Here is a 67,712-nt window from a genome sequence, read left to right on the forward strand (position 1 = left end):
TCTGGTTTTGTAGTATAGATGCAAAACTTCCGTGGTGGTTTGTATGATTTTCCTGAGGTGACGATTTCGGGAAATTCATTGTAAACTATCGTCGGGTTGGGTATCTGGGTTGCAGGATTGAACCTTGAATCAAGATTAAGAGTGACGAGTTAATTAGGAAAATATATCATATGAGTTGAGTGATATGTATAGAGAATGAGGTTTGAGTTAAGTTACATGTTTTTCAAGATGGACCACGGTGGAAATAGTGCCCACACCAGTGGGAGTGAGGGTGCTAGACCCTCAGGTGCTGCGGGTAGTGATTCAGATGCAGTCTTACGCAACGTAGCACAGCAGGTTATGGCAGAAATTGCTAGGAGTTCAAAGGAGCAAGGTGGTCCGTCTATAGGCCACGGTTGTACGATCGAGAAGTTCATAAAGATGAATCCTATAGCTTTCTTAGGGGGAACAAATCCTACAGTTGCTGAGAATTGGGTGCAGGAGATGGAGAAGATATTTGCAGTACTGCAGTGTTCAGAGGAGCAGAAGGTGCTGTTTGCCACCTACAGACTAACTGGAGAGGCCGAGAGATGGTGGTCAGTAGTGAGATTATTAGAGCAGCTGTAAAAACCCCAAAAAGAGATATACAAGATTAATAGAATGATTTCAAAAAATAATAATAAAAATTAAAATTAAAATTAAAAAAATTAAATTAATTAAAAAATATATATTAATTAATTAATTATTTAAAAGAATTTAAAAAGAAAAAGAAAAAATTAATTAATTAAAATTTATTTTTATTTTATTTATAAAATATATTATTATTATTATTATTATTATTATTATTATTATTATTATTATTATTATTATTATATATATGTTAAACCACCTGAAGCTTCAAAGAAGCTTCAGGTGGATTCCTATTTTAAATTCAACCCCCCCCCCATCATCTATCTTCTTCTTCTTCTTCTCATTCTTTTCTTTTCTTTTCTTTTCTTCCCCTGCTCCTGCGGCCTCTAAACATTCTCTCTCTCTCCTCTCATTCTCTCTCCCTCTCTCCTCGATTTCGTGACTGATTTTCGCCCGATCAAAAATTCAAAAATACCACTGGACTCCATTCGTTGCTGCCGTCATTTCTACCGGAGCGGATCGGTGGTAGGAGCGGCGTAAGCGTATTCCTTGGGGTAAGTCATTTCCCCCTTTTTCTTTAATTTCTTACAAAATATAAGCCCAATTGACGAACGGACACCACCACGAGAATTTAGGGGTGATTCTCTACAAGTCTAGTGGGATAGAATTCTCGTGGGGATGTCGGACCAAAACCCCAAATTTGGGGTGCGGCGATTATTAAGGGGCTTATTTTTAATTAATTAGCATTAATTTAGAAATGCTAAAATATTAAGCATTTGGAACTGAAGTAGGATTTCTGAAATTGAGGGCCCGGGTGAGCGCCGCGGGTGTAATTTTGGGACCCGTAGGCAAAATTTGAAAAATTAAGTGGGGATATTAAATAATAGTTTAAATATTAATTTGAGATATATGGAGCCTAAGGAAGACTAGATGAGTATTATTTTGGAGAAATAGATTAATTAATCTAGGAAAAATGTAAATTGCAGGAGTTAAATTTCGGGCGCCAAGGGCGTGAAATTTTGGGTCCTAAGGAATTTCTCAATAGCCAGATAAGGGAATAAACTAAAGCAGCAATTTTCCATACAAATTATTATTGATTATAAGTAAATTTATTTCTAGAAAAGCATATGTTATATTTTGTATTACGAATGAAATGCACGATTGGGAAAATACTGCTATGATGATTAAAATGTATATGTATGTATGAGATGTAAGGAATTTACAATTTTAAAATATGAAGAATGACTTTTAACAGCATATGTGTGGCATGAATATTATTTTATGTGAAATGTATTATGATGTGAAAGATTTTACGAACCAAGCATTTATGAAAATATGAGTTATGTTGTGATAAATGATGTATTGTCAGTATATGTATTTATGTTATTGGCGCGAGGTCATGTATTTATGTTATCGGCACGAGACCGTATTTATGCTATCGGCACGAGGCCGTAATTATATTATTGGTGCGAGGCCATATTTACTATGATTTTGGCGCGAGGTCAAATGTATGATTTCGGCGCGAGGCCGTATCTATGTTTTCAGCACGAGGCCGTAATGATGTTACGTATGATCATGTATTATATATTTTCACAACCAAGATGTTAGTTTAGTTCAGACCAGGAGCTCGGTACCGTAGCTATGGGTTAATTTTGGCACGAGGCCTTATTAGTGCTACCGTCCCATGAGGGGATAGGAGATGGATAGTCGATTTGGCTTTCAGTAGAGTGTGGACATCCACCTGGCAGTCCGGACCAGGGTGTGGCGGGCTCATCATACTTACAGACATATTTGATTCGGTAGTGGTCGGCCAGCCATTGTCGGGTCCCGCCTTCGAGCTGCACAACCCGTCATGGGGGGTAATACATGACACTAGCTAGCTAGTCATCCTGGGTTTGTTTTCAGTACTACAGTTATAACAGATGATTTTATGTATGTTATGATTTATTAACAGATGTGAAAATATATGTTTACCTAGTACGATATGATTATGTTTATAGAATTATGAAATGTACTGTATACGTACAAATGTATTAAATATTCATGTTGCCACATAGCTGTATTTAGTTTATTTCCCTTACTGAGAAGTGTCTCACCCCCAAATTTAATTAATTTTTCAGGAGCTCCTGAGACACTAGCAGGTCAGGGCTGCCATTGAGCTAGTTTTGTAGTCTAGATGCAGGACTTCCGTGGTGGTTTGTATGATTTTCCTGGGGTGACGATTTTAGGAAATTTATTGTAAACTATCGTCGGGTTGGGTATCTAGGTTGCAGGATTGAACCTTGAATTAAGATTAGAAGTGATAAGTTAATTAGAAGAATATACTATATGAGTTGGGGGATACACGTAGGAAAAGAGGTTTTGAGTTAAGTTATTTCTTCTTTCAGAATGGACCACGGTGGAAATAGTGCCCACGCCTGTGGGAGTGAGGGTGCTGGACTCTCAGGCGCTGCGGGTAATGATTCAGATGTAGTCTTACGTAGTGTAGCACAGCAGGTTATGGCAGAAATTGCCAGGAGTTCGAGAGAACAGGGTGGTCCGTCTGTAGGCCACGGTTATACGATCGAGAAGTTCATAAAGATGAATCCTCCAGCTTTCTCAGGAGGAACGGATCCTGCAGTCGCTGAGAATTGGGTGCAGGAGATGGAAAAAATATTTGCAGTACTGCAGTGTTCAGAGGAGCAAAAGGTGTTGTTTGCCACCTACAGACCTACTGAAGAGGCCGAGAGGTGGTGGTCAGCGATAAGAGTATTAGAGCAGCAGAGGACTATACCTGTAAAGATGACTTGGGAGTGATTTAGAGAGATATTCTTCAACAGGTATTTTCCAGCCTCTTCCATGGAGGCTAAGATTATGGAGTTCCTGAATCTGAAGCAGGGACAGCTATCAGTACAGCAGTACGCGGCGAGGTTCATCGAGCTATCTCGCTTCGCCTCGTACATTATTCCAGATGAGGCGAAGAAGGTACGACAATTTAAAAAAGGCTTGAGGAGAGAAATTTATAAGCAAGTATCGATTCTGAAGTTGCAAGATTTTACCGAACTAGTGGATAGAGCCACCATGGCAGAGACTGGAGAGCGATTGGAGGCTGAGGAGCAGAGGCAGAAGAAAAGATCCATACCTTCTGGTTTCCAGCAAGGAGTTGGTCGTGCCTCGTGGAAGAGAGGTGGCTATTATAGGAACCAGAGACAGAAGACCAGGAATCATGGTTTCCAGGGTGTGCAGCCATCACCAGCTTGCCCATCTTGCGGGAAGAGACACCTGGGAGAGTGTCGTGCTGGGCGAGGTATCTGCTATAGGTGCAGGGAGCCAAAACATATGATAAGGGAGTGTCCGACACAGATTTGTACTGTTCCTAGACCTGCACGAGGAGGTTACCAGGCACCACGAGGAGGCCAGCAGAGGAATACGGCCCCAGCCAGAGTTTTTACTTTGACATCAGGCGATGCTGAGGCGGCAGGAGATGTGGTGACAGGTACTGTTTCAATACTATAATTTAAAGCTACTGTTTTGTTTGATTCTGGGGCGACGCATTCATTTATCGCCTAGGATTATGTTAAATTGTATGGGTTTGAGCCTCAGCACTTAGAAATTAGTTTGTCTATTGCTACGCAAACTGGTACCGTAGGGGTATGTAGGAAGGTACTCAGGGACTGTTCAATGAATATTCAATGGAGGTATTTGTTAGCTAATCTGGTGATTTTAGACATGCATGGGTTTGAGGTAATCTTGGGCATGGATTGGCTAGCTGCCCACTATGCTAGCATTGATTGCCATCTGAGAGTGGTAGTGTTTAGACCTCAAGAGGGACAGGAGTACAGATTCGTGGGATCACGTGTGCGCACCCCACCTCAGTTATTATCTGCTATTCAGGCGTGTAGATTGCTATCAAAAGGTTGTCAGGGATATTTAGCCTATGTGAAGGCTGCATCAGAAGGCGAACTGAGGGTGGAGGATATTCCAGTGGTGAGAGATTTTCCTGATGTATTTCCAGAGGATTTGCTGGGACTATCTCCTGATTGTGAGGTAGAGTTCGTTATTGATCTGGTTGCGGGGACAGCACCGATTTCGAAGGCGCCGTATAGAATGGCACCGGCAGAGCTGAAAGAATTGAAAGAGCAGTTGTAGGAGCTGTTAGATAAGGGGTTCATTCGGCCCAGTGTGTCACCCAGGGGAGCACCAGTTTTGTTTATGAGGAAGAAGGATGGCTCGATGAGATTATGCATCGACTATCGAGAAATCAATAAAGTGACTATCAAGAATAAATACCCGCTCCCGTGTATTGATGATTTGTTGGACCAGTTACAAGGGACACAGATCTTTTCGAAGATAGATTTACGCTCTAGGTACCATCAGGTGAAAGTCAGAGCAGAAGATGTGCTGAAGACAGCATTCAGAACACGGTATGGTCACTATGAATCTCTAGTTATGCCGTTTGGGTTGATGAATGCTCCTGTGGTGTTTATGGATCTTATGAACAGGGTTTTTCACCAGTACTTGGATTGGTTTGTGGTAATATTTATTGATGATATACTGGTGTATTCGAAGAGTCCAGAGGAGCATGAGGAGCATCTGAGTATAGTGTTGCAGGTATTGCGAGAGAAGAAGCTACATGCGAGGCTCAAGAAGTGTGAGTTTTGGCTGGAACAGGTTACCTTCCTTGGACACGTTATATCCAAGGGTGGTATTTCTGTTGATCCGAGTAAAATTGAGGCGGTAGTTGATTGGGTACAACCAAAGAACGTGCATGAGATCAGGAGTTTCCTGGGATTGGCTAGGTAAGGTTTGTTGAGGCTTTTTCTCGATTGTCAGGCCCGTTGACCGGATTGACCAAGAAAGGAGCGAAGTTTGAGTGGTTTGATGAATGTGAACAGAGCTTCCAGGTGTTGAAGCAGCGACTCATCACTGCGCCTGTGTTGACAATTCCTTTAGGAGAAGAGGGGTTCGTAATTTACAGTGATGCGTCCCATAAAGGGCTCGGATGCGTGTTGATGCAGCAGGGGAGAGTGATAACCTATGCCTCACGACAATTGAAAGAATATGAGAAGAACTACCCTACCCATGATCTAGAGTTGGCGGCGGTTGTTTACGCGTTGAAGATTTGGAGGCACTATCTATATGGGGGTAGGTGTGAGATATTTACTGACCATAAGAGTTTAAAGTATTTCTTCACACAGAAGGAATTGAATATGAGGTAGAGGAGATGGTTGGAGCTAATAAAGGATTACGACTGCACAATTAGCTACCACCCAGGAAAGGCTAATGTGGTTGCTGATGCTTTGAGTCAAAAATCAGTGGAATCATCTGTATCTGCAGTAGAGATTCAGCATCCGATTCAGATGGATCTGGAGAGGCTCGGTGTGGAGCTGGTAGAGGGTGATCACCAAGCGTTCATTGCTGACTTGGTTTTGCAGCCGACTCTACAGGAGAGGATTAAAGCAGCTTAGAGGAATGATGCAGAACTAGTAGAGCTTATGGGAAAGGTACAGGATGGTCAGGAATCAGAGTTCAGCATTTCAGATGATGGAGCCCTGAGGTTTCGTACCAGGTTATGTTTTCCTGCCTATCCTGAGATCAAAAAAGTCATTCTGGAGGAAGCACATTGATCCCTATATACTGTACATCCGGGTAGCATTAAAATGTACAGGGATCTCCGAGAGTCCTTCTGGTGGAGTAACATGAAGAGGGAGATAGCTCAGTTTGTGGGTTAGTGTTTGACGTGCCAGCAAGTGAAGGCTGAGCATCAGAGGCCGGCGGGATCGTTGCAGCCACTCCACATTCCTGAGTGGAAGTGGGAGCATATAGCGATGGATTTCGTCTCAGCATTACCACCTGCATTGCATGGACATGACGCTATTTGGGTAGTGGTGGATCGATTGACGAAGACTGCCCACTTTTTGCCGATCAAAGTTAGCTTCTCCATGGACAGATTGGCTGAGTTATACATCCAGGAGATAGTTAGACTCCACGGCGTCCCAGTGTCCATAGTTTCAGATAGAGACCCACGGTTTACATCTTGTTTTTGGAAGAGTGTACAAGGGGCCATGGGTTCTCAGTTGTCGTTCAGCACAGCTTTTCATCCTCAGACAGATGGACAAACAGAGAGGACAATACAGATTCTGGAGGATATGCTGCGAGCATGTGTGCTGGATTTTGGTGGTCGTTGGATGCGGTATTTGCCACTGGTTGAGTTTGCGTATAATAACAGCTACCAGGCCAGCATTGGGATGGCACCGTGTGAGGCACTATATGGCATGAGGTGCCGATCCCCATTGTACTAGGATGAGGTTGGTGAAAGACAGGTATTGGGATCAGAGCTGATACAGCAGACTCAGGATAAAGTTAGACTCATCAGAGACAGGATCAGGCAGCGCAGAGCCAGCAGAAGAGTTATGCTGATACTCGTTGGCGAGAATTGGAGTTTGACAGAGGAGATCATGTGTTCCTGAAGGTGGCACCGCTGAAGGGTGTTATGAGGTTCGGGAGGAAGGGTAAGCTGAGCCCTAGGTACATTGGACGATTCGAGATTCTTGAGAGAGTGGGTCCAGTTGCCTATCGTTTGACATTACCACCGGTCCTATCTAGGACCCATGACATATTCCACGTTTCTATGCTGAGGAAATACGTCCCAGACCCCTCCCATGTGATTAGATATGAAGCACTGGAGTTGGGCGATACGTTAGCTTATGAGAAAGTGCCAGTGCAGATTCTTGACTGGAAGGAACAGGAGCTAAGCACGAAGAAGATTCCACTAGTAAAAGTTCTGTGGCGCAACCATGCCATTGAGAAGGCTTCTTGGGAACTAGAGGATCAGATGCACCAGAGATATCCGCACTTATTCAGTGGAGTTTAGAGCTGAGCCAGTCAAGTGAATGGAATATTGTTGTAGTTTTATTTGTATAATGTAACGTAAGATGGATAGAGTTTTTAGTTTTGAAATGTGAATGGTTTTGGGAGAATTTTGAATAGTTGTAATCTCCCAGAGCCCTCGTTGTAACCATGGTATTCCTCCGCCATAAGTGAGGGTAATCAATAAAAATTGGAAGTGTTTTTGCTAAGAAAGGGAAATAGGGGAATGACAAATTTCGAGGACGAAATTTTTATGAGGGGAGAATGTAAAAACCCCCAAAAAGAGATATAAAAGATTAATAGAATGATTTCAAAAATTAAAAAATTAAAATTAAAATTAAAATTAAAAAAATTAAATTAATTAAAAAATATATATTAATTAATTAATTAATTAAAAGAATTTAAAAAGAAAAAGAAAAAAATAATTAATTAAAATTTATTTTTATTTTATTTATAAAATATATTATTAATATTAATTAAATATATTATTATTATTATTATTATTATTATTATTATTATTATTATATTAATATATATATATATATATATATGTTTTTGAAGCTTCAGGTGGATTCCTATTTTAAATTCAACCCCCCCCCCCCATCATCTAATTTCTTCTTCTTCTCATTCTTTTCTTTTCTTTTCTTTTCTTCTCCTGCTCCTACGGCCTCTGAACGTTCTCTCTCTCTCTCCTCTCGTTCTCTCTCCTTCTCTCATCGATTTCATGACGGATTTTTGCCCGATCAAAAATTTGAAAATACCACTGGACTCCATTCGCTATCGCCGTCATTTCTACCGGAGCGGATCGGTGGTAGAAGCGGCGTAAGCGTATTCCCTGGGATAAGCCATTTCCCCCTTTTTCTTTAATTTCTTGCAAAATATAAGCCCAATTAACGAACGGACACCACCACGAGAATCTAGGGGTGATTCTCTACAAGTCTAGTAGGACAGAATTCTCGTGGGGATGTCGGACCAAAACCCCAAATTTGGGGTGCGGCGATTATTAAGGGGCTTATTTTTAATTAATTAGCATTAATTTAGAAATGCTAAAATATTAAGCATTTGGAACTGAAGTAGGATTTCTGAAATTTAGGGCCCGGGTGAGTGCCGCGGGTGTAATTTTGGGACCCGCAGGCAAAATTTGGAAAATTAAGTGGGGATGTTAAATAATAGTTTAAATATTAATTTGAGATATATGGAGCCTAAGGAAGACTAGATGAGTATTATTTTGGAGAAATGGATTAATTAATCTGGGGAAAAATATAAATTGCAGGAGTTAAATTTCGGGCACCAAGGGAGTGAAATTTTGGGTCCTAAAGAATTTCTCAATAGCCAGGTAAGGGAATAAACTAAAGCAGTAATTTTCCATACAAATTATTATTGATTATGAGTAAATTTATTTCCAGAAAAGCATATGTTATATTGCGTATTACGAATGAAATGTACGATTGGAAAAATACTGCTATGATGATTAAAATGTATATGTATGTATGAGATGTAAGGAATTTACGATTTTAGAATATGAAGTATGACTTTTAACAGCATATGTGTGGCATGAATATTATTTTATGTGAAATGTGTTTTGATGTGAAAGATTTTACGAACCAAGCATTTATAAAAATATGAGTTATGTTGTGATAAATGATGTATTGTCAGTATATGTATTTATGTTATTGGAGCGAGGCCATGTATTTATGTTATCGTCACGAGGCCGTATTTATGCTATCGGCACGAGGCCGTAATTATATTATTGGCGCGAGGCCATATTTACTATGATTTTGGCGCGAGGCCATATGTATGATTTCGGGCCGAGGCCGTATCTATGTTTTCGGCATGAGGCCGTAATGATGTTACGTATGATCATATATTATATATTTTCACAACCAGGATGTTAGTTTAGCTCAGACCAGGAATTCGGTATCGTAGCTATGGGTTAATTTTGGCACGAGGCCTTATTAGTGCTACCGTCCCACGAGGGGATGGGAGATGGATAGTCGATGTGGCTTTCAGTAGAGTGTGGACGTCCACCTGGCAGTCCGGACCAGGGTGTGGCGGGCTCATCGTACTTACAGACATATTTGATTCGGCAGTGGTCGGCCAGCCATTGTCGGGTCCCACCTTCGGGCTGCACAACCCGTCATGGGGGATAATACATGACACTAGCTAGCTAGTCATCCTGGGTTTGTTTTCAGTACTACAGTTATAACAGATGATTTTATGTATGTTATGATTTATTAACAGATGTGAAAATATATGTTTACCTAATACGATATGATTATGTTTATAGAATTATGAAATGTACTGTATACGTACAAATGCATTAAATATTCATGTTGCCACATAGCTGTATTTAGTTTATTTCCCTTACTGAGAAGTGTCTCACCCCCAAATTTAATTAATTTTTTCAGGAGCTCCTAAGAGACTGGCAGGTCAGGGCCGCCACTGAGCTAGTGAGATTACCCTGTGAGAAGGGTAAGATTTTGTAATAGCGTCAGAGTTATTTTGTGTTTGACCCTAGAGATATTTGGATGTATGTGAGGATGTATAGAAAGCTCTGGTATTATATTTTATGATTAGATGTTTGAGATTTTATGTTTACTGCTGCTAGGTTTTTCGCTGTGTTTGACAGGTATCCCCGCTACCCACGGGTTCGAGTTGACCATTTTATTTATTATGTGATATTTTATGTTAAGAAATTGAGGGACGTTACAGCAGCAAAGGACTATACCTGTAGAGATGACTTGGGAGCGATTTAGAGAGATATTCTTCGACAGGTATTTTCCAACCTCTTCCAGGAAGGCTAAGATTACGGAGTTCATGAATTTGAAGCAGGGACAGTTATCAGTACAGCAGTACGAGGCGAGGTTCATCAAGCTATCTCGCTTCGCCCCGTACATTATTCCAGATGAGACGAAGAAGGTACGACAGTTTGAAAGAGGCTTAAGGAGAGAAATTTATAAGAAGGTATCAATTTTGAAGTTGCAAGACTTCACCGAGCTGGTCGACCGAGCCATTATAGTAGAAATTGGTGATCGGTTGGAGGCTGAGGAGCAGAGGCAAAAGAAAAGGACTACACCTTCTGGTTTCCTGCAGGGACTTGGCCGTGCCGCGTGGAAGAGAGGTGGCTATTATAGGAACCAGATACAGAAGACCGGGAATCATGGTTTCCAGGGCATGCAGTCATCTCCAGCTTGCCCATCTTGCAGGAAGAGACACCTAGGAGAGTGTCGTGCTGGGCGAGGTGTTTGCTACAGGTGCGGGGAGTTAGGACATATGATGAGGGAGTGTCCGACACAGACTAGTACTGCTCCTAGACCTGCACGAGGAGGTTACCAGGCACCACGAGGAGGCCAACAGAGGAATACGGCCCCAGCTAGAGTTTTAGCTTTGACGCCAGGAGATACTGAGGCAGCAGGAGATGTGGTGACAGGTACTGTTTCAATACTGTCATTTAAAGCTACTGTTTTGTTTGATTCTGGGGCGACGCATTCATTTATCGCCCGAGATTATGTTAAATTGTGTGGGTTTGAGTTTCAGCAGTTAGAAATTAGTTTGTCTGTTGCTACGCCAAATGGGACCGTAGGGGTATGTAGGAAGGTACTCAGGGACTGTCCAGTGGATATTCAAGGGAGGTATTTGTTAGCTAATCTGGTGGTTTTAGACATGCATGGGTTTGATGTAATTTTGGGCATGGATTGGCTAGCTGCCCACTATGCTAGCATTGATTGCCATCAGAGAGTGGTAGTGTTTAGACCTCCAGAGGGACAGGAGTACAGATTCGTGGGATCACGTGTGCGCACCCCACCTCCGTTATTATCTGCTATTCAGGCGTGTAGATTGCTATCAGAAGGTTATCAGGGATATTTAACCTATGTGAAGGCTGTATCAGAAGGGGAACTGAGGGTGGAGGATATCCCAGTGGTAAGGGATTTTCTGATGTATGTCCCGAGGATTTGCCAGGACTACCTCCTGATCGTGAGGTAGAGTTTGTTATTAAGCTTGTTCCAGGGACAGCGCTGATTTCGAAGGCGCCATATAGAATGGCACTGGCAGAGTTGAAAGAACTGAAAGAGCAGTTGCAAGAGCTGTTAGATAAGGGGTTCATTTGACCTAGTGTGTCACCCAGGGGAGCACCGATTTTGTTTGTGAGGAAGAAGGATGGCTCGATGAGGTTGTGCATCGACTATAGAGAAATAAAAAAAGTAACTATCAAGAATAAATACCCGCTCCCGCGTATTGATGATTTGTTTGACCAGTTACAGGAAACACAAATCTTTTGGAAGATAGATTTACGCTTCGGGTACCATCAGGTGAAAGTCAGGGCGGAAGATGTTATGAAGACGGCATTTAGAACACGGTATGGTCACTATGAATTTCTAGTTATGCCGTTTGGGTTAACGAATGCTCCTGTGGTGTTTATGGATCTTATGAATAGGGTTTTTCACCAATACTTGGATTAGTTTGTGGTAGTATTTATTGATGATATACTAGTGTATTCGAAGAGTCTAGAGGAGCATGAGGAGCATCTGAGTATAGTGTTGCAGGTATTGCGAGAGAAGAAGCTATATGCGAAGCTCAAAAAGTGTGAGTTCTGGCTGGAATAGGTTACCTTCCTTGGACACGTTATATCCAAGGGTGGTATTTCTGTTGATCCGAGTAAAATTGAGGCGGTGGTAGACTGGGTACAACCAAAGAACGTGCACGAGATCAGGAGTTTCCTGGGATTGGCTGGGCACTACCACAGGTTTGTTGAGGGTTTTTCTCGATTGTCAGGCCCGTTGACCAGATTGACCAGAAAAGGAGCGAAGTTTGAGTGGTCTGATGAATGTGAACAGAGCTTCCAGGAGTTGAAGCAGCGACTCATCACTGCACCTGTGTTGACAATTCCTTCAGGAGAAGAGGGGTTCGTAATTTATAGTGACGCGTCCCATAAAGGGTTCAGATGCGTGTTGATGCAGCGGGGGAGAGTAATAGCCTATGCCTCATGACAGTTGAAAGAATATGAGAAGAACTACCCTACCCACGATCTAGAGTTGGCGGCTGTTGTTTACGCACTGAAGATTTGGAGGCACTATTTATATGGGGGTAGGTGTGAGATATTTATTAACCATAAGAGCTTAAAGTATTTCTTCACGCATAAGGAATTGAATATGAGGCAGAGAAGATGACTGGAGCTAATAAAGGATTACGACTGCACTATCGGCTACCACCCGGGAAAGGCTAATGTGGTTGCTGATGCTTTAAGTCGGAAATCAGTGGAATCATCTGTATCTGCAATGGAGATTCAGCATCTGATTCAGATGGATCTGAAGAGGCTCGGTGTGGAGTTGGTGGAGGGCGATCACCAAGCGTTTATTGCTGGATTGGTTTTGCAGCCGACTCTACAAGAGAGGATTAAAGCAGCTCAGAGGAATGATGCAAAACTAGTAGAGCTTATGGGAAAGGTATAGGATGGTCAGGAACCAGAATTCAGCATTTCAGATGATGGAGCCCTGAGGTTCCATACCAAGTTATGTGTTCCAACCGATCCTGAGATCAAAAAAGTCATTCTGGAGGAAGCACATTGATCCTTATATACTGTACATCCGGGTAGCACTAAAATATACAGGGATCTCCGAGAGTCTTTCTGGTGGAGCAACATGAAGAGGGAGATAGCTCAGTTTGTGGGTCAGTGTTTGACGTGCCAGCAAGTGAAGGCTGAGCATCAGAGACCGGCGGGATTGTTGCAGCCACTCCACATTCCTGAGTGGAAGTGGGAGCATATAGCGATGGATTTCGTCTCAGGATTACCGCCAGCATTGCATGGATAGGATGCTATTTGGGTAGTGGTGGATCGATTGACGAAGACTGCCCACTTTTTACCGATTAGAGTTAGCTACTCCATGGACAGATTGGCTGGGTTATACATCCAGGAGATAGTTAGACTCCACGGCGTCCCAGTGTCCATAGTTTCAGATAGAGACCCACGGTTTACATCTCATTTTTGGAAGAGTCTGCAAGAGGCCATGGGTTCTAGATTGTCGTTCAGCACAGCTTTTCATCCTCAAACAGATGGACAGACAGAGAGGATGATACAGATTTTGGAGGATATGCTGCGAGCATGTGTGCTGGATTTTGGAGGTCGTTGGATGCAGTATTTGCCACTGGTTGAGTTTACGTATAACAACAGCTACCAGGCCAGCATTAGGATGGCACCGTATGAGGCACTGTATGGCAGGAAGTCCCGATCCCCATTGTACTGGGATGAGGTTGGAGAGAGATAGGTATTGGGGCCAGAGCTGATACAGCAGACTCAGGATAAAGTCAGACTCATCAGAGATAGGATCAGGACAGCGCAGAGCCAGCAGAAGAGTTATGCTGATACTCGTCGGCGAGAATTGGAGTTTGACATAGGAGATCACGTGTTCCTGAAGATGGCACCGCTGAAGGGTGTTATGAGGTTTGGGAGGAAGGGTAAGCTGAGCCCTAGATATATTGGATCATTCGAGATTCTTGAGAGAGTGGGTCCAGTTGCCTATCGTTTGGCATTACCACTGGTCCTATCTAGGATCCATGACGTATTCCATGTTTCTATACTGAGGAAATACGTCCCAGACCCCTCCCATGTGATTAGATATGAAGCACTGGAATTGGGCGATACTTTAGCTTATGAGGAAGTGCCAGTGCAGATTCTTGACTGGAAGGAACAGGAGTTACGTACGAAGAAAATTCCACTGGTAAAAGTTCTGTGGCGCAACCATGCCATTGAGGAGGCTTCCTGGGAACTAAAGGATCAGATGTGCCAAAGATATCCGCACTTATTCAGTGGAGATTAGAACTGAGCCAGTCATGTGAATGGAATAATATTGTAGTTTTTATTTGTATAGTGTAACATAAGATAGATAGAGTTTTTAGTTTTGAAATGTGAATGGTTTTGGGAGAATTTTGAATAGTTGTGATCTCCCAGAGCCCTCGTTGTAACCACGGTATTCCTCCGCCATAAGTGAGGGTAATCAATAAAAATTGAAAGTATTTTCACTAAAAAAGAGAAATAGGGGAATGGCAAATTTCGAGGACGAAATTTTTATAAGGAGGGGAGAATATAAAAACCCCAAAAAGAGATATAAAAGATTAGTGGATTGATTTCCAAAAAAAAATTAATTAATTAATCGGATTTAAAAGAAAAAGAAAAAAAATTAATTAAAATTTATTTTTATTTTATTAATAAAATATATTATTATTAATATTAATTAAATATATATTTTTTATTTTTATTATTATTATTATTATTCTTTTACATCCTGAAGCTTCCAGCTTCAGGATGACTTCTTCTTCTTCTTCTTTACGTTTTCTTCTCTTTATTTATTTCCTGCAACTCTTTGTAATCTCTCTCTCTCCTCACGTTCTCTCTCCCTCTCTCCTCGATTTCGTGACGGATTTTCGCCCGATCGAAAAACCAAAGATACCATTGGACTCCATTCGCCGCTGCCGTTATTTCTACCAGAGCGGATCGGTGGTAGGAGCGGCATAAGCGTATTCCCTGGGGTAAGCCATTTTCCCCTTTTTCTTTAATTTCTTGCAAAATATAAGCCCAATTGATGAACGGACATTGACTCACTCGAAAAATGAGCAGTTCGAAAGCTATCCCAAGTATAAGAGTTACGTTGTATAATATTAAGCCCAAGAGCTAGATCGTCTCCTCAGGGAATGCATTTTAATCTCAAATTTTACGTTCCTCCAATCAAAAATAAAAATGCACTGAACTCAGTTCAGATTCGGGATCTCAAGTTTGTTCAATTTCACTTTTAACGAATTAAATAACACGTAAATTGAAATCCTAAACCAACATGTATTGAACTAAAAAACACTAATAGAAACCTTAACCTCCTCAAGGAAACATCGAAGCACACATTAATTAAGGATAGTAACCTAGAACATGGAATTAAAACACGCAGGAACGGGAACCTAATCAAACACAGACACGCGCGGAATAAAAATCAAATCTTTAACATTAACTAAAAATTACAAATCAAAATCACAATTTAAACGTAGACTAAAAGCTGAACTTTTAATAAGAGCCAAGAACTCGAACCGAAGGAACAAAACACAAACAAAGATCTAAATTTAATGAAACACAATAACACCTTTCTCCTTTTTTTTTCTATTTTTATGTAAGAACTAGAATGGACATCACCAAATTAAGGTACTAAATCGAGCTTTACCGATCCTAACACATACTCAATTAAAAGAAAAAGAAAATAAGTAATAAATACTATAAGAAGAATAAAAAAGCCTAAATAAATATCCCAATGAAAATTCATACTTTAATAAAAAGTCTAAACAACAATCAAAGTCTAAAATAAACTTCAAACCAATTTAATTCAATGCTCAACAGTTAATACTAATAAAATAATCATAAAGAAAAGTTGAGAGAGAGAGAGAGAGAGAGAGAGAGAGAGAGAGAGAGAGAGAGAGAGAGAGAACAATTAAAAAACAGAGCTTGAGGGTCTTCGGCTGTGTTGCAGCGTGGAGGTAGCCTCGTGGGTGATTGCTGTTATGCATGGGAATTTCGGGCAACTGCTAGAGAGGAGCTCGGGATTGCTGGAGCTGATTTTCTACTGGTCTGTCTTGGGTTGTATTGCAGAGGGCCTTGGCTATGGTGGCTGGAGAGGGCCTCGGGTGGAGGAGCTGTACAGCAGGGGGTTGGAGTTGCTATTGGTGACCGAAGGGACTGCTGCTGCTGCAGAGTGGAGTAGCTGCTGTGTGTGGAGAGAGGGGCTGCTATGGAGAAATAGGGGAAAGGGTAAGAGCAGAGGGGAGAAGAAAAGCAAGAGAAACAGCAAGAAAGGAAGAAGGAACAGCAGAAGAGAAGCTGCGAGAGAGCGAATAGAGAAAAGCTAAGGGAAAGAGAAGGAACAAGAGGAAGAAGAAGAAGAAGAAGAAGAAGAAGGAGAAGAAGAGGGGAGAAGAGTGGTGTGCAGGGCACAGCTGGGAAAGAGGAGAAGAGAAGAATAAATAGAGATTGGGGAAGAAAGCCCTAGACCCGGATAGGAGACCCGACCCATTTAGAGGACCCGAATTATTATATTTTTTTGTTCTCTGTTCATACAAATTCTGCTCTTTTTGAGCCCTTATCTCGCAAAATGCAAAACACGAAAGTTGTAGATGATCCTTTCCTCTTTCTCTAGAAATTTGAATCGTCTCAATCGGAGTTCGGACGGAAAAGTTATGCACGAAATACAAATAGGTGTTGGTTTTAGTTCTCGGGAATTTCCCTGCGACAAAAAATTACCAAAACTTCATAAATAGTGCAATAAAGTTCAAGAATGATGATTTTGGCACTTTATTAAAATATTGGACAATTTTAGACATTTAATTAAAAATATAAACGGTAAAGCCCGGGTTAAGCGTCCAATTACGCAGTCTTGACGCGTAATCAGACATCACCACGAGAATTTAGGGATGATTCTCTACAAGTCTAGTGGGACGGAATTCTCATGGAGGTGTCGGGCCAAAACCCCAAATTTGGGGTGCGGCGATTATTAAGGGGCTTATTTTTAATTAAATAGAATTAATTTAGAAATGTTAAATATTAAGCATCTGGGACTGAAGTAGGATTTTTGGAATTTAGGGCCCGGGTGAGCGCCGCGGATGTAATTTTGGGACCCGCAGGAAAAATTTAAAAAATTAAGTAGGGATGTTAAATAATAGTTTAAATATTAATTTGAGGTATATGAAGCCTAGGGAAGGCTAAATGAGTATTATTTTGGAGAAATAGGTTAATTAATCTAGAGAAAATGTAAATTGCAAGGGTTAAATTTTGGTCGCCAAGGGCGTATGATTTGGGTCCTAACGAATTTCTCAATAGTCAGGTAAGGGAATAAACTAAAACAGTAATTTTTCATACAAATTATTATTGATTATGTGTAAATTTATTTTCAGAAAAGCATATGTTATATTGTGTATTACGAATAAAATGTACGATTGGGAAAATACTGCTATGATGATTAAAATGTATATGTATGTATGAGATGTAAGTAATTCACGATTTTAGAATATGAAGTATGACTTTTAACAGCATATGTGTGGCATGAATATTATTTTGTATGAAATGTATTATGATGTGAAAGATTTTACGAACAAAGCATGATTTCAGGTATTATAAAAATATGAGTTATGTTGTGATGGTTTTGACGATTATGTGATAAATGATGTATTTTCAAAATATATATACCTGAAACAATTTTGGCACGAGGCCATATATTTATGTTATCGGCACGAGGCCATATTTATGTTTTTGACGCGAGGCCATATATTTATGTTATCGGCACGAGGCCGTATTTATGCTATTGGCGCGAGGCCATGTATTTATGTTATCAGCACGAGGCCATGTATTTATGTTATCGGCACGAGGCCGTATTTATGTTATCGGCACGAGGCCGTATTTATGTTTTTGGCACGAGGCTGTAATTACTATATTTTCAGCACGAGGCCGTAATGATGTTATATATATGATCATGTATTATATGTTATCACCACCAGGATATTAGTTTAGTTCAGTTCAGGGGCTCGGTACCGTAGCTATATGTGTAGATCAGATATCTACGTCAGATTAGTGCTAACCATCCCACCGGAGGATGGGAGATGGATATTCGATGTGGCTTCTAGTAGAGTGTGGACATCCACCTGGCAGTCCAGACTAGGGTGTGGCGGGCTCATCGTACTTACAGACATATTTGATTCGGCAGTGGTTGGCCAGGCATTGTCGGGTCCCGCCTTCGGGCTGCACAACCCGTCATGGGGGGTAATACATGACACCATCTAGCTAGTCATCCTGAGTTTGTTTTCAGTACTACAGTTATAACAGATGATTTTATGTATGTTATGATTTATTAACAGATGTGAAAATATATGTTTACCCAGTACGATATGATGATGTTTATAGAATTATGAAATGTACTATATACGTATAAATGCATTAAATATTCATGTTGTCACACAGCTGTATTTAGTTTATTTTCCCTTACTGAGAAGTGTCTCACCCCCAAACTGAATTAATTTTTCAGGAGCCCATGAGAGACCGGCGGATCAGAGCCACCGTTGAGCTAGTGAGATTACCCTATGAGAAGGGTAAGATTTTGTAATAGCGTCAGAGTTATTTTGTGTTTGACCCTAGAGATATTTTGATGTATGTGAGGATGTATAGAATGCTCTGGTATTATGTTTTATGATTGGATGTTTGCTGCTGCTAGGTTTTTCGCTGTGTTTGACAGGTGTTCCCGCTACCCACAGGTTCGAGTTGACCATTTTATTTATTATGTGATATTTTATGTTAAGAAATTGAGGGAAGTTACAGCACCCCTCTGCTCTGATACCTTATGCAACCTATAGTCACAACTGAAGCATATCAAGACACTTATCTTACTTAGTAAGCCCTCAGGTGGATGGTTTATCTCGTATTCACAACATTCACACAAATTTTTTAACGGCGAAGGCTCTCGAGAATGAGGAAGTTTACCCGTCCATACAAGTAGTTTCCCTCTGCCCTAATACGTTATATAGCCCATAGTTATATCTAATACCTATTAGGGCACTCGCCTTTCTCAGCAAACCCTTGAGCGGAGAGTATACCTCGCCTCAAATATGTATAATATTACTATATTTAATAATGATAATACTTTACTAGATTACTCTGTATGTTATTATCTCTGTATTATTCATCTTTTAATGTTCTCAACTTTCACATTTCTCTGTTTTTATATCATTCTTGTCTACTATTCTCATATCTGCTATTCTCATATCTATTGTTTTCATATTATCACTAGTTAAATTAACAATTATGCATTTAGAACTCTCTATACTGATGGAGAAATCACTATCACGCTTCCGCCCCATGACGGGTTGTAACAACTCGGGATTTTTGCACAGGGTTCGTCGACGAATACAGGAGATTTGTCGACGAGTGCATAAGGGACTTCGTCGATGAAGCCACGTCTCGTCGACGATGTAGACACCCTATTTTTGCCCTAACTAGATAGAAGAAAGGGTCTATTCTTATTTTCATTATTTTTAGTATTACCTTATTATTATTATTATTTTATTATCACTATTATTTTTATTTATTTTATTATTTTTATTTCTATTATTATTATTAGTATTTTTTATCTTTATTTTATTATTACTTTCTTGTAATTATTATTACTAGTAGTATTATTAGTATTGCTTTACTACTATTATTTTTTATATACTATTATTATTATTATTATTATTATTATTAGTTGGCTATTATTTTTATTTTTATTACACTTATTATTATTATTATCATTTACTATTATTATTTCTATATTCATCATTATTAATATTACTTTATTTAGTATTATTATTATTATTATTATTATTATTATCATCATCATCATCATATCTATTATTAATACTATTATTATATTTACTTTGTTATTACTATTATTATTAATTATTTATTATTACTATTCTTATTAATATTATTATTACGTTACCATTATTATTAATATATTGTTATCATTAGTATTAGCAATATTGGTATCATTATTCTTTCCCTCTCCTTCTCACATAGTCGGGAGCCAAGCAAAAATACAAAAAAAAAAAAAAAAACCCCTATTCTTTTCTCACAAAAACACGCATCGCAAGTCAGAACACCAGAAATTTTTTTCTCTTTATCCATCTTCTTCTTCTGCTCCTTCCCTAACTGCTCTCTGCCTCCCTGATCTCTCTCTCTCTCGTCATTCATCACAGCTAAGCCTATCCTCCATCTTCTTCTTCAACCTCACTCTGCTCTACGTTCCTGTCCGCTCCGGCAGAAGCAGCAGCAATCATCTCCCGCTCCAGTTCCTATCTGCAGCAATCTAGACCACACGAGAGACTCCCCTGCTAATCCTCATGACCAGTTGTTTCGGTCCTCACACCCAGCCTCCAGCAGTGTCGCCATTGCTCCAACAGTCACGCCCAGCAAACCACCAGCCACGACCCCCGCCGCAGCACTGCCACCAGCTACCACGCTACCGCCGTCGCCGGCGGTCCACCACCAAAGCAACCCACGGTCAGCATACCCATAACTCTCCGGTCATACAGTCCAACCGAGAAGACACCATCTCCAGCAGCACGGTTGGAGTTCTCTACTACCATCAACTCCAGTTGCAGCAGTCCCCTCTGAGCACCCACGGTGAGTCCCTGCCTCCTTCTGCTATATCTGCACACACACACACATAAAGTTTAAGTTTTTCTTAGTTTTTACATGTTGTGTATACTTTAAGTTTTCTTATTATGTATTTATTTTATTTTACTTACTTGTTAGATAATCAATATAGTAATATTATCTTTAGTGTTTAATGTCCATTTTTTTAATTCTCATAATGGTAAATATTAATTGATTTATTTTTCTTGGGTGCAGGATTTTTGTTCATATTTAAATTTTTATTATTTTTTTATGCATATTAAATACTAATTGATATATTTTTCTTGGATGCAGGATTTTTGTTCATATTAGATATTTGCTTGATGTTTAAATATTATTATTGAACTTGTGTTATTTAAGTCATATCTCTTTAAGGTATGTTGTAATATTGTTGTTTATTGATATTTTTGTCATGTATATATATTTAGGTAATATTATGATATATTATTTTATATTGCTTTTATTATTTTGGTATAATGTTATTACGTATATACATGTATATCTAGATTTATTATGGTTTAGAATATCGTTTCTATATCATGCACATATTATGATTTTATGTTGTATGTAATATTAGGTTTACCACTTAATATAATATTATTATCATGTATATAATTTTGTTATTAATATGGTATCATTTAATATAGTATATCTTTTAGCATATATGGTGCTATAGTCGCTATTATTTATCATGATATTTTTAATATTTTGAGATATTTAGTGTTACCTTAAATGTGTAGCATTACGTATTTTTAGTATGTTAAGATTGTGTTATTTATGATAGTATTTTATTTTGGTATATATGGTATTATTCATTATGGTATTTATTTTCATTGTTTTTATTATTGTTGTTATTATTATTCTAGTTTATATCATACGTTTATATTTAATACTACTAATTGTGCTATTTTTAGTATTGTATGAACTTATTATTATTATTATTATTATTATTATTATTATTATTATTATTATTATTATTATTATTATTATTATTATATCTTTATGTTTATTTTTAGTATAAAATATTTTCTTGATTTTTTTATCCCTATGATTTTAATGCTAGGGTATGAGCTTTCGGACTTCACGTACCTTAAGCTCTGAGGGAATATATGTGTATATATTACATTTATTTATTTATTTTTCATGTGTATTTATAAATTCATAAAAGGGGTAATTTAAAGACTTTTTAAATTAACTTAGAGATAATTCTAAATTAATTAGGTACCGTTCGTAAGAACGAGAGCGTAGTGGGTGCTCGTACCTTCCCCTCGCGTAACCGAACTCCCGACCCCAGCTCTGGTAACGTAGGCCCATTCTACCCCTAACGGGGTAGTAATCATGTGTTCTAACCACACTAAAGGTTAGTAGCGACTCTGACATTCCCTATTTTTCCTCAAAAATTAAAACTGATTTTTATTTTGCCGCCCGGGTCACACGAGCTCCGAGACGTCGCAACAAACGAGAAAATACCGAGAGAGGTTTTAGGGCAGCCTAAAATTTGTCGATGAGGAAGTAGGGTTCGTTGACAAAATTACTGAAAGATTCGTCGACGAGATGACGTGTCTCGTCCATGAAGACCACAGTAGATATAGTGTTTAACCCAAATTTTTGATGAAAAACAGTGCAAGAAATATCTCCTCTCTCTCTCTCTCTCTCTCTCTCTCTCTCTCTCTCTCTCTCTCTCTCTCTCTCTCTCTCTCTCTCTACGTCCCTCTCTCACTTCTCTCTTCGTTTTCGGGCCTGTTTCTCGTCGGATCGAAGATTTGAGGCTACCACGACACTCTTGTTTTTGCAAGTTTACCGGAGCTGATCATTGGAAAAGTTGGGTTGGATTTTGTCCCAATCTCAGGGTAAGGCATTTTATTCAGTATTTGTCTTTCCCTCAGTTATAAGAAATGTTATAGGTAAGAAAATACTAATATTTTGTTTTGGGGGATTTTGTTTTCAGGATGTTGAGTTAGGAACCCTGCGGGTATAGAGCCAGAATTTTATAGGGGTTTTTCAAAGTTAAGGTAAGGGAAATATGCTATGGTAGGAGTTTTCATAATGCTATCAGAGATTTCATAGACATACATTTATACCAGTTTATTATTCAGTATTTATAGAATATGAGTTTAAATGTTTGTGTGACTTGAGTAGATTTTCATGTGATGAAGAACTTATATAGCTTTTATAATGTATCATACTATACTGAATACACAGATATAGACAATATATACAACTTATATAGTTTTTCCCAGTATATGGAGATTATACAGAATATACCAATATAGATATATATTCATAGAGATTATACAGAGAAATTTATAGGCATATACAACTTTTATACGAATAGTTTCATGAAACAAATATATATATACATATACATGTATACAGTTTTATTTAGATCAGTATATATATTACAGCTTTATGCAGAATAGTATATACATAGTTATTGCATGTCATGTTTCCTATTACCATAACATAGAGAGTATACAGACAGAGTATACAGACAGATATACAGAGGTAGCATCAAGATGTTACAAATACAGTATACAGAGATTACAGCATTTATAGTACAAAAAGATAACGTTATGGTAATTTTAGAAACACGATGAAAACAGTAAAATAGTATATATGTATACATACATATATATATATATATATATTGTATCAGATCCCTGTGGAAAGATTACAGACAGATACAGTACAGATATAGATTACAGAGCACGATACCGTTGCTATATACAGATAGAGTGCAACCACATATCTCAGATAGTGTGTGGGTATCGTCAGTCATGCTCAGAGAGGTTGCAGCTCCCCAGTTCACTAGGTGGAGGGGGCCGGTTTGACGAGGTAGTAGCCAATCCCGAGCCTAGGAGTGGATGCAGTTTGGCCGGGCTGAGGTAGTGTAGAGTATATTGACTTATCTAGAGGGCCGACCAAATGAAGTCCCGCTTACGGGCTGCATAACCCTGTCGTGAGGGGTCAAATCATGACGTACAGAGTCCCAGAGATAAAGCAGAGTTATGTATATGTATACAGTTTTACAGTATAAGATGAGTATAGTATGATATTATCAGTATGAAAAGTAGAAAATACAGATGATACAGTTATATTTTAAATTGTGAAAAGAAAAACATGTTTTACACATTATTTATTTCATTATAGTTCAGTTACTATTTAAAAAGTATTCTTAACTTAGTTGTCAGACATTAGTAATAGCATATTTCCACTTACTGAGCGTCGACTCACCCCATTACTTTAACATTTTTCAAGTGAACCAGTTAGGCAAGCAGATTAGGCTCGCGAATAGAGAGTATTTTGATTACCCCAGTTATAGGGTGAGTTTTTGACAGAGTTGTGTATATTATTGGGTAGATGATGATGGGGGGTTATTTTTGTGTGGCTATGGTCTGTATATACTTGATTATGGTATTGTATAGTATATATGTAAATGGTTGTATGAATTGTGTTTCCGCTGCTTAGGTATGGATGAAGATACACAGATATATATATGGTAAGAATTATGAGGGTGTTACATTTTTGGTATCAGAGCCTAGGTTGGTAGGTTCTGTGGACTCTAGAGTGCAGCGAAAAACAATACCAGAATATAGGAAAAAGATTTGAGGTTTTATTCTGTGATCTGGATACTGGATTTCTTGATTGTTTATATGTTTTTCCTAGGGTGACAATTTTAGGAAAACCATAATAAACCGTCGACAAGTCATGTGTTTGGGTTGCAGGAGTGGATTTTGGGGTTAGGAGCAAGAGGGATAGTTAATAGAGGATTTAGAGTTTTAGTTGAATAAGTTGGGTCTGTAGGAAAATAGAATTTTGAAAAGGTGTTCTATGTGTTTGTAGGGATGAACCCAGGAGGCAATAGCGCTCACGCCAGTGGGGATGATGGAGCTAGAGATTCTGGCGCAACAGGTGGGGATTCAGATGCTGTGCCATGTAGTGTGGCTCAGTAAGTTATGGCTGAGATAGTGCGGAGTTCTAGAGAGCGGCGAGGTCCATCCTCAGCTCAGGGATGTACCATAGAGAAATTTATGAAAATGAATCCGCCAGCTTTTTTTGGAGCGACTGATCCTGCAGTTGCAGAGAACTGGGTGCAGGAGGTAGAGAAAATTCTGATAGTACTTCATTGCACCGATGAGTAGAGAGTTTTATATGCTACGTATAGGCTGGTGAGGGAGGCCGAGAGATGGTGGTTAGCCACCAAACTATTAGAGGAGCAGAGGGCGATACCAGTGTAGATGACCTGGGCTCGATTCAGGGACATATTCTTTGATAGATATTATCCTACTTCAGTTAAAGATGCTCAAGTGTAGGAGTTTCTGAGTCTGTCCTGGTGGTCGTTGACTGTCCCGCAGTATGCGGCGAGATTTATTGAGCTCTCTCGTTTCTGCCCCTATATTGTCCTAGATGAAGCAAAGAAGCCTAGAATGTTTGAGAGAAATTTGAGGTGTGATATTTACAGCAGATAGCGGTACTAAGGATTCAGGATTTTACAGAATTGGTTGACAGGGCCACTATAGCGGAGGAGAGTCTATCTAGAGAGACGGAGACGCAGAGTTAGAAGAAAAGGGTTGCGCCCTTGAATTTTTAGGTGGGTCCCAGCCGAGCCCCTTGGAGAGGAGGTAGATATGGCAGAGGGCAGAGGCCAGAGACAGATGGTAGAGCATGGTGGATTTCAGGACGGACAACCTCCTGCCATTTGTCCTTAGATGTGGATGGAGACATCCTGGTGAGTGCCGACTAGGGGAGAACGTTTGTTATCGATGCGGGAGGCCCGGTCATATGGCTCAATCATGTCAGATGTCATCAAATTATGCACAGGCTCCGAGACCATTTCGAGGTGGATATTAGGCGTCCCATGGTGGTCGGTAGAGGAACACTGCACCGACAAGGGTCTACGCGTTGACACCGGGAGACGCTGAGACGGCTGGAGATGTGGTCACAGGTACTCTTACTTCTTTACCATATATAATGATTGTTTTGTTTGATACAGGTGCCACCCACTCTTTTATATCGGCGGGGTATGTGAAAATAACTAGAATAGAGACACAACCATTAGATATAGAATTGTTTGTGGGTACGCCGATGGGATTTGTGATTAGATGCAGGAGGGTACTTTGGAATTTTCCAGTAAGTATTCAGGAGAGAGTGCTTTTAGCCGATTTTTTGGTCCTGGATATGTAGGGATTTGATGTGATACTGGGTATGGATTGGTTAGCCATTTATCACGCTAGTATTGATTGTCATCAGAAAGAAGTAATTTTCAGACCCTCGGGTGAGTCAGAATTTAGATTTACGGGTTCACGCATGCGTGCCTCGCCACAGTTGGTGTCGGCTATTCAGGTGAGGAAACTGCTATAGGATGGTTTCTAGGGGCTATGTCGCATACATATAAGAATTTCTAAAAGAAGAATTGGGACAAGCTAACATACCAGTAGTAAGGGAATTTCCAGATGTATTTCCAGAAGAATTACCTAGTTTGCCACCTGATCATGAGATTGAGTTCACTATAGACTTATTGCCGGGATCTGCACCAGTATCTAAAGCACTGTACCATATGGCACCAGTCGAGTTGAAAAAATTAAAAGATCAGTTACAGGAATTACTAGATAAGGGTTTTATCAGGCCCAGTGTGTTGCCCTTGGGAGTGCCAGTTTTTTTCGTGAAAAAGAAAGATGGAACCATGAGATTATGCATTAATTATAGGGAGATAAATAAATTGACAGTCAAGAATAAATATCCTCTCCCTAGGATTGATGATTTATTTTATCAACTCTAGGGGACCCAAGTTTACTCTAAAATTGAGCTGCGATCAGGTTACCAGAAGTTAAAGCAGAGGACATTTCGAAGACCGCATTTAGTACCAGGTATGGGCATTACGAGTTTTTAGTGATGCCATTTGGGTTGACTAATGCACCAGCGGTTTTCATGGATTTGATGAATCAGGTGTTCCGCCAGTATTTGGACCAGTTTGTGGTTGTGTTTATTGATGATATATTGGTCTACTTGAGGAGTTTTGACGAGCACAAGCATCATTTGAGGTTGGTATTGCAGGTATTAAGGGAAAGGAAATTATATGCAAAATTCAAGAAATGTGAGTTCTGGTTAAGACACGTTACTTTTCTTGGCCATGTGATCGCAGAAGCAGGGGTATTAGTTGATCCAAGTAAAATAGAGGCAGTGGTGAGTTGGGAAAGGCCGAGAAATGTTCAAGAAGTCAGGAGTTTTCTGGGATTAGTAGGTTATTACCGATGTTTTGTGGATGGTTTCTATAGGCTATCAGGTCCATTAACACAACTTATGAGGAAAAATGTAAAATTTGAATGGACTGATGATTGTGAGCAGAGTTTCCAAGAATTAAAGCAACGGTTAGTTTCAGCTCCAGTACTGGCTATTCCATAAGAGGAGGACGGTTTTGTAATATACAGTGATGCCTCTTTGAAGGGTCTTGGATGTGTGTTGATGCAGCACGACAAGGTCATTGCATATGCATCTAGGCAGCTTAAAGAATATGAGAAGAATTATCCTATCCATGATTTAGAACTTCCTGCAGTGGTGTATGCTCTTGGAATTTGGAGGAATTATTTATATGGTGGAAAGTGCGAGATTTTCACAAATCATAAGAGTTTGAAATATTTCTTTACTCAGAAAGAGTTGAATATGAGCCAAAGAAGGTGGCTAGAACTTATTAAAGACTATGATTGCACGATTAGTTACCACCCAGGAAAAGCAAATGTAGTGGTAGATGCTTTGAGCAGAAAATCAGGGGGATCCATACTGGCAGCTGTGGAGATTCAGCACTTAATTTTGGTGGATTTGGAGAGACTCAGTATAGAATTGGTGGAGGAGAGTCCTCAAGAAGTTATTGTCAATCTAGTGGTTCAGCCTACATTTTACGAAAGGATTAAAGCAGCTCAGGGTGATGATGCAAAGTTGGTAGTAGTGATGGCTAGAGTGCGGGGTGGTCAGGGTGAGGAGTTCAGCATATCAGATGATGGAGCTTTACAATTTTGTACTAAGCTATGTGTTCCTGTAGATACTAGGATCAGAAGAACTATACTTGAGGAAGCTCACAAATCCCTATACACGGTCCATCCCGGCTTACTAAAATGTATAAGGACGTACGAGAGTATTTCTGGTGGAGTGGAATGAAGAAGGAGATAGCCGAATTTGTTCAGCAATGCTTGACGTGTCAGCAGGTTAAAGCTGAGCACCAAAAACCAGCAGGACAGTTGCAACCATTGTTTATTCCAGAATGGAAATGGGACCACGTTTCGATGGACTTCGTTACAGGGTTACCACCAATACAACAGGGACTGAATGCTATTTGGGTGGTTGTAGATTGTTTGACAAAAACTACTCATTTCATCCCTATTAAAATCGGTTATTCCATGGACAAATTAGCAGAGATATATGTTCAGGAGATAGTTCGTGTTCATGGAGTACCAGTATCCATAGTCTCGGATCAAGATCCTCGATTTACTTCACAATTCTAGAAAAGTTTTCAGGAGGCTATGGGTACGCAATTAGCTTTTAGCACCGCTTTCCATCCCCAGACAGATAGTCAAACTGAGAGAACAATTCATACATTAGAAGATATGCTTTGTGCTTGTGTGCTTGATTTTGGAGGCAGTTGGATTCAATTCATGTCATTGGTTGAGTTTGCTTACAATAATAGCTATCAGGCTAGTATCGGCATGGCTCCATACGAGGCATTATATGGCAGGAGATGTCGTTCTCCTCTTTTCTAGGATGAAGTAGGTCAAAAACGAGTTTTGGGTCCCGAGATAATACAACAGGTGTCCGACGAAGTCCGATTAATTAGAGAAAGAATCGGTACAACACAGAGTCGGCAGAAAAGTTATGCAGACACTCGCCGCCGAGAGTTGGAATTTGATGTGGGAGATCGAGTATTTTTGAAGATAGCTCCTCTGAAAGGAGTTATAAGGTTTGGAAATAATGATAAGTTGAGCCCTAGGTATTGGCCCTTTTGAGATACTTAAGAGAATAGGGTTAGTTGCCGGCTAGCTTTGCCGCCAACTTTGGCTTGAATTCATGATGTGTTTTATGTTGCCATGTTAAGGAAATATGTCCCAGATTCACCCCACATCATCAGCTATGCAGAGATAGAGTTTAAGGATTCATTGGCATATGAAGAAGTACCAGTGCAGATTTTGGATAGAAAGGTTCAGACTTTACGCACTAAAGAAATACAGTTAGTTAAAGTTTTATAGAAGAATCACGTTATAGAGGAAGCTTCTTGGGAGCTCGAGGAGTAGATCAGACAGAGATACCAGCAGTTGTTCCAAGAGGTATTGAAGTACTCAGGTAAAGTATAATAGTTAAATAAGTTTTTCTTGCAAGTACATGTATTGATTTTAGTTAGTAAATAGTTTTTAGTTTTATATATGTAATATCCCAAGAGGTAAATGTAATCACGGTATTCCTCCACCATAAGTGAGGGCCTGGAATAAAATAAGTAGGCATTTTTCCTTTATGGAATGATGGAGTGTATAGATGGGATATAGATAGTAAATTTCAAGGACGAAATTTTATAAGGAGGGGATAATGTAACAACCCGGGATTTTTGCAAGGGGTTCATCGGCAAATACAGGGGATTCGTCGATGAATGCATAAGGGACTTCTTCGACGAAGCCACATCTCATCGACGAGAAAATACTGAGAGAGGTTTTAGGAAAGCCTGAAATTCGTTGACGAGGAAGCAAGGTTCGTCAACGAAATTACTGAAAGATTCTTCGATGAGATGACGTGTCTCGTCGACAAAGGCCGCAGTATAAATAGTGTTTAGCCCGGATTTTTGATGAAAAACAGTGCAAGAAATCTATCCTCTCTCTCTCTACATCCCTCTCTCACTTCTCTCTTCATTTTCGGGCATGTCTGCCAGAGCTGGTAAAGTTTTTTGCAAGTCTGCCAGAGCTGATTGTTGGAAAAGTTGGGTTGAATTTCATCCCAATCTCAGGGTAAGGCATTTTATTCAGTATTTGCCTTTCCCTCAGTTATAAAAAATGTTGTAGGTAAGAAAATACTGATATTTTGTTCTAGGGGATTTTGTTTTCAAGATGTTGAGATAGGAATCCTGCGGGTTTAGAGCCAGAATTTTATGGGGGCTTTTCAAAGTTAAGGTAAGAGAAATATGTTAAACTAGAAGTTTTCATAATGCTATCAGATATTTCATAGACATATATTTATACCAGTTTATTATTCAGTATTTACAGAATATGAGTTTAAATGTTTGTGTGGTCTGAGTAGATTTTCATGTGATGAAGAATTTATATAGCTTTTATAATGTATCATACTATACTGAATACACTAATATAGACAGTATATACATCTTATATAGTTTCTCCCAGTATATGGAGATTATAAATAATATACAGAAATATAGATATATATTCACAGAGAATAAATAATGAAATTTACATGCATATACAACTTTATTATGAATAGTTTCATGAAACAGATATATATATATATATATATATATATATGTATATATATATATTATACAGAGAAATTTACATGCATATATAGCTTTTATACGAATAGTTTCATGAAACATATATATATATACATATACATGTATACAATTTTACTCAGATTAGTATATATATTACAGTTTTGTACAAAATAGTATATACAGAGTTATAGCATGTCATGTTTCCTATTACCATAACATATAGAGTATACAGACAGAATATATAGGCAGAGTATACAGACAAATATATAGAGGTAGCATCAAGATGCTACAGATACAGTATACAGAGATAACAGTATTTACAATACAGAAAGATAGCGTTATGGTAATTTTGGAAACACGATGAAAACAGTAAAACATTATATATGTATATATATATATATATATATATATATATATATATATATAGTATCAGATCCCTGTGAAAAGATTACATACAGATACAATACAAATATAGATTATAAAGCATGATACCGTTGCTATATACAGATAGAGTGCAACCATATATCTCTGATAGTGTGTGGGTACCGTCAGCCGTGCTCGGAGAGGTTGCAGGTGCTCAGTTCATTGGGTGGAGGGGGCCGGTTTGATGAGGTAGTAGCCAGTCCCGAGCCTAGGAGTGGATGCAATTTGGCCGAATTGAGGTAGTGTAGAGTATATTGACTTATCTAGAGGGCCGACCAGATAAAGTCCCGCCTACGGGCCGCACAACCCTGTCATGAGGGGTCAAATCATGACGTACAGAGTCCTAGAGATAAAGCACAGTTATGTATATATATGTATGCAGTTTTACAGTATATGATGAGTATAGTATGATATTATTAGTATGAAAAGTAGAAAATACAAATGATACAGTTATATTTTAAATTGTGAAAAGAAAGACATGCTTTATAGATTATTTATTTCATTATAGTTCAGTTGCTATTTAAAAAGTATTCTTAACTTAGTTTTCCCACACTAGTAATAGCATATCTCCACTTACTAGGCGTCGACTCATCCCATTACTTTAACATTTTTCAGGTGAGCCAGTTAGGCGAGCAGATCAGGCTCACGGATAGGGAGTATTTTGATTACCCTAGTTATAGGGTGAGTTTTTGATAGAGTTGTGTATATTATTGGGTAGATGATGCTGGGGGGTTATTTTTGTGGGGCTATGGTCTGTATATACTGGATTCTGGTATTGTATAGTATATATATGAATGGTTGTATAAATTGTGTTTCTATTGCTTAGGTATGGATGAAAATACACAGATATATATATATATATATATATATATATATATATATATATAGATAATGGTAAGAATTTTGAGAGTGTTACACGGGCTGTGTGGCCTGATGGCTAGACTTAACCCTAGTCGGCCTATCAGAGCTAAATCAACCACATTCTACAATTTGTAGGTCCGATTAGTTGTTCACATAGTGGTCTAGACTCTAGGGGGACCCTACCCTTCCCAGCACAATTGACCATCCCATCTTCACACTCTCTCTAAGACGTGTGAGTGCACTAGTGCTACCAAATATACCCGCAACAGTACTATGCCTATTCTGGTCCACCGAAGTTCTCAAACCATACATTTTAATTTAACATTCTCAAACACATGCAGAATAAATCATATCACATTTTAATTCTCAATACATTTCTAATATTTCCTGCATCTCATACATATGTTATAGTTCAACACAGAAACTTCATTTTACTCATGACACACAATTTAACAACATATTTTATACACTTACTGTAAAATAAGTCAACCCACATTCATCATTAATATACTGAAAATATATATTTAGTTTCTTACACAATTATCCATAAAATCCGTCGTTTTAACTTTCTATTTTCGCAAATAATATTTAGTAGCATTGCCTTAGGCTCAAAAATTTACAATTTGAACGATCGGCTTTTCTAAACTCATGTGAAAATCATATACATATACACATAAAATTCCCATCTTTCACCTGTTATTTCCTCAAAAATCTCAGTTTAATATATTCCCCTTACTTGGTTCCTTGAACTACGCCAGCAGGGACCCCAAAACGATGTCTGCGGTGTTCACTGGAATCTTGATTCAATAATCCTAATTTAATCAAATCAACCCTAAATAAAATACTATTTTAACATTTCCTAAGCTCATAAATTCCAAATAACAATTAACCTCTCGAAAATAATCAATTTTCTTAATTCCCTAAATCCCACTCTCGCTTTGGAGTGATGCCTAAGACCCCCAAATTGAAAATTTGCTCTGGTCAAAATGACGACAATCGAGACTAAGATCCCGTGGTGGTGCCCGATCGTCGATTTAGTTAAAGATTTAAAGACAAATTAAGGAAAAAGATGAAGTATACATTTCTCTAGAAGTGATGCTTACGTTGGTCCTACGACAAATCCGCTCCAATAGAAATGTCGGTGGCAGAGATAAGAACCCAACGATATCTTCCGTTTTCCAATCGGCTAAATATTTGTCGAGAAAATGAGGAGAGAGAGAAGGAGTGATGGAGGAGAGCATAACGAACTGAGACGCTGAGAGAGAAACAATCTCTCTGTAATTTACTTATATATATATATATATATATACACATTTAATTAATAATTTATTTTATTTTTTTGGAATCACTACATCTCTCTTCACCTTGAAATCAAATTGAGCATTGTTTCTAACCTTTTTCTTTGTTCTAATACTCTTCTCTATAAATTTATTATTTAGATCACCATTTTTACCATGTTTACATCACCTCTCTCTAATAGTTCCTCCAAAAGCTTCAATAAGAAAATCCTTATTATTTCACCTTTGCCTTGCATGTGTTACAAACAAGAACAACTTACTCAGAACTCCTTAAACTCCTTTCTCACTTTAAATTTCCAATCCCACATTGGGAATCAATTCTTGGAAACAAGACCTCAACTTTTTTTTCCCACAAATTGGGGCACATTAAAATATGATTAATGAAATAGTCTCATTTTATACACATATTTTTAACTACTTAAACACACAAAGACACACATATTGTGGGAAATACATTATGTAAAAAAAAAAAGAAATCAAAGGTGTGTATTAGCAAAAGTTGGCCTATTTAGATACCTACTTCCAAGCAATCACCTAATGTTTGTTCAAAAAATGGCTTATGCAAAGGTGGCCTTTCAACTGATAATTCTTTTGAAACTTGTTGCATTGTAGGTCGAAATTGAGGATTGTCTTGCAAACACGCAAACGCTAGCTTCACAATAGAAACAACTTCATCTGCAACTTTACCCATAGGAGGCGATATTCGTTGATCTACCACATCTTTCAATAGTATTAATTGATTAGCAAATGACAGTAATGATGATGTTTCTGATGATGGTAAAGACAAGATGAGATCGCCTGGATGCCTCCCCATAATTGCTTCCATTGACACGACTCCAAAGCTATAAACATCGGCCTTTTCAGTCACTTTCATTGTATAAGCGAACTCTGCATGCAAAAGATCCTTCAAAATATTTTCAAATATTCTCAACTTTTCTCAAATATTAAAAGATGGAATCCAATTATAAACCTTAATTAGATGCAACCGTTGCAATATCTACAAGAGCTAGAAAATTTTTTTAAAAAAAAAATTGTCGCAAAAACTAAAACTATTTTTAAATTTTTAAAATATTTGTAGCATAAATACCACAATATGTAAGATTTTAAATAATTTTAAAATCAAAACATTCTCCAAATTTTTTGGTATATCTCCCACATACCTCTTTTTTACAAGTTTCATGTGGCTTTGTGTATGTGCATGCATGTTTGTAGGTATTTGTACGTACACATGCATACGAGTGAGGCTAGAATATAAATTCTCCTAAGAAGAGATGCTGCTACTTTGGATGACATGCATGTGTAAAGACAAATATAAAAGTTAAGAGATACCTGGAGCTATATACCCAACAGTGCCAGCCAATGAACTCCAATTGGAGGAGTCAGGCTTCAAAAGCCTAGCAGTCCCAAAATCAGACACACGAGCCTCGTACTCCAAATCCAACAGAACATTGTTACTGGAAAGGTCTCGATGAATTATTGGTGGTGAGCAATCATGGTGCAAGTAGGACAAAGCATTTGCAACTCCTCTCACGACCTTTACCCTCTTACCCCAATCTAACTCCATTGCTTGCTCCTCATCGTTGCTTAACATCTTTCCCAAACTTCCTCTTTCTATGAACTGATAAACAAGAAAAGATTGCTCCGTATGTGAACAAAAACCATAGAGCTTCACAATGTTTCGATGGCGTATTTCTGTCAACACCCGAACCTCACTTTCAAAGGCTTTTGAGTTTGCCATCTCGCCACCCTGTAAAGGGCAAAGTTTCTTCACGGCAACGACATGACCGGTACGAGGAAGCTCCACTCTGTAAACGACTCCATATCCACCTGCTCCAATGCAATATTTGGGATCAAATCCATCTGTTGCTTCAACTATTTGTTCATACACCATCTTCCCATCATACATCCATGCTGCAAAAATGTTTTTATTTTGTAGTTCTCGTGGTCGTTTATCCCTCTTCTTCTCTTTTTCACGAGCGAGGAAAAAAATTCCAACTATAATGAGTAGGACAAATACTGCTGCTAAAATGGGGATTATAGTTAAGATCATGACTTTTTTTCCCTTTTTCCCTTGAGAATTATCGCTCATCACAGAGGAACAAGCCTCCAACCCTGTAACATTGCCGCACAAGCCTGTGTTTCTATATGAATCAATCTGAGCAATTTGAAAGGGCTTTGTGGTAGGAATAGGACCCTGTAAATACTTATTATATGATACATCAATGGATGTTAAGCCAGAGAGATCATCAAAAGTAGATGGAATTAAACCAGAGAACTCATTGTGGGAGAGATTCAATGTTTCTAATTTGATCAATTTACCAACCTCCTGTGGTATCTCTCCTACCAGCAAATTCATACTGAGATCAAGAACCTGCAAAGAGACTAACTCGCCGATTTGAACTGGCAAAATTCCTCTAAATCTGTTATTGCTCATATTTAAGCTCCATAGTCTCGAGAAGCCCCCCATTTCTTTGGGAACCATGCCGCTTAGATTATTCAAAGCCAAGTTAAGATGTTCCAGATTTGAAAGCATTTGAATTTCTGCAGGAATACTACCTGAAAGCCTATTCTTGTCAAGCAAAAGTACCAACAATGATGACAACCTTCCGAGTTCCTTTGGGATCTCCCCAGAAAGATGATTCGAGGAAAGGTTAAGCACCTTTAGTTGGGTAGCCTCCCTGAGCTCAAGAGGAATCTCACCAGAAATGTTATTCCTAGAGATCTTTAGGGCTGTCAAATTATAGCATCGGCCCCATTTAGGAGAAAGCTCACCGTAGAATTTGTTGTCACTTAAATCAATGTAAGTTAGATACGGATATACACCAAATTCATGGGATATGTTCCCAGTAAGTTGGTTTCTTTCAAGCCTAACTCTGGTGAGGCTACTGCAATCTTTCAATGTTTTAGGAATGGAGCCCATGAAATTGTTTCCGGATAAAGTTAAACGCTTCAATAATCCACCAAGACATATATCCTGAGGCAAATGACCTGTGAATTTATTATCGTCCAAAGCCAAATCATTCAAATGTGTTATATTATTCATTTCGAACGGAATGGAACCATAGAGTTTGTTTGCACACAAGCTCAAGCTTTGAAGGGATTTCATTTTCCCTATTTCTGGAGGGATAAGGCCCGACAATTTATTAAATGATAGAGCTAGATCATTAAGTTTAGTTAAGTTTCCCATACTAGAAGGAATGGATCCGGAGAGCTTGTTGTCAAAAAGGTACAAAAAGACCAAATTGCTTAATTCTCCTATGGTAGTTGGGATTGGACCTATGAGGTTGTTACCTGACAATTCAAGATCATTAAGAGATTTAAGCATTCCAATCTCCTTAGGAACGGATCCGGAAAGTATATTTTCGTAAAGATACAAAGTGGTTAAGTTGCCTAACTTTCCTATCAAAGTTGGAATTGAACCTGTGAGATTGTTGTTTGACAAGTCTAGGTGATTGAGAGATGTAAGCAGTCCTATATCTGGAGGAATAGGCCCATAGATCTCATTTTTAGACAAGGAGAGGCTGACAAGCCTTTTTAGGAAGCTTATTTCAAATGGAATAATTCCAGAGAGATTATTGGAAGATAGGTCAAGATGGGTGAGCCTTGAAAGGTTTCCAAGGTGGGATGGGATATTTCCGAAGAGAGAGTTGTTGCTAAGATCAAGCTTGCGGAGATGAGGAAAAGATGAGAAGTTCAAACCATGAAGCTTACCTCTCAAGGCAAGGCTTGTGAGATTTATAGATGAAATGCTCATGTTCGACTTATGACATCCAATTCCTATCCATTGACTGCAAGGATCGCTTCCTACCCAAGAAGAAGACAGAAGAGATTGGCTATCGAGGCTCGCCTTCCATGCCACCAAAGCATATGCTTCAAAAGAAGAAGAAGAAGCACTTAAAGCATTGCTGTGGGAAAAAGAAGAAGCATAAGAAAAAGAAGGCAATACAAGAAAGAGAAAGTAATTCATAATGATAAACAAGTATAAGAATAAAACAAGTTGGCTACACATTGGTTTTCTTAAGAAGCTAGGACAACATTCATGATTTGGCTACAGCAAAGGCCACTGTGTATAACATAGATGAATGGATGGATGGATAGATGATGAGTGCAACTGTGAATTCATGGATGGATGAGGAGTGCAACTGCATTTCAGAGGGCATTTATAGAGATGAAAATGGATGACTTATAAAAGTCATATTTTTTGGTGAAGTATCTATAGTCTCTTTCAACAACACACTTCCATTCCTAATTGGAGTAGAAAAGTGTGGTGCTAATTTACAACTCATGTTCATTTATTGGCCGGCATCATTAATAAATTTTTTTTCTTGGTAATATTTTAGATATGAGAGTAAATAACATGAAATAAAAGTTTATTTTTTCATTTTTATTTATTTTTCCAAGAACATCTTTTATCCAAATGGAGCTTGAGAGTTACAATATTGTAAAAATCAACTATGCTATCATTTTTAAAATAATATTACAATATTTTCCTATAAACATAAATTTGTTGTTTATTTTAATATTACAATAGTTTATTGTTATAAATATCAATGTAATGGTGTGTTATAATACAATATTATAAGGTCGCATATATTATTATATCATTTTTAATACAATAAAATAATATTAAAACATTATATTGTTCAGCATTGTTAAAAATATGTTTATTTTTACTTATTTATTGTGGCTTTTATCACAGTCGTTGGATCGTCTCTAAATCCAATGGTGGTGTAGTGTCATATATATGTTTGCCAGTCATGGGAAAATATAGGGATTGCTTGTCATTTTGTGCAAGGTGAGCAAGAGGGGGGTTCTCTCGAGGAAGAACTTTTCTTCAACGGGTTGAATGTAAAGGGATGTACATGGGATCTGGGATCGGGGAGAGACTAATTAGATCTTGTACTGTCATCGTTTCATAGTGTATTTTTCTTCAGGTGCACGCTCCGTAGACATAGGCAACCTTGCCGAACCATGTAAAATCTCTCATCTCCATTTTTCTATGAATGTTCTTTGTGTAATTTAGTTTGTTGATCGAAAGATTAAAATTGTTGTGCGTCAACAAGTGGTATCAGAGTACAGTTTCAATTGGGTGCAAATATGATAGATCAGATTGGAAGAAATTTTTTAGATATGAAGTTTTTCCGCATGAGTGTTCAAGATCAGAGTGGTTCGTTCAGATCGGATTGAGGTATGTGAAGATTCAGATCAGGTGCCAGAAAATTATTCCAAAATTTTTTCAATTGAAGGAGGATCATTTTTCAATTAAAGGCATGAAAAAAAAATTCTGATTAAAAAAATTTTTCGCGGATGAAGAACATGATGAACAGTGCCAGAATTGGGTGGCAGACCCAGATTTAGAATCGGGTCAGGTACGGAATGCAACAGGTTGACACGAGGGTTAAGAGGGTGGGTTACGGGTTGAATCCAAGTGAAACCTGCCAGGTTAAGGTGCGGATCAGCATCCAAGTCGGATAGAACACGTGTCGGTTGCACGTGTAGTGGATCAGGGATCTAGGTCGAACGGAATAGGTTGGACCCAACAACTGAGTCAAGGTGCGAGTCAGAAAGGGTCATTTGGGCTAGGTGCAGGTGTAATTGCTGGCATCATCCTGACAGGTGCTGACGTCACTGCTGACATAAGAGGAGAGAAGGAAAAAAAAAGAAAAAAAAATTAATGGCGAGTACTTCAACGGCCAAGTTGGAGGTGGAGCCCTTTAATGGGAAAAATAATTTTAGTTTGTGGCAGAGCACTGTGAAGGATGTGTTGGTCCAACAGGGATTGATTAAGGCACTGTGAAAGACAAGAAGCTAGAGACCATGTCAGATGATCAATAGAAGGAGCTGGAAATGAAAGCGGTAAGTACCATTCTTTTAAGTTTAGCTTCAGAAATTAAATACAATGTGTTGAATGAAATATCAACAGTTGAGCTTTGGAAAAAATTGGAGAATATTTATATGTCCAAGTCCCTAGTTAATAGACTATATATATTTGAAAAAATAGTTGTATCAATTGAGGATAACTGAGGGCACAGAAGTCAGAGACCACCTCAATTATTTCAATAAGATAATCACGCAGTTGCAAGTATTGAGGTAAAATTGAGGATGAAGATAAAGCATTGATTCTGTTGTATTCGCTTCCTAGCTCACTTGATACTTTGAAAACCACACTATTGCTAGGTAAAGAGACTCTTACGATTGATGAGGTGACTACTGTCATTCTGGATAGTGAGAATTTTCACAAACCAGATCACCCAAGACATGAATAAGGGTTGGTGGCTAAAGGTAAGTCTAACCAACAGCGGGGCAGGAGTTCTAGTAGGGGTAATTGGAATCGAGGGAAATCTCAATCCAAGTCCAGGGGTAAGAGTGGGAACTGGAGGAGTGGTTGCTTTTATTATAGGAAATAAGGACATATGAAGAAGTTGTGTCTAAGGAGGAAAAGAGATTTAGAAGAAAAGAACAAAAAAGACTAAGTAGGTTACTATAGTGGAGAGCAGTTCATCAATTTTTTATGGGGATCTTTTGGTTGTTACTACAGGTTCCAGTTACTTAGCCGATACCTAGACTTTGAATTCGGCGTGCTCATATCATATGTGTCCATACAGGAACTGGTTTGACTCCTATGAACCAATCTCTGGAGGGATGGTGTTGATGGGTAATGATGCTTCTTATGGTATTCTTGGTATTGGAACGGTCAAAATCATGATGTTTGATGGTGTGGCTAGAACCATCAGGGATGTGAAGCATGTTCCAAATCTAAAAAATAATCTGATTTCCTTGGGCTCTTTGGACAATAATGGTTTCTTTTTTTCAGTTAGGGATGGTGTGCTGAAAGTGGCTAGAGGTTCACTGGTAGTAATGAAGGGTCATCTGAGGAACAATTTGTACCTCTTGTGGGTAGCACAATGATAGGTGGAGATGCAGCTAGTACCTCTTTAGATATAAATACAGATGATACTACTCTGTGGCATATGAGGTTGGGTCACATGAGTGAGCGTAGTTTGCAGGAGCTGCACAGGCGGAACTTACTGAGAGGTAATTCTTATTGTAAGCTTAAATTCTGTAAATACTGTTTGTTTGGTAAACAGTACAGGATAAGTTTCAGAATAGGAAAGCATATAAGCAAGGAGGTTCTGGAATACATTCATTCAAATGTATGGGATCTAGTATAGGAACAATATCACAGTGGTGCTATTTATTTTGTCTCATTTTTTGATGAATTTTCGAGGAAAGTATGGGTGTATTTTCCGAAGCATGGGAGTGAGGTATGCAGTAAGTTCAGGGAATGGGAAGCTTGGTAAAGAAGCAAACAAGGAAACAAGTGGAATTTCTGAGATCTGACAATGGACTGGAGTACAAAAGAAGCCAGTTCATTGACTTCTGCAAGGAAGAGGGGATCACTAGGCACTATACATGTCCACATGGGTCAGAGCAGAATGGGGTAGCTGAAAGGATGAATAGAACATTACTAGAGAGGAAAAGGTGTATGAGGATTCAGACTAATCTGCCTAAGTCATTCTGGGTAGAATGAGTGAGTATGGCATGCTACCTGGTAAACAAGTCTCCTTCTGCAACTATTAATGCAAAGGTTCCTGAGAAGGTATGGATATGTAAGCTAGTAGATTACTCTATGTTGATAATATTTGGTTGTCCATCATATGTGCATGTGCAGGAATAGGACAGATCAAAGTTAGACTCTAAGTCCAAACCATGTGTATTTCTTGGTTTCTAAGAAGGAGTGAAGGGATACCGATTATGGAACCCTATAGCACGGAAGGTGGTCATTAGCAGGGATGTGGTCTTCGATAAGGAAGCCATGTTGAAGGAGAATGCTGATAAGAATGTGGAGTCTAATTCAGTGGGAGTACTTATTCAGGTGGAGATGGACAGTATTCAGAATTCAGGTATGGGTAATACTCATACTACTGTTGTTGATTCTGTTGCACAAGATATAGTGAGACAGGCTACAGTTCCGCACGATATTCATCAGACATGTGATAGACATAAGCCTACAGGGCTAGCCACCGGCAGAGAAAGAAGGAATGTTAAGCCTCCGATCAGGTATGGATTTAAGGACTTAATTGCATTTGTTCTAATTACCAGTAGTGGAGATCCTTCTAATTTTTCAAGAAGCAGTTCAGAGTTCTGAATGAGATTGTTGGTTTGGAGACATGGTTGAGGAGATGGAGTCTCTTCATAAGAATGGCACTTGGGTGTTGGTTCCAAAGCCCAAGGACATGAAGTTGATTGGCTATAAGTGGGTTTTCAAAAAGAAAGAACCTACTTCAGAATCAGAAGGGATAAAATATAAGGTCAGGTTAGTAGCAAAATGATACAAACAGGAAGAAAGTATAGATTATAATGAAATCTTTTCTCCTGTTATTAAGCATGCTTCTATTAGATCTTTGTTAGCATTGGTTGCCATACATGATTTAGATTTAGAACAGATGGATGTAAAGACAGCTTTCCTTCATGGTGAGTTGGAGGAAGATATCTTTATGGAGCAACCAGAGGGATTTGTGGAACAATGTAAAGAGAACCTGGTATGTAAGTTGAATAGGTTTCTTTATGGTTTAAAGCAATACCCTAGGCAATGGTATAAGAGATTTGATTCTTATATGTTGAGGATTGGGTATGTTAGAAGCAGTTATGACAGTTGTGTTTACTTCAGATTTCTTAACAGTGGTGTATATGTGATCCTTATGTTATATGTGGATGACATGTTGATTGCCTCTAACAATACTGATCAGCTAAATGTGTTGAAAGCTAGGTTACAGGATGAGTTTGAGATGAAGGATCCTTGGCATGGAAATCACGAGGGACAGACAACAGAAAAAGTTGTGGTTGTCATAGGGTAAGTATATTGAGAAGGTGTTGGAAAGGTTTAACATGGATAAGGTTAAACCAATAAGTACACCTCTAGCTGCTCATTTTCAATTGTGTGCTAAACTGTGTCCTTCTACTGATGAGGATAAGTTGGAAATGGCTAGTGTGTCTTATGCCAGTACAGTAGGGAGTCTGATGTATGCTATAGTATGTAGTAGACTAGACTTGTCATATGCAGTTAGTTTAGTAAAAAAATATATGGCTAAATCCATCGGTTGTGTGGTGTCATATATATGTTTGTAAACCATGGGAAAATATAGGGATTGCTTGTCATTTTGTGCAAGGTAAGCTAAAGGGGGGTTCTCTCTAAGAAGAACCTTTCTTCAACGGGTTGAAGGTGAAGGGGTGTATAGGGGATCTGGGATCAGGAAAAGACTGATCAGATCTTATACTGTCATCGTTTCATAGTGGATTTTTCTCTAGGTGCACGCTCGAAGAACGTTGGCAACATTGCCGAACCATGTAAAATCTCTCATCTCCATTTTTCTGTGAATGTTCTTTGTGTGATTTATTTTGTTGATCGGAAGATTAAAATTGTTGCGCGTCATCAAGCCTCTTATAAAATGCCATAATTAAGAATCCCCAACTTCTTCTCAAAAACCTCTTATTTAGTATTTTGTAAGAATTTAAATTACATCAAGTTAGTGGAATATTTATTTCTTCAAGTAGAATGGGAAAATACAGGAATGTAATATAAACTAAATGGAGATATAATTTTTTTAAAGAAAAAAAGAATCACTCGTGTAAAAGTTTGTTATGAATTTATAAAGAAAATTAGGAATAGACATTTATTATCTATTTTTCATGTTATGAATTCATAAATGTTATTTATAGCTCTTATACTTCTATTTTGGTAAGCAAAGAAAGAAGGAGGAAAAACGTGAAGGGGCAAAATAGCAGAACTCATCGATGAGAGCCCTGTATTCGTTGATGAGAGTACAACAGAGGTTACCCTCATCAACGAAGGCTCTAAAGCTCATCGACGAATAATTACCGAGAGCAGGATATTTTAGACTTCTGGCATCGTCAATAAGAACCCTATATTCATCGACGAAGGTTCTTCTTGGTCTCGTCAATGAAACCCCTATGTTCGTCGAAGAGAGGCGCCTGGGCTGTGGCAGTTTTATGAAATTTTGAATTTTTAAACGTTGGGTGGTTGGGCAAACAGAGGGAAACCTCCGAGGAAACTCTATATATGTCATCTAAACATATTTTGAGAGTGTGAGTGATCATTATTGAAGTGTACTGTATACATTTTGATTTCCTTAGTGAAATTTGTGTGTCATTACTTCCGTGAATGTAGGCTTTGTCGAACCACATAAATCTTTGTGTTGATCTTGTTCTGGTTATGTGTGTTATTTACATTCACTTGTTATTATGTTTATTCCGCTGTGCATCTTCATTATATGATCCATTTCACAATAATAAAAACTATATTATCATTTGCTTTATAGTTACAACACATCTTCTTTTGAAAATATAGCAAACCTCATGTTGTGATTATTAGTATCCAAAAAATAAATAACATTCTACGAACTAAATATAATCTTAATGTTTATTTACATTTTCTATAACGAACGAAACACTATTTTGAAAGAGTTGCAACCAATTCGAATTTGATTTGAAAAGCTCTAATATTATAGTTAATGAAGCATAAATGATATAACCAATGCCCAATTTTTTTTTGTGGATTGTGTCTAGGTATAAAGTTGTCCCTAAAAGGATACCAACAAATAAATAAGTAATGGATAAATAACTTTTGTTCATACCACTAATTAGCATTTATTATAAATATGTTTAGTTTCATGTCTACAATATACTTTTAACCATAGATATTATAAAGTGAAATAAAGTTCATTTTGATTTAAATGTCATTGTATGCACACCCACTATTAATTTCTACTTGACAATAGTTTGTGAATGGGATGGTAATGTTTACTTTCTGGCACATTATGGCAAGATTCAATGTTTAGGTACTACATTTGATATTAGATGTCAAAGTCTCTTGATGTAACGCACACCCACTATTAATTGCTACTTGACATTTAGTTTCTAATCATTTACTTTCCCTGCATGTCATGGCAAGATTCAATGTTCCCAACTATCTTATTCATACACTTTTTGGTGACTTTTAAGCACTAAATTTTGATATTTTTATATTGAAGATTGAAATTAAAATTTAAAATTATAAAGCTTCATTTTTATGTTAGAAGCTTTAGGTTTAAATTTTGAGAGGATTAAAAGAGATACGAGATAATAAATTATAAAGGTAAGAAAAACTATATGGAGTTGTGTACCCAAAGGGTGAAAGCAAATCAGAGCATGCCCCTTGCACTTCACATCCAATATCGTTGTTAAAATATGTCTTAGTGAACTAATGAGAGTGACAAAGCATTTGCAACTCCTTTCATGGTGTTTTGATCTCGATTAAAATTTTAAAAATATTTAAAAAAAATTGAATTATGAAAGAATTTATTTTTTTTATATTTGGTTATCGAGAAAAGCCAAAGGAATATCCCAAATTAGTGAGCAAATATTTGGTTTTACGTATCATGAACATTTTTTTTTCTAATTTTTAATCATGTTAGAATAAATTTTTATTTTAATAATATTTAGTATACATCAAAACATATATATATTAAACAATAAATTTCCTTTTAATTTTCTTTTCCCAAACCAATTTTCATCCAAATGAAACATTATCCTCATGCTCCAATCCAACTCCACTGCTCTTGATCATTGCACTGCATCTTTCTTTTAGGCTTTTTCTTTTCATAAATGGTAGGGAAGAAAACATAGTTGTGCATGTGAACAGAAACCGTAAAGCTCATCTCACTTTTCAGTGATTTACATTTTAAATTTTAAATTTTAAATTTGCAGTGATTTATTTTTTATTTTTTTATTAAAATTTGTACCTGGCTAACTTAATCTACAAAAGTGAATTGTGGACATTAAACTTCTCCAACAATTGGCTATTACCACAACTTAAGATCATAAATTTGATTCTTAGTTTTTCACGACATATGAAAGCCATACATATAGTCTTTAATTTTTGTCATAACAATTAAAAATCAACAACAGAAATATAAAACTAACAATAGCAAATGTATGGTCATCACCTATTTTTTCACTCAACTGCAGCATAAACTAAAAAATAAAAATGATATCAAACAACTCCTAATTAATTTTAGTTAGTAGACATGCATTACGAGTAAAATGAGTTAGCCCCAAGATTTTATTAACCTGATTTTGATAATAACAAATTTTATGAAGGACTAATGGCTTTTCTACTTAAGTTGTTCTACAGAATTAAACCATTGAAGTTAAAGTAAAGTTGAAAATTTGAAAGAAGTTTGAACACTTAATTTGATTTTTATGTAATATTTTTCTCTCATTTGTATTATATTTTATATTGTAAAATCGTGAGAATATGTAAGTGTTAGTTTTACCATAATACCAAGAGGGGGGGGGTGAATTGGTATTTTTAAATTTTGTCCACTAGGTCAATCTCCTAACAACAGTATTACACAAGCCTAGGGTCAATCTAGTGCAGATAAGTAAATGAATATAAATACACAGTGAAAATTAAAATGCACAAATAATTTAGCTAAGAATGCACAACAAAACAGTAAATAGAGATGACACCCAGAAATGTTATCAAATTTCGGCAAACTGCCTACATCCCCGCCTTGGCTAACAAGTATAAGGATTATCACTATAAGCTCACTTAACGGGTGGAGCGGCACCTAAACAATCAGGTCAATTAACACATGGCTAATCTCAACCTTTACAATCAATCCTTATCGGACTAGATTGTCGCCCCCTCAGACCACGCCTAGAATACAACAAATTTCTCAATATAATTAGGTACAATGATTATGTTTTTCAGTCAAGCAAATATGTACTAAATGTAATCAATCAAATGCACATCAATTATATAGGTAAATGTAAGCTCAGAGATGTGTATTTTTGTGCAAGTCATACTCAACAAGATATGATCTCAAGAATGCTTAAGTGTGACAACCTGAATAATAATAATATTTAGATAATAAAGAGGAAGGGAAATGGAAACAGTAACAAAAGAAGGAAGTCGACTTCGTCAACGAAGACTGAATTTCGTCGACAAAGAAATACCGAGAGAGATTTTGAGCCGACTGAATTTCGTTGACGAGGACTGAATTTCGTCGACGAAATTATTTAATGATTCGTTGACGAATGACGTGGTTCGTCGACGAATCTAGTTCTATAAATATAGAAGAATCCGAATTTTGTTACTTCACAACTAAGCAAGCTCATTCTCTCTCTCTCTCTCTTCCATTCGGTATTCTCTCTCTCTCTCTCTCTCTCTCCTCCCTCTCTCTCTCTCTCTCTCTCTCTCTCTCTCTCTCTCCTCTCTCTCTCTCTCTCTCTCTCTCTCTCTTTCTCTCTCTCTCTCATCGATTTTGGACCAGATTTACGCCAGATCGATAATCCGAAGTCACCACGACGCTCTTGAGAAAGTTCTCTCCAAATCTGCCGGAGTGGATCACTGGTGAAAGCAAGTTGAAAATCATCCCTAAGTTGAGGTAAGGTTTTCTAAGCCAAATTTAATCTTACGGTAGTTATAGGAAATGATGTACACGTAGAAATACTGAAATTTAGTACTAAAAGTTTTCATTTTCAGGGTCTTGATCAGGAAATCCTACGGGTGTTAGGCTATGATATTTTAGGAGCTTTCTCAGTAGTCAGGTAAGAGAATAAACTAAAGCAGTTGCTTTCTTGCAAATTATTGTTATTTATGAGAAAAGTTATTTTTAGGAAAAGCATATATTATATATGTATATTACGAAAGAAATGTACATTTGAGAAAAATACTGTTACTATGTTGAAATGTATACATATGTATGAGATGCCAGAAACTATGACTTTAGAATACAATGCATTGTTTTTATACAGAACTTGTGTGGCATGAATATTATTTTACATGGAATAATATCATGACATGATAAATATACAAATGGAATATGTTTTGAGAAATTATGAAAGAGTACAGTACATTACAATGTAGAAATACATGATAAATGATTTATTTTCAGAATGATACTATGATATGTGCGGCACAAGGCCGTAATTTATGATATGTTCAGCGCAAGGCCGTAATTTATGAAATGTTTGGCTCAAGACCGTAATTTATGATATGTTCGGCGCAAGGCCGTGATTTATGAAATGTTCAGCGCAAAGCCGTAATTTATGAAATGTTCGGCGCAAGGTCGTGATATATGAAATATTTGGCGCAGGGCCATATTTATGCAATTATGAAAGATGCTATATGATTATGTAATATATGTTATCAGAACCCAGACATTAGTTTAGTTTAGTTCAGGAGTTCGGTACCGTAACTATTTATAGATTAGATATCTATGTTCAAACTTGTGCTAACCACCTCACAAGCGGGTAGGAGATGGATAGTCAATGTGGCTTTCAGTGTAGAGTTGTAGACGTCCACCTGCCAGTTCGAACCAGGGTGTGGCCGGCCCATCGTACTTACAGACATATCTGACTCGGCAATGGTCCGCCAGCCATTATCAGGTCTCACCTTCAGGCTACACAACTCGTCATAGGGGGTAATACATGACATTAGCTAGCTATTCATCTTGGGTATGTTTTCAGTATTATCAGTTACAACAGATGTTTTATGTAATATATGACTTATTAGAAAATATGAAAGCATATGATTATTTAGTATAATATGATGAACGTTTACAAAAATATGAAATATACTATATGTGTATAATTGTATTAAATATTCATGTTGCCACACAGTTGTATTTAGTTTATTTTCCCTTACTAAAATGTGTCTCACCCCCAACATTAATTAATTTTCAAGAGACCCTGAGTGACTGGCGGGTCGTGGCCGCCATTGAGTTTACTAAGCTACCCCGTTAGGAGGGTAAGCAATGTACTAAGATCAGAATTATTTTGGTTATAAGATCCTAGATGTATTTTGAAATATTTTTGGAAGAATGTAAATAAATACAGTATTTTGGGAATGTAGATAACTCTGGTATTATGTTTTATGGTTTGATGATTGAGATTTTATACTTGTTGCTGCTTCGGTTTCCGCTGTGATTGACAAAGTGTCCCCGCTACCCACGGATTCGGGTTGAGATTGTTAATATTTATGTTTCATTTATGTTAAATTAAGCAGGTCGTTACATTAAGAGTGTTCTAATCAAATTATTTCTTTGAAACAAGTTATATCAAATCTCAATAAATAAAAAAAATTAGAGTTTCAAAGATGCTGCAACAATATTTAAATCAATTCAAAAATATTTTCTTTAATGAAATATGCTCAAGAGTTGTTTGAAAGAATAATATAGCTTGTAAAAATGTTTGCACAACAAAATATAGCTATAGGAATCTTGCAACGACAATGCAAAGATCCTCAAGCTACTAGGTTTTTTCCAACACAAGATTTACCAAATAAAATATGTGGGATAAACCTTATTCAACTCTCCAAAATCAATACCAATCAACCAAGCAAAGTAATGGGAGTATAAGCAATAATAATACGCACTAGCACAACAATAAGCTCTCACAAAGCTAAGATGAATCAAAAGAATGATTGTATGAGAGTTTTTGGAAGTGTTATACGCAAAATAGGATTTTGAGTTTGAGAGAATTTTGGCTAATGATTTTTCTTAATCTCTTGTTAATCCTCACAAATGAACTCATATTTATAGACAAAGGCCAAAATATAACCATTTAGGACGTGTAAGGAATTATTAGAATTGTTGTAAAACAATTTAGCAATGTCAACCTGTTTAAAGACTTTTAACCTTAATAAAAAAAATAAACAATCCGAGAGTTTTCGGGTGGCTGAACCTTGGTTCAGTCGCCCGAATAGACTTAGTTAAAAAAACAATTTTTAAACGTTCGGGTGCCCGAATTTGGGCCCGATTGGCTTAACTAAGGCGAAAATCATTATATCCGCATTTCGGTCACCCGATCTATACTTCGGTTGATCAAACTCAAGTGTTTGGTCACCCAAGGGTAAAATGAACGTGAGATTCGGTTGGCTAACTTGGTGAGAACGGTCACCTCAGCGGTTTGGTCGCCCGTGGATGGTGCGGTCAAATATATTCGGCTGCCCGAATCCAAGTCAACATGTTGACTTGTCCACGGTTCGGGCGCCCGATGTGTTTTGAACACAAAGGATTCGGTCGCCCGACCTCTCTTAGAATTTCCTATGAAGTCCAATTTATTTCAATTTGATCCCGCCCCTGATTGTGCAAGTGATAATAGTGACTTATTTATGCATATGTGTTGGGACCCTAAGGTCTCACTAAGGTCTATTGAGCTTACAATTTATCCTATATACATGATATGCAGAGATTTATTACAGACATGAAGTAAAGCATGAAGACCCTGAAGATCATTTTATATTGTATTTCTTTATTATTCAATTTATCTTATATGCATGATATGCAGAGATTTATTACAGACATTTTTCTCCTAATTACTATTACAGACCCAAATTGAATAATAAAGAAATACAATATAAAATGATCTTCAATGTCTTCATACTTTACTTCATGTGTCATGTGTATCTGCTAATATAAATCTGCACATGAACTAGATATCCATCAAATACTTGAGTATTTGTTATTATCAAAATCAAATGTAACCTATGAGGTCAACAGTAAGGCATAACACGTATGGACCTCAACTCGTAAAATGTGATCAAAATGTATACCAAATCTAGCCTTGTGCTAAGGGGCGATCAACTGACCCAGCCAGAAGACAAAGGCGATCAACCAGTCTAGAAAATTTTGCCTGCAATGATCTTCTTATTATCTTTAATGATTAGTAATGTTGGAGATGTGACTCATATTCAGAGCGGATCATATGTACTGGAAAAAGCTACGTGATGCGAGGGACAAAGGGACAGAAGCAAGGTGCAGCTAAGGAGGGCAAATTGTCGTCAGTTTCTAGCAATAACTGTAATGAGTTTTCTTCTGCTCCAAATAATCGACGGTTTGGTCAAATCGTCGATAGTTTCCATCAGCGCAAATTGCATATTTTCAAATCGGGGGCTTGTAAATTGGGCTTATCAGAGGGATTTCCTCCAAGGGATTGCTACAGGCATAGTTTAATTATACTAGAACACTTCTGTATGCATTAGATTGTTATATAAACATCATTATGTAACCCTAGATGGGATTAAGCTTCAAGTAAGCTTCAAAGATTGTAGCTTTGACATTGATCATAGTGAAAACTGAAGTGCTGCTCCCGTGGATGTAGGCTATTGTTGAACAATGTAAATCTTGTGTATTTTAGTTGTGTGTTTGTTTCATCATTAAGTGATTGCATTAGTGGTTGTTGATTGTTTCGTGTTTAATTGTGTGCTTCCGCTGCATGTTTTCAAGTTTAACGAACATCAACAAGTACGCGGTTAATCGGATGTAGTAAGAGATTGACCAATTTGGCCAACAAAAAGACTCTAACAAACAAAAACGAATTAGCTTTCATCCAATCTTTGTATATATGCTAAGCCTTGAGAATGTTAAAGAACAGACTTATACTAAATATTCAAATCCTTGTTCTTTCATTTTCTCTCAATCTCTCTTTGTGCCTTATTCGCTTACCTATGAAAGAACATCAAGACTCTTGAACTTTTCACTGTGATCATTTTTTGAGAGTTTATTTTGCGAGCTCAAATTAAATATCTTTCTCTTGAGGATTTTGTTTTGCAAGTAGTGTTCTATTGGTCAATTGGTCTGTGAAAGCAAGGATTGTATTGTGATTGTCATGTCCCTATAGAAAATAAGGGGCATCTTGATTTACTTTTCTTTTATTGATTTCCTTCATCTCCATTAAAACAAAGGGAAATTAATGGAACCTCGAGACAATAGGTTTTGAGAGAGTAGACATAGTTTAGTTGATAAACCACTATAAAAGGAATTTACAAATATTTCTTCCTTCTCTTTTTTGATTTTATTGTTTTTATATTTTTGTGATTTGCTTGATTATTTTATTTGTTTTAATTTTTGTATCAAACATTTAATTTTTTATTAAATTCAATTCACCTCCTCGCCTTGGATTGCTACTTGGACTAACAAAATAAATAGCATATGATTTATTCTATATTTAGAAAATAAAATTTACATTAATGTGATATTGGGTTCTAATCCATACTTTGCACAGAGAAATTACATAAAAGATTCCAAAATTTTAAGAACATAATAATAATCGTACAATAGGTTAAAAATAGTTTTCATTTCTTTCGCAACTTGAAAATTTGGAGATTTAATATTTACACAGGAAAAGAGATTTTTTTTTTTTTCTTATTGAATAAGTGTAACCATTACCACTATTTTATTTTCTTAGGTGTAATTGGGCCAATTAATCTTCTATAGTAAAAATATTATTGATTTATCTTAATTTTATTAAAAGAGTAAGATTGATTATGTGTTAGTTTATTTTAATATTTTAAAATTTTATTAATCACCTTAGAAAAGGCATGTACCTTGGAGTTTGACATCTGTTTAATTGAATCTCGGCATCTATTTCATTTAGTCTTTGAAAAGGACATATATCTTGGAGTTTTATTCATTGAGTCTTTAATTAATATTTTCATAAATTCAAAAATATTAAATGTATATTGATTTAAGGTCTTGTGTGCCTATAAATAGATCCTATCATTTGAATTTTTAAAGAGTTTGACAACGTAAGAAAGGTATTTTATCTACACCTTTGGATTTTTCCACTTGTATAGAATTGGAAAGAGTTGTACAATTTAAATCAGATTGTTGTATATTGAGGGGGACAAATCAAGTGAAGTTTTACTACAGTGAAAAAAATTGCGAAGGACTTGAATCTCCTTAAAGAGAGTGAGATATTTATGTTTTAGTCTAATTGTGAACCATATTTATATTTGATTTTTGTTTAAGTTTATTGCAATATTTGCACCAAATTCCTAACAATTCTAAGATGAATTCAAAAAATGTGGAGCCTATAATTGGAGCCCAATGAAAATACTAAAGATTTCAATAAATCCTTTAGGTTTAAAGGAGTCAACTTCAGGAAATAGAAAGACAAGGTACTCTTCTTCTTTAATCTTCTCAAGGTTGCTATATACTTACTGAAAAAACATCCGAAAAAAATTAATACCGATAACATGAATGAAGATAAGTTGACTGATCACTTGTGATCACACACTCTCCATGGTTTTTTTCTAAAATTTTATATTTATTTTGAAAAGTAATTATAGAAAAATAAATAGGACTTGAAGGATATTTAAATTTGATTAGAGAATAATTATAATGATACTTAACTTGAAGAGTGTTTTGGGATGGTTATGTGTAGTTATAAAAGGTATTTTGAATAGTCTAAAAATCATTAAGGCAATAGTTATGATTATTTAGAAGGACACTTTGGGATAGTAATAGATAGTTACAAAGATATGTTGGGTAGTTTAAAAACTACCAAGAAAAGGGAATTTCTTTTTAGCATTAGAAATTTTCTCATGTTTTTTCTATTTAATATTTTCAGTCCCGTTTGAGACTTGAGAAATATTAAGAAGAGAATTATAGTTTCATGTTTGATTATCAAGAAAAGTGAGAAAGAAAACAAAAAATAACTATAATTTACACATCATTAATATTTAATTCTTTTTAAATTTTAATTATATTAAAAGAATTCTCATTTTTAATAATATTTAATATATAAAGAAAATATAATAAAACATAAATTTTCTCTTCATTTTTCTTTCTTTCCCTTTTCCTAAGTAAAATCCTTAACTCAAAGGAACCTTCAAGTTTTAATCAAACCCTGAGAAGAAAAATTGTAACTTTCTCAATCCACACATTGAGTGGGAAAGCTAGGAACAACTTGTGGAAATTTAAAAACAAAGGAATGCTCTAACTACATAATGCCCAACTCGGTTAGTTCAAGTGGTAAGGGTGACTTGTGACTTTGGTGGTCCCAAGGTCACGGGTTTGATTCCTCCTTGAAAGTTTACCTTAGTGAATTACCAAAAGTACTTCAATGGGTGAGCAGCTTTCACCCCCCAGGTTTTGTGCCGCACCATAGTGTCCAAAGTGGCGCAAGGGTGGCTGGAGTCCTTCGATTATCAAAAAAAAAAAAAGCTCTAACTATTAATAGATGATGTATTCTTAAATTATTAGTTTAGAGTTGTTAATTCAGTTGTTAGTTCATTACATTTACTAGTATAAATATTGTCACTTGCATGTACAACTTTTCATTATTTCGAAATATACATTTTATTTATTTAACATGGTATTAGAGCATTTTCTCTTTCTCTCTCTCAGTTTCAAGAAAGCTTGAGAGTTCTTCCATGTCAATGTTCCCTACGAAGAGTTCTTGGTTCCTCCGCCGAGCGTCCTGCCATATTCCTTTGCAAATCCTCTTGTGGTCTCGCCTCTCAGAGCGCTCGCCTCACAGATCTGCTCCGCTCTGACGCTCTCCTCTGTAGATCTTCCTATTTTCGTTTCCGACAACACTCTTCACCTCATCCTTGTCTTCATTTCCTTCAGTCATAGCCGTTCGAAGGTTCGTCATAGCTCTCATAGCCACCGCCACCAGTTCGCCCTTCCCGTACAAATCCTCTGCAATCGCCGAGACTGCGGACTTTTTGGCGACCGGCTCGTCGCTCCATTCCGACATTACTATCAAGTCGGATCGGGATCGTACCCCCTGCGAGCTCATTTCGGCTCTCAATGCAAATCGAGATCTTCCTTTGCCTTGTCCGATCCTCTTGCGGCCTTACCTCTCAGCCCTCAACTCTCCAAGTTTTCCAGTGACCTCATGCTTTCCAACTACTTCTATGGCTCCGGTGTCCTTATTCTGGCACCCGTGTTAGAATGTGGTTGCATTTTTGGAGCTCGATACCTCCGCTTTCTTTGATTTTTTTTAGCTACAGAGATTACAGATCTAGAGCCTCGCACTTCAGAGTGACTTTGCAGCTCTCCACTCTCATCTCTGGTTTGATCTGCTAGTCACTGTCATTGTCTCCATCTCATCTCCGACTCACTCGTATTTGGTCTAATCTGTTGGTCACGCCATTCCCTTGCTCCAGCTATGCCGTGTCTCATCACTCCTTCTCAGAGACAGTTGATCTCTTCATCAAAAGCAACTTCAGATCTTGCCTCAAAGTGTTCGATAAATTTCAGTTGATGCTACAAATTTCTGGTTCCGCTTTGTCTTCTTCTTCTTCCAAAATTTCTTTCTGATAGACGGCGCTGTCTTTGATCAACACTGAGTATTTTCTCTTGAACATCAAGTTCCAATGGTTCTTGTTTCGCGTTTTCAGTTCTTTGAGTTCAATTGAAGAATTCATCATTCCTCAAATTCATCTGTTGTGGGATGATTTTGTTAATCCCTATTTTTTTTACACCATGGGTTTCATTTTCTTGATTTCAAATTTGGAATCTGAAATTTCAATTTGCTCCTTCAACTGTGCATCTCTCTCGTTGTGCCGACGTCGACTCTGCTATTCTCTCGTCGACGTTGACCTTACCTCTTTCTTGTCGATGTCAACAGTACATTTCTCTCACTGAAAGAAGAAGCTATTGAATATTTTCTACATTTATTTGTTCATATGTACATCCCAATATATAATATGATTACGTATTCTAAACAAGGAAACAATTTCCTTACTGAATAATATCAAATCCCCCATATTTACCCACTTCCCTAATTTGTATATTATTTACAATGATACTCGGGATTGGGATTTTAAAACTCCCCCTCAAGTTGGATCATAAATATTAATCATCTCCAAGTTGCTAATAAGATCATCAAAGCTCTGTCGTCCCAACTCTGTAGTGAGAATATCTGCAGTTTGTTCCTTGGTTGGTACATAAGTCATACATATAATTCCTTCTTCAATTTTCTCTTTAATGAAGTGTCTGTCTACTTCCACATGTTTAGTCCTATCATGTTGAAATGGATTGAGATAAATGTTGATAGCTGCATTATTGTCACTGTAGAGTTTGATAGGAAAGTTCACTGGGACCTGTAATTCCTCCAAGAGTTTTCGTAACCATAATCTTTCACATATCCCTTGAGTGACTGCTCTGAATTCAGAGTCAACACTACTACGAGCCACCACATTCTGTTTTTTGCTTCTCCAAGTTACTAGGTTTCCCCAGACGAATGTACAATAACCTGTGGTGGACCTTCTATCTTCTACTGATCCTGCCCAATTTGCATCTGTCAAGATCTCTACTTCCTTACTTTCACATTTCTTAAAGAAGAGTCCTCTTCCCGGGGATCCCTTGAGATATCTAAGGATCTTGTATACAGCATCTATGTAACGACCCGAATAAAATGGAAATTAAATAATGAAAGAAAAGGGATATGGAACCTGGAAACAGAAGGAAGCCGTCGACTTCGTCGATGAAGGCTTTGAAGATTTCGTCGACGAACACAGAGCTTCGTCGACGAGACAATATCGAGAAAGGTTCTGAGGCAGCCTGAATTTCGTCGACGAACACAGGGCCTCGTCGACAAAATTTGTGAAGGACTCATCAACGAAGGTCGGGCTCATCGACGAAATCCTGTTTTATAAGAGGGAAAAATCCGGGAGAAATATCATTTTTTTCAAAACCTCTCTCTCTCTCTCTCTCTCTCTACGGTTCTCTCTCCCTTCTCTCTATGTTTTTGGCCCCACCAGTCGTCAGATTAACGATCTGAGGCTACCACGACGCTCCTGGCGAAGTTCCTTGCGAGTTTACCAGAGCGGATCGTCAGGAAAACGGAGTTGGGAATCATCCCAGAGTTGAGGTAAGGCTTTTTAAGCCATATTTGGTCTTGCACTAGTTATAAGAAATGTTGTGCGCATAAAAATACTGAAGTTTAATACTGGGGGTTTTCAGTTTCGAACTATTGGTCAGGAAACCCCTCAGGTGTTAAACTTGAATGCTTTTGGGTGAAAACTTTCTATCTAATATTTGGATTTTTGGCAGTTGAGGAAAATATTGTACGCTTTGAAATACTGAACTTTAATTCTGAAATTTTTCATTTTCAGAGTGTTGAGTTAGGAACCCTGCGGGTGCGGGGCAATTTTATTAGGGGCTTTCCAGAGATCAGGTAAGGGGATAAACTAGGCTAGTATTGTTTTGGAAAATGTTTATATATATATATATAGTTATCATTTGATTTATGGAAAATGCATACGATTATGTATATATGTCTTATATTTGCAAAACACTGTGAAAATGATCGTATGTTGAATATGTGGAAAATCTACTGTGTGGCATGAGTAAAAATGTTGTGAAATGTTATTTTCTGGGAATGTGGGTGAGATGGATTTTTATGATGGAAAAATCGACGTACGGGTCGAGATGTTTTCATATATATATATGGATGTGAATTGCCAGCGTATGGGTCGTGTTATGTGATTTGCCGGCGTACAGGCCGTGCTATGTGACTGTGATTGCCGATGTACAGGCCGTGCTATGAGATATGATCTGCTAGAGTACGGGCTGTGCTATGTGTAGCTGGCGTACGGGCCGAGCTATGATAAAATGTGTAATACCGGCGTACAGGCCGATGATTTTCATGATACACGTATATATGTGAAATGATATGATTGATGTGAAAATAAATGATATGAGATATTTATGTATGACGGTTTCATTATATGTATATGATATCAGAATCTGGTTGGCTTGGTTTAGGCTAGCACTTGCACGGTACCGTTGCTATGTGTCCATGGTTCTCGTGATCATGATATCTGTGTTAACGTCGCTGTGCGGAGTGGTGTGAGATTGGATGGTCAATGTGGTTATGTTTAAGGAGTGTGCTGTTATCGCCCCTGGTGTACGGACCAGTCTGGGTAGACCCATCGGACCTACAGACTAGACTATTGACTTAGCAGTGGTCGGCCACCATTGTCAGGTCCTGCCTTCGGGCCACACAACCCAGTCATGTGGGGGTAATACATGACAACAGCCAGCTAACCTACCAGAGATTGTTTTATGTTATTATTATGATATGAGATGAGATATTATGTGATGAAAATGCAGTAAGTTCTGTTATGTTTTGAAATACATATGTTTTCCCAAATTTGATAAATAGTATTGAATATGTTATATATGATATATGTAGAACACGGATACTCATGTTGCCATACACTAGTATTAGTTTATTTCCCTTACTGAGAGGTGTCTCACCCCTAAATTTCATAAATTTTTTAGGAGCCGCACATAGGAGAGCGGGAAAAGCCCCGCTGACATAGTGTAGATTATCTGCCCTTTTTGAAGGGTAAGCTTTTGGTAGGGGTAGTACGTTTTTGTGGGAATTGTCCCTAGATTCATTTTTGGGATGTATATGATGAGAGATAGTGTTTGTAGTACTCTGGTATGTGTTATGCACATTATGATGAGATGTATATGATTTTATACTTTCTGCTGCGTTGGCTTCTACTGTATGTTTTGTTATATCCCTGGTACCCACGGGTCCAGGTGGATGGTGACCTACTGAGTTGTGATGTTTGATGTTGATATTATTAATATATATATATATATATATATGAGAAAAATGAGCGGGTCGCGACAATCTAAGTGAATTTATTTTGGTGAATTCATGTGTTGACTTACTACACTGACTACAAAAGCAATATCTGGTCTAGTATGTAATAGGTAGATTAGCTTGCCAACCATTCTTTGATACATCTCCTTTTCTATTGGTTTTTCATAGTCTTCAACCCTTTTTACTGTCTCCATCGAGGTTTTGCTGGGTTTGCATCCCAGCATGCTAATTTCAACTAGGAGGTTAGTAACATACTTTCGCTGAGAAACACTAATTCCCTTTTTCGTTCTTGCCACTTCCTTGCCCAAAAAATACTGCATCTGTCCCAAGTCTTTAACTTCAAATTCAACAGCCAGAACCATCTTCAATCTCTCCATTTCTACAGTATCATCACTAGTAAGGATTATATCATCAACATACACTATTAGAATTGTTCTCTTACCTCCTTCAGACTGTTGGAAGAACAATGTATGGTCTGATTGCCCTTGTCGATAACCTTGATTCTTTCGTACTTTTGCGAATCTGTCAAACCACGCTCTAGGAGATTGTTTGAGGCCATATAAGGATTTCTTGAGTTTACACACTCTGTTTTCTTCACCTGTTTCACTGAATCCGGGTGGTATAGTCATGTATACTTCCTCTTCTAATTCTCCATTTAAGAAAGCATTTTTAATATCAAGTTGTTGTAGTGGCTAATCTAAATTGGCTGCCAAGGACAAGAGAACCTGAACTGTATTTAAGTTTACCACTAGTGCAAAAGTTTCAATATAGTCAATGTCGTAAGTCTGTGTAAAACCTTTTGCAACAAGTCTGGCTTTATATCTTTCAATTGTTCCATCAGATTTATATTTCACTGTGAATACCCATTTACAACCCACTGGCTTCTTCCCTTTCGATAGATTTGTCAACTTCCAAGTTCCATTTTTTTTCTAGGGCTCGCATTTCTTCCATGACTACCTCTCTCCATTTCGATATTTCTAGAGCTTCCTGAATGTTCTTTGGCATTTTCATCCTGTCAAGGTTAGAGACAAACGTACGATATCCTGTAGACAAACTTTTATTAGACATGTATTTAAACCAAGGGTATTGAGTACATGATCTGGTTTGTTTTCTGATTGCAATAAGTAAATTGATATCATCAGGTGCAAGATTATCAGAGGAAGACTTAATTACTAGATCGGGATTGGGCATGGGTTCATGGTTATTCGGAGCCATCACTGGTTCCAACGCTCTTGGTGCCTCAGGTATGAGATTCTCCATATCCTTTGTTTTCAGCTTTCTTGAGTAAACAAGTATGTCTGCGTTGTTTTGCTCTCATGTATCTCCCCTTGAGGGTAAGTGTTCTATTGTGTTTAGAAAGTCAAGAAGTAATGCAATGGAAGGCTCGATAGATGGATCATAGAATGGAGTAACTAGAAAGAATGGCGCAAATTCAGTAGTAAAAAGGTCAAAGAACCGATCTTCACTCCATTTCTCCCCCTAAAAAGAGGGTTTTGGGAAATAAGGAGTGGTTTCAAAGAAAGTGACATCAAGACTAACGAACAATCATTTTGAGACCGGATCATAGCATTTGTAGCCTTTCTGGGTAGGCGAATAACCAAGGAAGACACATTTAATGGCACGAGGATCCAATTTATCTCGATGGTGTGCATGAACATGAACAAAAGCAGTACAACCAAAGATTTTCAGCGGGCGACTGGAGGGGAGTCGAGAGGTAGAAAAGTGTTCCTAGAATTTTTGAAGAGGAGTGGCAAATGAAAGTGCTCGACTCAGCTTTCGACTAATGAGATGTGTAGCTGTTAAGATGGCATCACCCTAAAAATAATTTTTCATGTTGGTAGTAAACATTAATGCCCGGGCTACTTCAAGTATATGTCTATTTTTTCATTCAGCAACCCCATTTTGTTGAGGGGTATCCACACAAGAACTTTGATGAACAATCCCATTATCTTGAAGATAAGTCCCCAGGATAGTATTAAAATATTCTGTACCATTATTAGTACCTAAAATCTGAATATGAGTCTGGAACTGTGTATGAATCATGGAATGGAAACTGATGAAAATGGAGTAGTTTCAGTTTTGTCTTTCAGTAAGTGGACCCAACAAAGATGAGTATGGTCATCAATAAAGGTAACAAACCATTTTGTATTGGTGCGATTGAGGGAACATGAGGGACCCCATACATCACTGTGAAACATAGTAAATGGGTGAGATGGTTTGTATATGGATGATGGAAAAGAAGTACGACGATGTTTGGCAAGCTCACACACTTCACATTGAAACTCAGAAGCCATTTTATTTGAACAAATGGAAGAAAACAAACGTTTTAAATATTGAAAATTGGGATGACCCATCCGTGAATGCCATAACAAAAGTTCATTATTTCTAGAAGTAGATGCAGAATCACAAATTGCAGTATTACATAGTTCACTCAAACTTGCCTCCTTAAAGTAGTAGAGTCCCTCATACGCTTTAGCAGTGTCAATCGTCTTCCCCGATGATAGGTCCTGAAAAACACAATGAGAGGAAACAAATTTAGCAGAACAATTTGAGTCTTTGGTTAACTGACTGATGGATAACAGGTTGCAAGATAACTTGGGGACATGTAGGACAAATTGTAAGTTAAAGAATCAGATATGCGAATACTTCCTTTTCCAGCAACTGGTGTGAGAGAGCCATCTGCAATTTTTACACTCAAATTCCCGGCATATGGTGAGTAAGATGAAAAACATTGATAAGACCCAGTCATATGATCGGATGCACCCGAATCAATTATCCATGGAGATTTGTAGCAGAATGTAGTATTTAAAGCTGATAGATAATTACCTCGGTGAACCAGGGAACTAGAGGAAGACTGATCCGATGTTTGAATTGACGAAATCATCTTATATATCTGATCCAACTGTTCAGGATTGAATGCACTACTAGGAGAGGTATTGGTGTTTTCTCCTTGTAATCTTTCAGTTGATCCGTTAGTGCTGGCCTGGTACCCACGATTTTTTTGGTATTGTCTCGGTTTCTAATCTTCCGGTTTTCCATGAATCTCCCAACAAGTATTTTTTTTAAATGACCTGTTTTTCAGCAATGTTCGCACCATAATTTACCTTTTTGTGGTCATTAACTAGGTCCCCCTGGGCCTTTCGAAACAAGAGCTGAAACATCCGGCCCAGCGTGTCCAGCGTGTCCAGCGTGCCCATCTAATTTTTGGGCAGATACGGGTACGGGGATGTCTAGCCCAGCAGGTTCATTTTAAGGCCTTAGCATCACACGCCTCCTATTCTCCTTCCTCCTGACCTTTACGAAGACCTCTCGGGTTGAAGGAAGAGGTTGCCGACCGAGGATCCGTCCCCTCACGTCGTCGAGCTCTCGATTCAGGCCAACAAGGAACTCAAAGACCCTCTCGTTTTCGAGCCTCCTTCAGTATCGTGTGCTGTCACCGGAGTACTCCCACTCCTCGTCGATGCTCAGATCGAGCTCCTGCCAGAGATGAGTCATCTCAATGAAATACTCAGTAACGCCTCTCTCACCTTGCCTCATCTGCCACAATCAGGTCTTGATTTCGAAGATTTGCGAGTAGCTTTCGATGTCGGAGTATGTCTCACATACGGCTTCCCAGACTTCCTTCGCCATTGGCAAGAACAAGTAGACTTTTCCAATTGATGGCTGCATCAAGTTGACGAGCCAAGTTGTGACTATGGAGTTTTCGGACCTCCATCTTTGCAAGGCTATAGCGTCGGTAGGGTCTGGTGTTCTCCGCTCACGGGTAAGATAACCTAGCTTACCTTTTCCCTCAATCACCAATTTCATGGATTGAGCCCATTCACGGAAATTTTTTCCGTTTAATTTTTCCAATGAGAGTGGAAAGGTTGTGTTATCCAACCCATTCGAACCCCCAACGGATGTGACCTCTGAGTCACCGTTGATATTTGCAGAAGAGGTAGAGCCTTTACTGTTGACGGTGTTGTTGGCCATTGTTTAGTTAAGGTTAAGAAAACCTAGCTCTGATACCATGAAAGAAGAAGCTATTGAATATTTTCTACATATCTTTGTTCATATGTATATCCCAATATATAATATGATTATCTATTCTAAACAAGGAAACAATTTCCTTACTGAATAATATCAAATCCCCCATATTTACCCACTTCCCTAATTTGTATATTATTTACAATGATACTCGAGATTGGAATTTTAACACTCACCGATCAGTTACTACTTTTCTTCATCTTTTATGCAAGATGGAGATGTTAAATCTTCATTCACCATCTCCATCTTGAGAGAGCGTATTAGCATATGTTGTATTCTTAAATTATTAGTTTAGAGTTGTTAATTCAATTGTTAGCTCATTACATGTACTAGTATAAATACTGTCACTTGTACAACTTTTCATTATTCCAAAATATACATTTTATTTATTTAACCCTAACTACATAATTTCAAATGGGCAAGCAAGTTTTCAAATTTTTAAACTTCAGCCGACAATAATTTTTCACAATCAATAAATAAATGATAGTCCCCCTAACCATTGAAAAATGGTACACTGAATGGAATGGATGAAGATATAGTGAATATGTAAATTTTTAAAAATCAATTCCATTTAATTCTTACATGCTAAATAAATATTTTTTTTCAAACAAAATAAAGGTGCCAACATTCCCTAAGTTAAATGTGTTTATCCCGGATGGGTTAATCTCTCCAACTTATTATGGATGTGTTTTGTTTTGAAGGTTGTTGTTTCTTATTTGAGTATGTTAGACATTTGATAGCATAAATGTACGTAAATATAATCTTGACCATTAATAAACATAAATGTTTTTTATAAAGTTTTGGTAATTTAGGTTGTTGATATGCTAAAAGAATCTAGGAGTTCTAGAAGTGAAATATTGAGAAAAGCTCTAAATTTTATTTTCACAATCATGTTGAGTTATGGTTTATATTTAAATGGGTTATTCACTTGAAGTTTATTACAAATGAGAGGATTTAGGGACTCGCGGCTCAAAAGGGTTATTCACTTGAAACCTGTTAAAAACTAATACTTGAAACTTCTATACATGAAACTTCTTCGCCTACTTAAATCAGCTCGGCGAGGGTATGTTGGGGGGTTCATCCCCGCAATATGGTGTTATATGTTTGAGTTAAAGCAATGTAATTATATTAGCATATGAGATATTTTAGAAATGTTTATATGGAGATATATATACATATTGTAACCAAAGATTGAAACCCTAAAGACAGTTTTCCTTTGATGATAGGACAAATTGTACAAATGCTCCATAAATATAGGCACATTATCGAATCACGTAAGTTCATTATTTTTTTTCTCTCATTTAATTTTTTTTTCTATTTTCATAATTATTGTGTATGTGTGCATAACCTTGGAGCGTGATTTCGTGACAAAGCACAATCGCTATTAACCACAGAAACTATAAGTGCAACTACAACATCAACTATCAACAACGCAATCGCCAATAACAAATAGTTCATTAACCCCTTTGGAAGATCAACTGTTCTACATAATGACAAGCAAATAGTTGAAATCCTAGTCACAAGCTACTACCTCTAATAATTGCATACCAAAGTATTTGGAATCCTATTTAATTGAATGAAACCTAAGATAGTTTCCCTTTGATTATAGGAAAAATTAGACATAGACACATTGTTGAATCACATAAATTCATTATTCTTCTTTTTCTCTTTTAACTTTTTTTACTTTTTCATAATTATTGTGTATGTGTGCATAACCTTGGGCATGATTTAGCGACAAATCACAATCGCTATTAAGCATCAACTATCAACAGCACAATCGCCAATAAAAAATAGTTCATTAGCCCCTTTGGAAGATCAACTGTTCTACGTAATGACAAGCAAATAGTTAAAATCCCATTTGATTAGATAGTCATCTTTTTATCAAATTTTGAATAAAAAGAAGATTATCAAATTTGACCCCAATAATTGATAAAACTTATATTTTGAAGTTTAAAGTTTGAGAATTAATTTACAAATTAAGAAACTTAATAAAGTCTGCAAAGGCTCATTGAACATACCAATATGTTCTCCAAATTTCTTCATGACAAACTAAAGGTTTAAATTCTTTTAAAAAATAAATAAAAGCACTTAAACAAGCTAGGCAAATTATATAATCAAATTAAAGTCCAATTTAATAAATATTGATACACTCATTCAAGCCCACACATGTAATTTCCCAGCATGCCAACAAGCTCAATTAATAAAGCAACCAATTAATTTTACTAAGGCTTTGCTATTTTTCAAGTTTCGTGCCTTGGATTAAAAGTTTTACTTGAAGAAAATAAAATAAAATAAAGAGAAAATTTATTTTTCCTTACATTTTAAATTCATTTTTCCTAACATTTTCTTACTTTATTAAATACTATTATGACTAAAAGTTAAGAAAAAATTAAATATTAATGATGTGTAAAAACAAATTTTAGTTCATAATTTTAGTATTTTTTTTATGTTCTTTTTACTTTTCTTGATAACCAAATATAAAAATATGAATTTTTGATATTTTCTTTTACTTCGTTTTAAATTTTTTGAGTTCCAAACAACACCTTACCAAATAAGTGAGTTGAGAAACTCTTAGTAAGAGGAAAAGACAAAGCCATTAATAGGCTTTACCAAATATGTCCAGTTGATTTATGTTTAGCTTTCGAAATAAAATGAAACATAAATAATATGAAATGAAAAATTATATAAAAATTGAGTGATAATTCAATTTCATTTAATTCGAATTGATTACGAATCATAAAAAATTGCTCTCTACTCTTTTAACCATTTCCGTTCAGGAAAATCAAGTTGTACTGCAGCGCAATGAAGGTTTTTCGAATAACTGTGTCCTGTTTCTCAAGTGTAATTTCCATGGTGAAAGTTGGTTTTCCAGCCTCTTACCCAACTGTACATTGATATTTTTTACACATAATAAATACCCCTTCGCTGCGACACAAATGTAATGATCTTACAAAAATTTTTTTTTTTTTGGTCTCCTAACTCACGACTTGGTTGGGACTTCAGCGTCCCCTGTTTCTACTTTCTGCTTCTTGAAACAAAAGACTTCAAAACTGGGAATCTGGGATTCAAGACATGAAACAAAAATCACCAGATATCCCTGCATGAACAAGACCCATCTTTAAAATGGTGAAAACAGTTTGGGTCCTTTATGATGATTTCTCGTCCTACCATCTTAGAAATAACCTTTGCAGAATCATGGCAGCTGTGGCACACCCGTAGGTTCTTGGTTAAACGAATTGTTGCCTCTTCTTGCGTACTGATCAGACCAAACGACAAGGCCAGCATCTCACTGTGTCCAATTGGAATGCACTCTCGCTCGTCCTCTACGTCGTGGAAACTGAAGTCTGAATAAACCTTCTGCTTGTTCTCTTCATCGTCCATTCTTCTCATCAAACACTGTAACTCCCAATATATTCTCTCTGATCTTGGGTGGGATAAGTCCCCTGTTCCAAACACATGAACTTTGTTTTTCAACTCTATCCAACTACAACCTTTCTTTGGGTTCAAACCCATGTCTCTAATCATTCTTCTCACTTTATCCACCATGTCCAATCTTCCACTTTCAGCATACCAGTTCGACAGTGAAACATAGTTTTCAGCATTAAGCGGTTCCAAATCACAGAGCTGATCTATGACTTGCTTTCCCATTCTAGTATGCCGGTGGATTCTGCACCCATGCAGCATTGCTCTTAAAATATCCGGATTCCTTTCAATCTGCCGTTCCTTGATAAATATTTTTGCCTCATCAAAAAGCCCAGCACGAGCTAGTAGAGAAACCATTAAAACAGAGTGTACAACCAGAGGTGCTCTAATGCAGTTGAAGTAGAACTTTCCCTCCTCAACCATGCATGCTGTACTACAAGCATGAAGCACAGCAGCATAGATGGTTTGGTCCATTTCATCGCCCAAGTTCTTCTCCACCTCGCGGAACAAATCAACTCCAAGCTCTCCCTGTCCATGAAGGCTATAGCCCAATATCATCACAGTCAATGAAACAACATCTCTATTTTTCATCCCTTTAAAAATCTTTGCAGCATACTCAATGAATCCTGACTTCACGTACATGTCCATAACAGCATTCTGAACTGCAAGATTCAAGTCAATTCCATTTCTAAGAAGATAACCATGAATTTCTTTGCCATTCTTGTGAGCTGCTACTCTTGCACAAGCTGGAAGAATGCTCGATACGGTGAGAGAATCAGGTTTTAGCCCTTCCGCAATCATCTGCCGACATAACTTAAGACCCTCATTGAACCCTCCATTCTTCACGTATGCCTGGACCATTGCTGTCCATGAAATGGTATCTTTCAAGGGCATTTTGTCAAAAAATGCTCGAGCATGTTGGATACTTCCACAGTCCGCATACATTTTCAAAAGTGAATTACTCACTAAAGGATCAAATTCTAATCCACACTTCTTGGCAATCTTGTGAACCCTTATTCCTTCTTGCAGTGATTTTGACAGGCAACAGGCACCAATTGCAGTTGTCAATGCCACTGGATCTAGCTTAGCTCCTGATTCCACCAATTGATTAAACACATGAATAGCCGAAGTGGGTTTCTCCTCCAATATGTACAACTTAGCTATCAAAGTCCAAGAAACTAGATTATTCCCGCCTGGTGAATTACAAAGCAACCATTTTGCAGTGTTCGCACTATCAAGGATTCCATACATTTCCACGAGGGCTGATATTACGTAGTCGTTGGAGGAGAAACCGAGTTTTAGTGCCTGCCCGTGAACCTGCTTCCCAAAGAATAAGCTGCTACTGGAGAGGCGACAAGCAGTTAAAATGCGGGGAAGAGTGTGCTTGTCAGGACGCACACCGCGACGCAGCATTTGCTGATAAGTCAACAAAGCAAGGAAGGGATTCTTGTCAGCGAGATGGGTCTGGAGGCAATTGTTCCAAGCAAAGGTGTCTGAAAGAGGAATTTCATCAAACATTTGATCGGCCGAAGCCAAGCAAGATTTGTCCACTCTCTGGGCCAGAGTCCTTCGACTGTGAGTTAGGAGACGGAGTGTGGACTTGCATTGGGTTGTACCATCGCCAAATGGGTTCTCAGTTCTGAAGAAACAATGCATATATGGGGATGAAAGGGCCTCCATTTCAGCTCTCCAGTGTTCCTATTTTGATAAGATTCTCTTGTTTGTGTTAATATACTCCTTGAGTATTAACTTCAAATAGTCATTCCTACCTTAAAAAATACCAAGTAAAAAATTAATATCTATGTAAAATATGGAAGTGTGAATATCAAAATATTATCAAATTTATACAGTGTAGATTATTTATCACAAGAGAATCTTATCAAACAAACCCTCTTATTTCTCTTTAATTTTCCTACCTCCCATCCAGTAAATCAGAGTACATCATCTACAAGCTCAAGGAGACAGGGAAGATAAGAGGAAAAATGTACTGCAAATCTGCAATCAATTTAGCAAGCTCATTCGGAACAAAGTCAGAAAGATTGCATTTCCTGATCTATTCAAGAATCACTTGTGACGGTGAAAAATGAAAATACCCATATAATTCTCTCCATATGGAAGATGCAGGATTGGTTCATTTTTCCCAAATAATTTGCAAGTGTACATGAATTGCAATAAATTGATGGCAAGAAACATTTTAAAAGAAATCGTATATCAACCACTGTTCAAAATTAGTTTAATACAAATTCCTTGAAATAATTAAAAGATGAGCTCAAAAGAAAAAGGAACACTGATCATGAAACAGTAAAGAGCCACGTCAAACCATGATTACTACAAAGGAGCATTTGTAAAGGGATAAAGCAAATGCAAAATGAACGATGTTAATAGAGAAAAAGAAAAAAAAAAACAACAACAACAAGCCTTAAGTCCCACTAGGTCGGGTCAGGTACATGAATCCTTTCGTGCCAATTCACTCCCTCTAGAGCATTTTCCTCTATTAGATTAAGGGCTATTAAACCTTTCCTTGCTACCTCATTCCAAATTATTTTAGGCCTAGCCCTATCCCTTTTCATGCCAGAAAAAATAACTCACTCATCCTCACAGGTGCTTTACTAGGCTTGCGTTTCAAATGCTTGGCCTTCTAAACCGCCCTCCCTTATCTTGTTTTCAACCAGTGCTATACCTAAATTATTGCGTATATACTCATTTCTTACTTTATATTTTAATATTAAACCACTCATTCACCTTAACATACACATCTCAGCAACTTTCATTTTTTGTATATGTTGTTTCTTAGTTGCCCAACATTCTGAATCATAAAGCATAGTTGGCCTAGTAGTCGTCTTAAAAAACTTTCCTTTTAATTTTAAAGGTATTCTACAATCAAACAACACATCTAACATACTCCTCCATTTTAACCAACTTTTCTTAATTCTATGTGCTACATCTTCTTCAATTTCCCCGTCATCTTGCATAATAGATCCAAGATATCTAAATCTATCAATGCTATTAATCTCTTGATTATCCAGTTTAGTCTTCTCTCTATGGCTACTCCTTACATTACTGAAATTACATTTCATATATTCTATCTTATTTCTACTTATCCTAAACCCTTTAGACTCTAATATTTTTTGGA

At 37.4% G+C, this 67,712-nt stretch overlaps 2 protein-coding genes across 6 annotated transcripts in view; both read right to left on the reverse strand.

Annotated features, from left to right (window-relative positions):
- Positions 1 to 33,084: 33,084 nt before the first annotated feature.
- LOC131159310 (MDIS1-interacting receptor like kinase 2-like) lies at positions 33,085 to 36,841 on the reverse strand. The gene is made up of 2 exons (XM_058114098.1): positions 34,037 to 36,841; positions 33,085 to 33,595 (listed from the first exon to the last, which is right to left on the reverse strand). The coding sequence occupies exons 1-2, from the start codon at positions 36,714 to 36,716 to the stop codon at positions 33,216 to 33,218; spliced, it is 3,060 nt and encodes a 1,019-aa protein (XP_057970081.1). The 5' UTR covers positions 36,717 to 36,841; the 3' UTR covers positions 33,085 to 33,215.
- A 27,124-nt stretch (positions 36,842 to 63,965) lies between these two features.
- Positions 63,966 to 67,712, reverse strand: part of LOC131159312 (pentatricopeptide repeat-containing protein DOT4, chloroplastic-like) — an 11,932-nt gene continuing 8,185 nt past the window's right edge. For 2 of the 5 annotated variants that reach the window (XM_058114102.1, XM_058114105.1), the window contains one exon: positions 63,966 to 66,348. In XM_058114102.1, coding sequence (XP_057970085.1) covers positions 64,241 to 66,259 — 2,019 coding nt within the window. In that variant the 5' untranslated portion in view covers positions 66,260 to 66,348 and the 3' untranslated portion in view covers positions 63,966 to 64,240. The remainder of the gene's footprint in view (positions 66,349 to 67,712) is intronic. The other 3 variants (XM_058114106.1, XM_058114103.1, XM_058114104.1) reach the window with 2 other exon arrangements.

The sequence above is a fragment of the Malania oleifera genome, chromosome 7, assembly GCF_029873635.1.
Source record: "Malania oleifera isolate guangnan ecotype guangnan chromosome 7, ASM2987363v1, whole genome shotgun sequence".
Classification (NCBI taxonomy): domain Eukaryota; kingdom Viridiplantae; phylum Streptophyta; class Magnoliopsida; order Santalales; family Ximeniaceae; genus Malania; species Malania oleifera.

What these genes read in the sequence shown, in the direction of transcription:
- LOC131159310 (XM_058114098.1), bottom strand. Translation starts at nt 36,716, where the DNA reads ATGTGTAGCCAACTTGTTTTATTCTTATACTTGTTTATCATTATGAAT. An exon ending in TGTTGGGTATATAGCTCCAG is followed by an intron (nt 33,596 to 34,036) that starts GTATCTCTTAAC and finishes TTTTGCATGCAG; the next exon opens with AGTTCGCTTATACAATGAAA.